The sequence below is a fragment of the Petromyzon marinus genome, chromosome 60, assembly GCF_048934315.1.
Source record: "Petromyzon marinus isolate PM22_M1 ecotype Great Lakes invasive population chromosome 60, UKy_Petmar_22M1.pri1.0, whole genome shotgun sequence".
NCBI classification, from domain to species: domain Eukaryota; kingdom Metazoa; phylum Chordata; class Hyperoartia; order Petromyzontiformes; family Petromyzontidae; genus Petromyzon; species Petromyzon marinus.
In genome coordinates, this window is record NC_133726.1 from 913487 (window position 1) to 985575 (window position 72089).

At 53.7% G+C, this 72089-nt stretch overlaps 2 protein-coding genes and 1 long non-coding RNA gene across 4 annotated transcripts; 1 reads left to right on the plus strand and 2 right to left on the minus strand.

Moving 5' to 3' along the window:
- Window positions 1-3627: 3627 nt before the first annotated feature.
- Window positions 3628-31772, plus strand: LOC116955532 (uncharacterized). Its single transcript, XM_076053206.1, has 8 exons — window positions 3628-5258; window positions 15420-15585; window positions 22355-22551; window positions 26456-26658; window positions 27669-27858; window positions 28978-29093; window positions 31077-31334; window positions 31506-31772. Exons 1-8 carry the CDS (start codon window positions 5168-5170, stop codon window positions 31770-31772), a joined length of 1488 nt encoding a protein of 495 aa, XP_075909321.1. The 5' UTR covers window positions 3628-5167.
- Window positions 31773-35169: 3397 nt separating this feature from the next.
- ATP5IF1 (ATP synthase inhibitory factor subunit 1) lies at window positions 35170-43680 on the minus strand. Its single transcript, XM_076053234.1, has 3 exons — window positions 43523-43680; window positions 39957-40051; window positions 35170-35881 (listed from the first exon to the last, which is right to left on the minus strand). Exons 1-3 carry the CDS (start codon window positions 43616-43618, stop codon window positions 35731-35733), a joined length of 342 nt encoding a protein of 113 aa, XP_075909349.1. The 5' UTR covers window positions 43619-43680; the 3' UTR covers window positions 35170-35730.
- A 10537-nt stretch (window positions 43681-54217) lies between these two features.
- On the minus strand, window positions 54218-62640 carry LOC142905965 (uncharacterized). 2 transcript variants are annotated; one of them, XR_012929989.1, is made up of 3 exons: window positions 62140-62640; window positions 60886-61111; window positions 54218-56237 (listed from the first exon to the last, which is right to left on the minus strand). It is a non-coding gene; the product is annotated as an uncharacterized LOC142905965 (long non-coding RNA). The 2 variants fall into 2 exon arrangements; XR_012929988.1 differs by having other exon boundaries at window positions 54218-56240.
- Between the last annotated feature and the right edge of the window lie 9449 nt (window positions 62641-72089).

Below are 72089 nucleotides of genomic sequence, written 5' to 3' on the forward strand. Positions count from 1 at the left end.
TGAAGCCTTTCACGTCTGCTCTCAACTCACAAAACCTCTTCAAGACGTTTCCCCTGCTGAGTCAACGTACCTCGGTGAAGTAGAGCACATCCCCATATGCTGACTCTATTTCCTCTAAAAAGGCGCGGTACTGCCGGTGCTTTAAGCCCCTGGATCTGATATGGTTGATGCATTTCACAACGACAGACATCACATTGTCAAACTTCAGGCATTTGCTGCAAAGGGCCTGCTGATGGATAATGCAGTGCAGAGCAATGGCCTCCTCAACACCCTCCTCTTCCAGTTTTCTTTGAACAAGTGCTAATTTTGAGCACTTGGTTTTTCTTATCATTATTAAATTTATCAATCGTGTTCTCTCTCAGGTGTTCATACCTTTCACATTTATAAATAAAGTGATCTAGATTTTCTTATTTTTGTTTACATCCTAATATCCTTCTGCTCTACCAAATCTCTCTGGATGCCATTGAGCTAACTCTGGTGTCCGTGTTACTCCACCTGTCTTAATTCTTAACATCAAGTGCATTGTCTCATGTTTTATATCTTTTAATTTATCTTCTTTGGTTCTTTTGGTAAAGTCACGTAGAATGAGAATAAAATAATAAATTGGTCAAATAAAATAACACAATATTCTCACGACGTTTCGGCCACAACACAAGCGCCCTTCATCAGGTGAAGGGACGAGACTGTCTGGAGGACAGCGCTGGAGTGAAAAAGCCACGCTCAGATCGCGACCTTTAAGCTTAGAGTCGCGGCTTTTTCACTCCAGCGCTGTCCTCCAGACAGTCTCGTCCCTTCACCTGATGAAGGCCGCTTGTGTTGTGGCCGAAAACGTCGTGAGAATATTATTGTGTTATTTTATTTTATCAATTTATTATTTTATTCTCATTCTACGTAGTGACTTTACCGAAAGAACCAAAGAAGATGAATCCTTGCAGTCACGAAAGCTTTAAATCGATCTCTTAATTTCTTCCTCTTTTGAATTAAATTGTTCTTGGAAAATTCGATTTCTTTTGCGATTGCACATATCTGTCCTTTTCCCTTGTCTTTGTTTCTCTTGTAACAATAATCTATAACTTCTTCTTTATAATATTCAGGTTCTAACCACCATTTGGCGTGTGTTCTTGCCACCCATCTCATGCTATTTGCTATCCATGTAATTATTTTCCCTTTCCTATTGCAACACTCTGTTGTCTTTATTAGGTCACTGATTACTCTTGTTGAGTCCGCCCGCTTCCTAAGTCCTCTGTACCTTCCACTGGGTGACAGGATATATCTTTTTCCTTCCACTTGGTGTCACTCCGGAATCACGTTTCAATCAAGTGACTGACGTTGCTAATTCGCGTTGGCGAACTTGTCAACAAACACCGGAAGCTGTCACTAGCCTTAGCTATGGAAAAATAAAGTATAATAATTTAAAAAATAAATTTAAAATGTCAAGTAGGGGGCCACAAAATATTGTTCCGCGGGCCGCAATTGGCCCGCGGGCCGCGAGTTTGAGACCCCTGCTTTAGACGATGCACGTTCACCCATACACGGACGCACGGGTAAACGCACACGTGCCACCTACACGTTCATATACACAGAGAGAGACACACGCACACACTTGCACACGAAAGACAGAGGTCCTCCATATAGTCTTAATAAACCTTTGAGGCAAGTGCTGTGAGCTACACGAGGGGGTGGGTGGCCAGCACCACGCCCGGCCGCCTTTGTCTCCCCAGTGGCGATGTTAACAAACGACATAGCCACATCAACTACAACTGCAGTCGCCCTTCGCCGCAGGAAATGCGCTTGCGCCAGGCCTCGTTGCACCGTGAGGACAGTCGAAGCGTCGTGGGAGGCTCGCTGCTGGCAGGGGGTCACGGGACAGACCCAGCAGGTGCCATGGCTTGACCGACCGAGGTGACAGACAGATGCACCACCCGTGCCCGCTAGGGACAGACCCAAGGGACCATGGCTTGACCGACCGAGATGGCTGGCAGATGCACAACCCGTGCCCCCTAGGGGCAGACCCAAGGGACCATGGCTTGACCGACCGAAATGACAGGCAGATGCACAACCCGTGCCCCCTAGGGACAGACCCAGGGTACCATGGCTTGACCGACCGAGATGACTGGCAGATGCACAACCCGTGCCCCCTAGGGACAGACCCAGGGTACCATGGCTTGACCGACCGAGATGACTGGCAGATGCACAACCCGTGCCCCCTAGGGACAGACCCAGGGTACCATGGCTTGACCGACCGAGATGACAGGCAGATGCACAACCCGTGCCCCCTAGGGACAGACCCAGGGTACCATGGCTTGACCGACCGAGATGACAGGCAGATGCACAACCCGTGCCCGCTAGGGACAGACCCAGGGTACCATGGCTTGACCAACCGAGATGACTGGCAGATGCACAACCCGTGCCCGCTAGGGACAGACCCAGGGTACCATGGCTTGACCGACCGAGATGATTGGCAGATGCACAACCCGTGCCCCCTAGGGACAGACTCAGGCTACCATGGCTTGACCGACCGAGATGACTGGCAGATGCAGAACCCGTGCCCGCTAGGGACAGATCCAGGATGCCATGGCTTGACCAACCGAGATGACTGGCATAAGCACAACCCGTGCCCCCTAGGGGCAGACCCAGGGTACCTTGGCTTGACCGACCGAGATGACTGGCAGATGCACAACCCGTGCCCGCTAGGGACAGATCCAGGATGCCATGGCTTGACCAACCGAGATGACTGGCATAAGCACAACCCGTGCCCCCTAGGGACAGACCCAGGGTACCATGGCTTGGCCGACCGAGATGACTGGCCGATGCACAACCCGTGCCCCCTAGGGACAGACGCAGGGTACCATGGCTTGACCGACCGAGATGACTGGCAGATGCACAACCTGTGCCCCCTAGGGTTGAACGATTTGGGGAAAATATCTATTTTAATTTTTTCTGACAGATATTGTGATTTGATTTGCGATTCTTTGTTTTTAAGTCAGGCTTCAGTTCAATATTCACTGTGTAATAGATGTAAAACATGTGATGGAGCATTACCACGTGATACCATAAAAATGTGAACTGCTCTATATATTCTAATGCAAGGATGATAACTTAAAATATATGAATTGCTTCCAACATGTATTTATTAAAGTGTTTTAATTGAAATAGAACATATTCTTGGTTCTTTCGGTAAAGTCACGTAGAAGGGAAACAATAAAATAATAAAAATATAACACAATAAAATTATCACGACGTTTCGACTGCAACACACGCAATCATCATCAGGTGTGCTGCAGTCGAAACGTGAGAATTTTATTGTTTTACATTTGTATTATTTCATTGTTTCCCTTCTACGTGACTTTACCGAAAGGAACGAGAATATGAATCACTGCAGTCACGAAAGCTTTAAATTGAAATAGAACAATCAAACATAGAACAATTGTTAAGTTAAATAATGAAGTTATAATAATTAAAAAAAAAATCAACAATAAAGTAATAGGACTTTTAAAATCGCAAAAGATCGCAGCCTTTGCGATTTGCTAATCGCATATTGTTTCAAATTGCGATTTCGATTTGAAATCGATTAATCGTTCAGCCCTAGTGCCCCCCCCCCCGCCCCCCCCCCACTGCGCCAACGTGTGGTGTCTTAGCCGCTGGAGCGTCGCTCCTCCTTCTGCTATGGTGGTTGGAGGGCGACTGCCTCCCAGTGCCCGAGGAGCGGCGCCCTTCACGACGAGCCTCCTCCTCCCCTCATCCACGGAGGTCCACAACCCCCCCCCCCTCCCCTCTGCGTTCTAGCCAGAGGGGAGGTTGCGTTAGCCGAGTGGCTGAGTCGATAGCTGATTCAGGGTACCCCCTCGGTTGAGTGCACAAAGATAAAGATCCCCCGTATAGCCTTTGACATACCGTTGGGGCAAGTGCTGTTAGCGAGTAGCCCCCGTGAAGGCCGGTGGGGCAGACACGAGGGGGTGGTTGGCGAGCACCACGCCCGGCCGCCTTTGTCTCCAAAGGGGGGATGTTTACACACCGCACCAGGTACTTATTTGAGGCTGAGTCGACCTAGGGGAGGCCCAGGACCGGTTCAGATAATCGTCGCTGGTGCTGGCTGTGAGCGGGTTCGTACCGCAGCGCGCTAACCACAACACTACCGCTCCCCATATACACACAAAGGTCCGCCGTGTAGCCTCAACAGACCGTCGGGGCAAGCGCTGATTGTACACACACACACAGAGAGAGAGAGACACGCACGCGCGCACACAACTATCAACTCACGCCCTCACATTCTCACTCATCCTGCCGGGAGCTGCTCCGTGTGCCGCTGGGAATTTTATTTACTCAAATGTCGCGTGGCCGGGCACCTTGAGGGCAGCGGGGTTAAGGGGGGGTGGGCTTAGTCATCAGCCCCAAGACTCAATGACTACTGGAGCTCCGTCGATCTCGCTGCACAGTCGTGAGGCCAACAGAGAGCGGCGTTCACGGACTGCACGCGCTCGAGAAGACGCGCGTGCACCCGGTACACGGACGCACAGGTAAACGCACACGTGCCACCTACACATTCATGTACACAGAGATAGAGAGAGAGAGACACGCGCACACACTTGCACACGAAAGACAGAGGTCAACTATAGAGTCTTAAATGGACCTTTAAGGCAAGTGCTGAGGTCTACACGAGGGGGTGGGTGGCCAGCACCACGCCCGGCCGCTTTTGTCTGCCCAGTGGCGATGTTTTAACACACCGCACCAGACACTCATTTGAGGCTGAGTTGACCTAGGGGGGGTGTAAGGACTGGTTCAGAAAAACGTCACTGGCGTTGGCCGAGAGCGATAATCGAACTCGGGTGGCAGGGTGAGTCGCGCAGCGCGCTAACCACTACGCCACCGCTCCCCATTCGCATGTATACACCAAGACATACGTACACGTGAATACATACACACACCTACACCTACACACACCTACACACACACACCTACACACACACACACCTACACACACACCTACACACACACACCTACACACACACCTACACACACCTACACACACACACACCTACACACACTATATTACGGGAAGGGAAGGAACTGCGCTGGAGACGAGAGGAAGACGCTCTCACTCCGAGTTCGGAAGAGCCTGTAGACATCGCGGGAGGAGGAGGAAAAGGAGAAATTCGCCCGCAGATTCATGGCCTGCCACGCGACCTTCCTCCACGGCATCATCGTCGCCATCATCGCCGTCAACCTCATCACCATCGCTACGATAGCCGTCGACCCAGGTGAGAACGCGCACAATCCTGACGCACAAAGACGCCCCCCGTGTAGCCTGTAACAGACTGTAGGGGGCAAGTGCTGTCAGCGAGTAGCAGCACCTGTGAAGGCCGGCGCTGTGGCACACGAGGGGGTGGGTGGCCAGCACCACGCCCGGCCGCCTTTGTCTCCCCATACACCGCACCAGGTACAGCTGCACTCATTTTTAGGCTGGGTAGACCTAGGGGAGAGACAGGGCCACGCGCAGCGGTTGAGCGCTGGCGCTGCGCTACGAACCTGGCGACCCGAGTTCGATTCCTGCTCACGGCCATCACCAGTGACTATTATCTGAACCGGTCCTGGGCCTCGCTTAGGTCGACTTAGCCTCAAATGAGTACCTGGTGCGGTGTGTAAACATCGCCACTGGGGAGACAAAGGCGGCCGGGCGTGGTGTTGACCACCCACCCCCTCGTGTGCCGTGCCGACCTGCATTGGTGCTCGCTAACAGCACTTGCCCCTACAGTCTGTTACAGGCTACACGGGGGATCTTTATCTTTGTGTACATGTGTGTGAGTGTACACGTTTGAGTGTACAAGTGTGTGTGTGTGTACACGTGTGTGTGTACACACGTGTGTGTGAGTGTACACACGTGTGTGAGTGTGTACACGTGTGTGTGTGTACACGTGTGTGTGAGTGTACACGTGTGTGTACACGTGTGTGTGAATGTACACGTGTGTGTGTGTGTGTACACGTGTGTGTGAGTGTACACGTGTGTGTGAGTGTACACGTGTGAGTGTACACGTGTGTGTACACGTGTGTGTGTACACACGTGTGTGTGAGTGTACACACGTGTGTGAGTGTGTACACGTGTGTGTGTACACGTGTGTGTGAGTGTACACGTGTGTGTGAGTGTACACGTGTGTGTGAGTGTACACGTGTGTGAGTGTACACGTGTGTGTGAGTGTACACGTGTGTGTGAGTGTACACGTGTGTGTACACGTGAGTGTACACGTGTGTGTGTGTGTACACGTGTGTGTACACGTGTGTGTGTGTACACGTGTGTGTGTACACGTGTGTGTGTGTACACGTGTGTGTGTGTGTGTACACGTGTGTGTGTGTACACGTGTGTGTGAGTGTACACGTGTGTGTACACGTGTGTGTGAGTGTACACGTGTGTGTACACGTGTGTGTGAGTGTACACGTGTGTGTGTGTACACGTGTGTGTGAGTGTACACGTGTGTGTGAGTGTACACGTGTGTGTGAGTGTACACGTGTGTGTGTGTGTGTACACGTGTGTGTGAGTGTACACGTGTGTGTACACGTGTGTGTGTGAGTGTACACGTGTGTGTACACGTGTGTGTGTGTACACGTGTGTGTGTGTACACGTGTGTGTGTGAGTGTTTGTTTCGCCCCAGCGAGGTGCTGACGGGAATGCGTCATTCGCGCCGTGACGTCACCAGCACGTGCCCCGCCTCCTGCTGCTGCTGTTCCGAGAAACACAGCGAGCACCCCTCCCCCGCAGCCCCGCCCCTCGCCCACAGCCCCGCCCCTCCCTCACTGCCCCCCCCCGCAACTGCCCCTCTCCACTGCCCCCACCCCCTGCGCTCCCACCCCCCCGCTCGCCATCAAATCCCACACCCACCCCCCACAACAAACTTCTCGGCAAAGCGCGGCGCCCCACGTGGGGACGCTGATGTTACATCTGCGGTGGCGTTGCTGTGAAGCAGGGTCATTGCCCAAAACGTCGCGGGGTTCAGTGATGAACGCGTTGAGTCACTTTCCGCTGTGCCCGTGCACCGCTACTGCCAACCCAGCAGCAGCAGTAGTAGCAGCAGGCAGCAGCAGCAGGCAGCAGCAGGCAGCAGCAGCAGGCAGCAGCAGGCAGCAGCAGCAGCAGGCAGCAGCAGCAGCAGGCAGCAGCAGTAGCAGGCAGCAGGCAGCAGCAGCAGCAGGCAGCAGCAGCAGGCAGCAGCAGCAGCAGGCAGCAGCAGCAGCAGCAGGCAGCAGCAGCAGCAGGCAGCAGCAGCAGCAGCAGGCAGCAGCAGCAGCAGGCAGCAGCAGCAGCAGGCAGCAGCAGCAGCAGCAGGCAGCAGCAGCAGCAGACAGCAGGCAGCAGCAGGCAGCAGCAGGCAGCAGCAGGCAGCAGCAGCAGCAGGCAGCAGCAGCAGGCAGCAGCAGGCAGCAGCAGCAGGCAGCAGCAGCAGCAGGCAGCAGCAGCAGCAGGCAGCAGCAGCAGGCAGCAGCAGCAGACAGCAGGCAGCAGCAGCAGGCAGCAGCAGCAGGCAGTAGCAGGCAGCAGCAGTAGCAACAGGCAGCAGCAGGCAGCAGCAGCAGCAGCAGCAGGCAGCAGCAGCAGCAGTAGCAGGCAGCAACAGCAGCAGCAGGCAGCAGCAGGCAGCAGACAGTAGCAGCAGCACCAGGCAGCAGCAGGCAGCAGCAGCAGTAGCAGCAGACAGTAGCAGTAGCAGGCAGCAGCAGCAGGCAGCAGCAGTAGTAGTAGCAGCGGCATTGAAATCGTGACTGTTATTCTGATTCGACCAGGGTAAGGCACACACCGGGGCTACGCGTGACTCTCTTTCAGAAGCGGCCCGGCTCTCACTAATGATGGGCCAAAGAAGTGGCTTGTCATAATCATCATCGTCATCATCGTCGTCGTCATCATCATCGTCATCATCGTCGTCGTCGTCATCATCATCGTCGCCGCGTGGAAATTCCTTGTCGCAGCTAAATAAGCGAGGGTGCTTCAAAACAAATGTGAACACTTCCGAGAATTTGCAACAATACCGCAGGAAATGTACTGCTCCCTCGGGGCTCAAGAAACCACCTGTGGAAGATTCCAGGCACGAGTTGACAACGATGGCGAACACGTGGGGGACACTCTTTGCAGCTATTAACATCACATTCGTTATCACGTTATCAGTGTGTTATCCGTTCTTTTCCCATAAAAGTCCCATAATGTTAACATTTTTTGAAGCACCCTGTGCTCCAAACACGTGATGTTGATTCTAAATGTTGGAGGGGGAAAACCGGAGTACCCGGAGAAAAATCCACACGGTATGCGTCAGGATCGAGCCCACGACCTCCTGTACACCAGGCGAGGTAGTTAACATCTCCTAGCCACCGTGATGATGATGATGATGAGAGAGAGAGACACGCAAACTCCAAATATACAGCAGCAGGCGTCAGGGTCGGGATCGAACCCACGACCTCCTGTATACCAGGCGAGGTAGTTAACATATCCTAGCCACCGTGATGATGATGATGAGAGAGAGACACGCAAACTCCAAATATACAGCAGCAGGCGTCAGAGTCGGGTTGAACCCACAGCCTCCTGTGTACCTGGCGAGGTAGTTAACATCTCCTAGACACCGTGACGGCAATGGGAGTTGATGGCCGATCCGGCACTCACCGAGTCACCCCGCTCACTCGCTCGGTCAGACGCCTCCCTGTCGCTCTTCTCTCGCTACTACCACTGCTACTACCGCTACTGTTGCTACTACCACTGCTACTACCACTACCACTGCTACTACCACTGCTACTACCACTACTGCTGCTACTACCACTGCTACTACCACTGCTACTACCACTACTGTTGCTACTACCACTGCCACTACCACTGCTACTACGACTGCTACTACCACTACCACAGCTACTACCACTGCTACTACCGCTACTGCTGCTACTACCACTGCTACTACCACTACCACTGCTACTACCACTGCTACTACCACTACCACTGCTACTTCCACTACCACTGCTACTACTACTGCCACTACTACTGCCACTGCCACTATCACTGACACTACCACTGCTGCTACCTCTGCTACTACCACTGCTACTACCACTGCTACTACCACTGCCACTGCTACTACTACTGTTACTACTACTGCCACTGCTACTAGTTCATAGTTCATAGTTCATTTATTTGGTATAGCCCTGTGAGCCATTCGGCTCTTGAATCGGGTGCCACCGCAACGAACAAAAACATGAACAAGAAAACATCTTAAAGTGACTATGTGTGACTGTGCAAACAGAAAATCCAGGAAAAAAAACATCAAAATATTCCTGAAATAGCACCGTACACCAACGCTGTGTGCAAAAATCCCAGTGGGATGCAAGTCAAATAACAACAACAACCACAAGACAACTAAGATTAAGGCCATCAGTCTAACTCCGTACTACAATAAACAAAAACATGGCCAAAACAAAAAAAAACTTTTCGAAATCAAATTTCGATTTAAAGCTTTCGTGACTGCAATGATTCATCTTCTTTGGTTATTTCGGTAAAGTCACGTAGAATGAGAATAAAATAATAAATTGATAAAATAAAATAACACAATAATATTCTCACGACGTTTCGGCCACAACACAAGCGGCCTTCATCAGGTGAAGGGAGCGAGACTGTCTGGTAGGACAGCGCTGGAGTGAGAGAGCCACGTTCAGATCACGGCTTTTAAGCTGTGTGAGAGGAACAAAGAGCCTTGACGAAGGAATTAGCATAAAATTTAGCATTGAAAAGGCTGAATGATTAGCTTGTGACTGGTCACAGAAATAGCTATGTTAAAAGTTAAAGCATACGCATCCGCAGAGGCACCCATTGTTAAAAGGAATTAGCATAGAATTTAGCATTGAAATAGCTAAATTAAGGCATTCGCTTGTAACTGCTACAGAAATAGTTACGTTGAAGTCAGAGCATACACATTCACCGAGGCACTTAGTACAAATCAAAACAGGAGAATTTAGCATTGAAATAACTAGGCGAATTTAGCATTGAAATAACTGGGTGATTTGCTGGTGACTGGTCACAGAAATGACTACACATCTGAGCTATTCACAGTACTATATAGTGAACCAATAAAAACTAAAATATAAATTACCTTCATGTTATCAATAAACTCTATATTCTCCAATCAGCTAAGCTACCAACCATAAGTCGTTATATATCACAATGCTATATGGCGAAAAAATGGGTGGATTCTTACCCTCAAATTTCCGTACCACGGATAGCTACGGGCCCCGTTCAGACGGACGAGTTCGTCCATGGTCGGAACAGAGGAGGGGGAGAGAGACAGCTGCGAAGCCCTAGTATACTCCATGTTGTAAACCATACCATTAACCGTGGTGTGAGAGGTATTAAGAGGCAATGCTGGCGAAAGAGCTGCGGTCTGAAGGTCATCGTAAAATTACAATTAATTAAGAACAGAAATGATTTAACACATCTTTCCAGTGGTTACTAAGCCTGAATCCATCTTCTCGGTTGAAATTGTCTCTGTGCTTGTATATGTGAATGGCCTCATGAACGAATCTCTCATGGTAGCCAGTTGGTTTGCAAAGAACCTCCGTCTTGGAGAAGTCAATGTCATGTGAGCCCACTGAATTGTAACAGTGATCTGCCACGGCCGAGGAGTTCGTCTTACCGTGTTTCAAGTCTGCTTTATGTTCGCGGATGCGGTCCGAGATATGTCTTTTGGTTTCTCCAATGTAGCTACTACCACAGAGGCACTTTAGTTTGTAAACGCCCGGGTACTGTATGTCTGGAAGAGCATCTTTTACAGATGGAACTAAATCACGGATTTTGTGTACTGTGTTGAATCGGACCTGGATCTTGTGTTTATTCAGGATTTTGGAGATCTTTTTAGTGACCCCTGCAATGTAGGGTAAGGTGAAGGTTTTGAGTGGCTCCACAAGAGGATCCTTCTTCATGACTGGAGTGATGGCTTTGCGGAAATAAAAGCCATAAATCCAATGTAACAGTGATCATAGGCACTGTGACCGAATTTTTTACAATAAACTACTTAAATAAATTATAACACCAAAATCTAGAGCCATATTTTAGGCCACTGAATAGCAGTGGCAGCTAGGGTTGTACAACTCCTCTAGAGCAGTTTTGAGTGAAGATCTCATAGGTAGTGATTCAAGTTGCAGTTTATTGGCAATAGCATTCCAGACCCTGGGGGCATCAATAGCAAAGGCCCTTCCTCCAGTTTTTGTACGGCAATAGGGAATGTGAAGCTGGTAAATGAGCGAAGACCTGAGGTCAAATTTGTTCTTTGACACAGAGAGAGGAGATCCAGTAGGTAATCTGCGGAATTTTTTGTAAGTACATCGTGAATAAATAAGATCTGGTGCACAAGCCGTCGAACATTAAGAGATGTTAAGTTTGACCCAATGTAGAGATCACAGTGGTGAGTCCTACCACTGCTACTACCACTACCACTGCTACTACCACTGCTACTACCACTGCTACTACCACTGCCAATACCACTGCTACTACCACTGCCACTACCACTGCCATTGCTACTACCACTGCTACTACCACTGCTACTACCACTGCTACTACCACTACCACTGCTATTACCACTGCTACTACCACTACCACTGCTACTACCACTGCCATTGCCACTGCCACTACCACTGCTACTACCACTGCCACTACCACTGCTACTACCACTACCACTGCTACTACCACTGCTACTACCACTGCTACTACCACTACCACTGCTACTACCACTACTACTGCTACTACCACTACCACTTCTACTACCACTACTACTACCACTACTACTGCTACTACCACTACCACTGCCACTACCACTGCTACTACCACTGCTACTACCACTGCTACTACCACTACTACTGCTACTGCCACTACTACCACTACCACTGCCACTACCACTGCTACTACCACTACTACTACCACTACTACTGCTACTACCACTACTACTGCTACTACCACTACCACTTCTACTACCACTACTACTACCACTACTACTGCTACTACCACTACTACTACCACTACCACTGCTACTACCACTGCTACTACCACTACTACTACCACTACTACTGCTACTGCCACTACTACCACTACCACTGCCACTACCACTGCTACTACCACTGCTACTACCACTGCTACTACCACTACCACTGCTACCACCACTGCTACTGCTACTACCACTACTACTGCTACTACCACTACCACTTCTACTACCACTACTACTACCACTACTACTGCTACTACCACTACTAGTACCACTACCACTGCTACTACCACTGCTACTACCACTACTACTACCACTACTACTGCTACTGCCACTACTACCACTACCACTGCCACTACCACTGCTACTACCACTGCTACTACCACTGCTACTACCACTACCACTGCTACCACCACTGCTACTGCTACTACCACTACTACTGCTACTACCACTACTACTACCACTACCACTGCTACTACCACTGCTACTACCACTACTACTACCACTACTACTGCTACTACCACTACTACTACTACCACTGCTACTACCACTGCTACTACCACTACTACTACCACTACTACTGCTACTACCACTACTACCACTACTACTGCTACTACCACTTCTACTACCACTGCTACTACCACTGCTACTACCACTACTACTGCTACTACCACTACCACTGCTACTACCACTACTACTGCTACTACCACTACTACTACTACCACTGCTACTACCACTACCACTTCTACTACCACTGCTACTACCACTGCTACTACCACTGCTACTACCACTACTACTGCTACTACCACTACCAATGCTACTACCACTACTACTACCACTACCACTGCTACTACCACTGCCACTACTACTACCACTGCTACTACCACTACTACTACCACAGCTACTACCACTACTACTACCACTGCTACTACCACTACTACTGCTACTACCACTACCACTGCTACTACCACTACTACTACCACTACCACTGCTACTACCACTGCTACTACCACTACCACTGCTACTACCACTACCACTGCTACTACCACTACTACCACAGCTACTACCACTACTACTACCACTGCTACTACCACTACTACTGCTACTACCACTACCACTGCTACTACCACTACTACTACCACTACCACTGCTACTACCACTGCTACTACCACTACCACTGCTACTACCACTACCACAGCTACTACCACTACTACTACCACTGCTACTACTACTACCACTGCTACTACCACTACCACTGCTACTACCACTTCCGCTCCTCCCTCGTTTCCATCGAAACCCCCCCAATGACGTCAGCGACCTCCGTCGCATTCCCGCAGCGCGCGCGTGATTCCTGTGCCTCACTAACACATCACACACTGATACACAACACGTGCCTCACTAACACACCACACACTGATACACAACACGTGCCTCACTAACACACCACACACTAATACACAACACGTGCCTCACTAACACACTACACACTGATACACAACACGTGCCTTACTAACACACTACACACCGATACACAACACGTGCCTCACTAACACACTACACACTGATACACAACACGTGCCTCACTAACACACCACACACTGATACACAACACGTGCCTCACAAACACACTAAACACTGATACACAACACGTGCCTCACTAACACACTACACACTGATACACAACACGTGCCTCACTAACACACTACACACTGATACACAACACGTGCCTCACTAACACACTACACACTGATACACAACACGTGCCTCACTAACACACTACACACTGATACACAACACGTGCCTTACTAACACACAACAGACTGATACACAACACGTGCCTCACTAACACTACACACCGATACACAACACGTGCCTTTATAAACACACTACACTGATACACAACACGTGCCTCACTAACACACTACACACCGATACACAACACGTGCCTCACTAACACACTACACACTGATACACAACACGTGCCTCACTAACACACTACACACCGATACACAACACGTGCCTCACTAACACACCACACACTAATACACAACACGTGCCTCACTAACACACTACACACTGATACACAACACGTGCCTTACTAACACACTACACACCGATACACAACACGTGCCTCACTAACACACTACACACTGATACACAACACGTGCCTCACTAACACACCACACACTGATACACAACACGTGCCTCACAAACACACTAAACACTGATACACAACACGTGCCTCACTAACACACTACACACTGATACACAACACGTGCCTCACTAACACACTACACACTGATACACAACACGTGCCTCACTAACACACTACACACTGATACACAACACGTGCCTCACTAACACACTACACACTGATACACAACACGTGCCTTACTAACACACAACAGACTGATACACAACACGTGCCTCACTAACACTACACACCGATACACAACACGTGCCTTTATAAACACACTACACTGATACACAACACGTGCCTCACTAACACACTACACACCGATACACAACACGTGCCTCACTAACACACTACACACTGATACACAACACGTGCCTCACTAACACACTACACACCGATACACAACACGTGCCTTACTAACACGCTACACACTGATACACAACACGTGTCTCACTAACACACTACACACCGACACACAACACGACGACACGTGCATCACTAACACACTACACACCGGCACACAACACGTGCCTCACTAACACACTACACACCGATACACAACACAAAGACACGTGCATCACTCACACACTACACACCGATACACAACACAACGACACGTGCCTCACTAACACACTACACACCGATACACAACACGTGCCTCACTAACACACTACACACCGATACACAACACGTGCCTCACTAACACACTACACACCGATACACAACACAACGACACGTGCATCACTCACACACTACACACCGATACACAACACGTGCCTCACTCACACACTACACACCGATACACAACACGTGCCTCACTAACACACTACACACAACACGACGACACGTGCCTCACCGACGCGCAACAGAGAGCGACGGCTCGCTTCGCTGTGTAGACCGCGGACACGACCGGCAGGCTGCCGCTACTTCTCCTCGCCCATCCATCAGGAAAGACGAGACACATCAGCCGTAAGGCCCATCCTCGTGGAAGCGTGCCCAACGCATCAGCAGCGTCGCAATCAAGTGTGCTGATGAGACACACGAACGCCGAAACCCGTCAAGAGGTTGCATTCAAACGAAGGAAAACGCCACCTCCTCTTAAGTGTGCTCAAAGCACAGACGGTTCGGGCTGTGGCCTCCTCGTGCTATGCAGGTCAATTGTCCCCTCTAACCCACCTGCCCCCCTCTCTCCCATGCGTAACCTCCTCCCCCCCCCCCTATCCCGCCCACACAAGTGTCCCCCACTCCGGGACCCCTGACCCCCAGCCAGGGGGGATCCGTGACCAAGTGTGCTCGCCCGCGACACGTGACCATCACCTCGCGGGACTTCAACCACGTGCTCAGCTGGGAGCCCCCCGAAGGCGCTGGGTCCGGCACCACGTACAGGGTGCAGCTACTCAGGTGAGGTGCCCCAACCCCCACCCACAAAGACAAAGATCCCCCGTATAGCATGAACAGACTGTGGGGGCAAGTGCTGTTAGCGAGCAGCGCCTATGAAGGCCGGCGCTGTGGCACATGAGGGGGTGGGTGACCAGCACGACGCCCGGCCGCCTTTGTCTCCCCAGTGGCGGGGTTTACACACCGCACCAGGTACCCATTTGAGGCTGAGTCGACCTAGGGGAGGCCCAGCATCGGTTCAAATTATGGTCACCGGTGTTGGCCGTGAGCGGGAATCGAACTCGGATTGCCGGGTCACACAACAACAACAACCGCCATTCGTCACTAAGTGGCGGTGACGTCACCACGACGCTTGTGCCAGGCAATGTGCACTTTTAGGCCACGTGAAGTGTCGAACGCCCGCGGGAAGGAGGTCACGGGGCAGACCCAGGTGCCACGGGTCGACTGACTGAGACGACTGGCTGATGCACCACCTGTGCGCCCTACTGTGCCAACCTGCTGTGCTTTAGCCACCCGGCGCTCCGCTCGTTGTTGTGAGCGTCGCTCCTCCACCCTCTGATCCGATCTTGACACCGCTGGTACCAGTCATCGGCAAGTCCACTCAGCTCCACGTCCTCCTGTACCACATCACTCCATCTCTTCTCTAGCCCGTGCCACGCCCGTTTAGCCCCCTCGATCCGGCCGAACAAAAGCTGTTTCGGCATGCGGTGGCTGGGCATGCGGGCTACATGACCCAGCCAACGCAGCCTTGCCTGCCGGAGCTCACCGATGGGACTTTGTCCAGTCACACACACGCGCACACGCACACACAAGCTCACACACGCACACACACGCGCACACACACACACGCGCACACACACACGCGCACACACACACGTGCACACACACACGCACACACAAGCTCACACGCACAAGCTCACACGCACGCGCGCACACGCGCACGCACACACACGCACATGCGCACACACACGCGCACAACAACAACAACAACCGCCATTCGCCACTAAGTGGCGGTGACGTCACCACGACGCTTGTGCCAGGCTATGTGCACCCTGAGGCCACGTGAAGTGTCGAACGCTCGCTGGCAGGAGGTCACGGGGCAGACCCAGCAGGTGCCACGGGTCGACTGACTGAGATGACTGGCTGATGCACCACCTGTGCCCCCTACTGTGCCAACCTGCTGTGCTTTAGCCACCCGGCGCTCCGCTCGCTGTTGTGAGCGTCGCTCCTCCGCCCTCCGTTGTTGTTGGAGGGCGACTGCCTCCAACTGCCCAGTAGCATCCTTCACGAGCCTCCTCCACAGAGGCCGATCTTGACACCGCTGGTACCAGTCATCGGCAAGTCCACTCAGCTCCACGTCCTCCTGTACCACATCACTCCATCTCTTCTCTAGCCCGTGCCGCGCCCGCTTAGCCCCCTCAATCCGGCCAAACAAAAGCTGTTTCGGCATGCGGTGGCTGGGCATGCGGGCTACATGACCCAGCCATCGCAGCCTTGCCTGCCGGAGGAGCTCACCGATGGGACCCTGCCCAGATCTTTCAAGGATTTGTGAGCTCCTCACACAATCTAGTCTGGTTAAACCCAGGATGGATCGTAGGCAGGCCAGCCTAAATGTTTCTAACCGGCGAAGATGTTCCATTAGGGGGGTCCACGTTTCGCAAGCATAGAGAAGGGAGGGAATGACCGTGGCCGAGAAGACCTGAAGCTTAGTGCGGAGCGACAGACCAGGTAGCTTCCACACAGCGTTACGCAACCGATGAAAAGATATTGCCGCTCGACTGATTCGGAGTGAGACCTCTGCTGTTAAACTGGAGCCAGTCATAAGCACACTGCCCAGGTATGGGAAACTCTCCACTCTCTCCACAACTGCCCCATCACCGATTGGGAGTTGTGGTGGTGGAGTGTCCGATGGTACAAAATACCCAGGCAGGTGCTTAGTTTTGGTGGGGCTGATGGTAAGGCCCCACCTCTTAGTGGCATGCTCCAGTCTCAGCAGCAGCGTCTCCAACTCCTCCTCTGACTGAGCAGCTATTACCAAGTCATCAGCATACATAACGTGGTTGAGCAATAGGGAGCCATCCCTTGACCGCACCCGGGCATCGATTAGCCTCCCATTATATCTGTACCATATGGAGATTCCCCCGGTACAGCTATTGAAGGCTTCACGAACTACGTGGTCAAAATAGATGTTAAATAATGTGGGAGCCAAAGGACATCCCTGTCGCACCCCAAGGTGTACAGGGAATGGCTCTGACTCCCGGCCACGTAGTTTTACCCGGGCCCGCTCACCATCATGAAGGTCCTTAATGATCGTGAGCAGAGGGTCAGGTACTCCAAAAGCACGAAGAACGACCCAGAGCCCAGGCCTACTGATGGTATCATAGGCCTTGACCAGGTCAATAAAGCAGAGATGTAGGTCTTGTTGGAATTCCCTACACCTCTGCTGTAGCAGACGGACAGAAAATATGGCATCTGTGCAGGACCGCCCTTTCCTGAAACCGCATTGGGGCTCCGCAAGCCTCTCCTCAGCGTGCCTGGCAAGGCGATGCTGAATAATCCTTGCCAGGACCTTTCCCGGCACACTGAGGAGTGAGATGCCCCTGTAGTTGTTACAGTCTGTGCGGTCCCCCTTCTTAAAAAGGGGGACCACCAGGGCATCCTTCCAATCCTGCGGAACCCGTCCAGTGGTCCAGACTGTTGTTATGATGTCATATAGGGCAGTCTGTGCACAAACGCCACCCTCCCTCAGCATTTCGCTTGGGAGATCATCTCTGCCCGCTGCCTTTCCTGGTCTCAGACTCCGGATCGCCTTCAATACTTCCTCAGCAGATGGCACCTCAGCCAGCCACTCACAGGGGGTGACTTCATCCAATATTTGAGGCACCGCAGCCTCAGCAGGGTCATCCTCACTTTGTGCCGCGATGTTTTCCTGGCTGAGGGATTTTCCCTCCCCCAGGACCTCACAGAAATGCTCAGCAAATCTGCGAACCTGTTCCTGGGGGTCGGAAATTGGATCACCGTTTTTTCCCCTAATGATGGTAATAGGTGTGGCGCTGCAGGTTACTTTTTTGATGGAGTTAAATAGAGATTTGTGATCACGGGCCACTGAGGCAGACTCCATCTCCTCAGCAACCCGCGACCACCACCCATCCTTGCAGCGCCTCACGGCTCTCCAAACCTCCGAGCGAAGGCTGCGGTAAGCCTCCTCATTCTCTGACGTGGGATTCTGTAGCCGATGACAGTGGGCCTGTCGCTTTTTCTCAACCATCCTGAACAACTCCTCTGTCATCCAGGGTGTCTGGGGAGGTCTGGACCGCGTACCCAAAGCAGCCATTGCAGCTGCATGAGTCACAGTCCTAAACCTCGCCCATTTACCCTCGACATCAGGAGGAGTCGGGGACGATGCCAATCCCAGCCGCAAGCGATGATGAAATTCTCGCTTGCAACTTTCATCAGATAACTGAGACCAGGCCACTTTAGGTTGGAATGGGGTCCTGGGTGTACACCCACCACCGGAGTGGAAGAATGGCAGGCGCATCTTACAGATGACTAGTCGATGGTCAGAGGGCAGATCAGCTCCACGGTAGGTCCTGGTGTCAAGGACATGGGCTCGCATTCGCTGGTCCGTCACTATGTAGTCCAGCAGATGTTCTTGCTTGGACCCGGCATGCATCCATGATGTTGTGTGGATGCGCCGATGCCGGAACAGCGTGTTGGTAATTACAAGCCCATGGGCTGCACAAAAATCTAGCAGCCTCCTACCGTTGTTATTGAGCTGATCTGGCCCATGCCCTCCAATCACTCTAGACCTGGTGCCAGTATCATGACCAACTCGGGCATTGAAGTCACCCAACATGATGACTCTATCCCGAGGGGCCACTGTAGCCAGCACCTGTGACAGGAGGTCATAGAAGGCATCTGACTCATCGGCTTTGCCTGCATCCCTCCACGGATGTTCATCTTCGGTGGGGGCATAAGTAACCACGACCACCATTCCTCGCCTCCGGTTGATGGGAAGGCGAGCCCAAAGTAGCCTGGGGCTTACAGCTTCCCACACCTCACCGCCACGCTCCCACGCCCCCTTCATTCTTTTGTTCAAAAGAAGACCCACACCCTGTTGTTTGGCAGTCTGCTGCCCCGAGTAGAGGACTGTCCACCCCTCATGGTGGCAGGAGCCAGAGCCGGTCCACCGGACCTCCTGAATGCCGCATAGATCCAGGCGGTACCGGTCCAGCTCCCGACAGAGGAGTGGCAGCCTCTCCTCTGCAGTGAGCGTTCGAACATTCCACGTGGCCAACCGTAGTGGCTTTTCGTTGTTTCTGGAGTAGCCCCGAGGGTAGGTATTCAATCTCCTGGCTCCGCCAATTGGGGTTTGGCCAGGAGACGTCATAGACGCCTGGCCCCCCGGGGCCTCCGGCACAAGCTTAGTTGTTACATATTTCATTCGTAGTTTCGTGGTAATTAATTGAAGGTGGAGGGGTTACCAGCCCCTCGCACCCGTCCAGAGCCCCCGTTTAGCCCCTGTGGTGGACACATATGCCATGAGGGGAGGAGCCAATCAAAATTGGATCTCCCCCCACAGCGCTGTCCACGAACACACACGCACACACACACACGCACGCACACACACATGCACACACACACGCGCGCACACACACACGCGCACACACACACGCACACACACACGCGTGCACACGCGCACACACACACACGCACGCACACACACACGCACACACACGCACACACACACGCACGCACACACACGCGCACACACACACGCACGCACGCACACACACACGAACACACACACACGCGCACTCTCGTGAAGCTCCCTCCCTCTCCATCCATGACGGGTCACTGTGGCCACCACGTGAGTGATGGAAATGCAGCAAGGTCGCTTTCCATCGTGTACGGGGATTGAGCGTAGGCCCACCCCCCATCCCTTGCCTCGAACTCCTCGCACGTGGGGGTTCTATCCCTGTGCTCTGGGTTCCTCCCGCACGTGTATACACAATTGTATACACAATTATATACACAATTGTATACACAATTGTGTATACAATTGGGATTGAGCGTAGACCCACCCCCCATTTGTATACACAATTGTATACACAATTGTGTATAGAATTGTCCCCCTCGACTGTCTTCATAAAGCGTCAAGAAGCGTCGCTCGTGCAGATTCCAGATCCAGAGACACCGGATGGGCGCGTCTCTGGGCAGTCTGTCCAAGCTCTGTGGTGCTATGTTGGAGCGGTGGGCCAACTCCACGAACGTGCGGGTTGTTCACACGGGGCGAGGCGATCGGAGCGCGTTGGGAGAACCCGCAGCGCAGTGCGAACCTCAGGCAACACTCAACCCCCCGTAGAGAAGATGCAGGGCAACTCGCTTGACTACTCACATCAAGATCAAATCAAGACTGAACCCGCTTGCTTACTCACATCAAGATCAAATCAAGATGGAACTCGCTAGCTTACTCACATCAAGATCAAATCAAGATGGAACTCGCTAGCTTACTCACATCAAGATCAAATCAAGTTGGAACTCGCTAGCTTACTCACATCAAGATCAAATCAAGATGGAACTCGCTAGCTTACCCACATCAAGATCAAATCAAGATGGAACTCGCTTGCTTACTCAAATTAAGATCTAATCAAGACTGAACTCGCTTGCTTACTCAAATGAAGATTAAATCAAGACGGAACCCGCTTGCTTACTCACATCAAGATCAAATCAATATGGAACCCGCTTGCTTACTCAAATGAAGATCAAATCAAGACTGAACTCGCTTGCTTACTCACATCAAGATCAAATCAAGACTGAACTCGCTTGCTGTTGCTGGCATCGTGGCACCGGCCATCGGTCAGGAGATGGCGGTGGGGACACCATCACCGGTGACGATCATTTGAGCCGGTCCTGGGCCTCCCCTAGGTGGACGCAACCTAAAATGAGTACCTGGTGCGGTGTGTAAACATCGCCACTGGGGAGACAAAGGCGGCCGGGCGTGGTGCTGGCCACCCACCCCCTCAATTGGTGCGCCGTGCCGGCCTTTGTAGGTTACACTCGCTATCAGCACCACCACAAACACGAGTGACGGCTATTTGTCTGTGTGTGTGGTGTGTGTGTGTGTTGTGTGTGATGTGTGGTGTGTGTGTGTGGTGTGTGTGTGGTGTGTGTGTGTTGTGTGTGTGTTGTGTGTGTGTGTTGTGTGCGTGTTGTGTGTGTTGTGTATGTGTTGTGTATGTGTTGTGTGTGTGTTGTGTGTGTGTTGTGTGCGTGTTGTGTGTTGTGTTGTGTATGTGTTGTGTGTGTGTGTTGTGTGTGTGTTGTGTGCGTGTTGTGTGTGTTGTGTTGTGTATGTGTTGTGTATGTGTTGTGTGTGTTGTGTGTGTTGTGTGTGTTGTGTGTGTTGTGTGTGTGTTGTGTGTGTGTGTGTTGTGTGTGTGTTGTGTGTGTGTGTTGTGTGTGATGTGTGTGTGTGTGTGGTGTGTGTTGTGTGTGATGTGTGTGTGTGTTGTGTGTGTTGTGTGTGATGTGTGTGTGATATGTGTGTTGTGTGTGTTGTCTGTGTGCGTGTTGTGTGCGTGCGTGTTGTGTGTTGTGTGTGTGATGTGGGTGTGTTGTGTGTGTGTTGTGTGCGTGTTGTGTGTGTGTTGTGTGTGTGATGTGTGTGATATGGGTGTTGTGTGTGATGTGGGTGTGTGTTGTGTGTGTGTTGTGTGTGTGTGTTGTGTAATGTGTGTGTGTGTGATGTGTGTTGTGTGTGTGTTGTCAGGAACGGGCGGTCCTGGATGGAGGTGGCGCGCTGCGGGCGCCAGGGGGCGGCGCTGCGCCAGGGGGCGGCGCTGCGCTGCCCCCTGGCGCTGCGCCACCCCACCGAGCGCTACCGCGCGCGCGTGCAGGGGGCGGGGCCCACTGGGGGCGGGGCGCCTTGCTGGGAGCTCTCCAGATTCTTCAGACCACTCGTTGACAGTACGAGACACACACACACCTCGTCACACTCCTCGTCACACACACACCTCGTCACACACCTCGTCACACACACACCTCGTCACACTCCTCATCACACACACACACACACCTCGTCACACACACACACACCTCGTCACACACCTCGTCACACACCTCGTCACACACACACACACCTCGTCACACTCCTCGTCACACACACACACACCTCGTCACACTCCTCGTCACATACACACACCTCGTCACACACATCGTCACACACACAAACCGCCATTCGCCACTAAGTGGCGGTGACGTCACCACGACGCTTGTGCCAGGCCATGTGCACCTTGAGGCCACGTGACGTGTAGAACGCCCGCTGGCAGAAGGTCACAGGGCAGACCCAAGTGCCACGGGTCGACTGACTGAGATGACTGAGATGACTGGCTGATGCACCACCTGTGCCCCCTACTGTGCCAACCTGCTGTGCTATAGCCACCCGGCGCTCCGCTCGTTGTTGTGAGCGTCGCTCCTCCGCCCTCCGTTGTTGTTGGAGGGCGACTGCCTCCAATTGCCCAGTAGCGTCCTTCACGAGCCTTCTCCACAGAGGCCGATCTTGACACCGCTGGTACCAGTCATCAGCAAGTCCACATCTTTCAAGGATTTCTGAGCTACTCACACAATCCAACCTGGTTAAACCCAGGATGGATTGTAGGCAGGCCAGCCTAAATGTTTCTAACCGGCGAAGATATTCCATTAGGGGGGTCCATGTTTCGCAAGCGTAGAGGAGGGAATGACCGTGGCCGAGAAGATCTGAAGCTTCGTGCGGAGTGATAGACCAGGTAGCTTCCACACAGCGTTACGCAACCGATGAAAAGATAATGCAGCTCGACTGATTCGGAGTGAGGCCTCTGCTGTTAAACTGGAGCCGGTCATAAGCACACTGCCCAGGTATGGGAAACTCTCCACTCTCTCCACAACTGTCCCATCACCAATTTGGTGATATGGGGGTGGAGTGTCAGGTGGTACAACATACCCAGGCAGGTTCATAGTTTTGGTGGGGCTGATGGTAATGCCCCACCTCTTGGTGGCAAGCTCCAGGTTCAGCAGCAGCGTCTCCAACTCCTCCTCTGAGTGAGCAGCAATTACGAGATCATCGGCATACATAATGTGGTTGAGCAATAGGGAGCCATCCCTTGACCGCACCCGGGTATCAATCAGCCTCCCATTGTATCTGTACCAGATGGAAATTCCTCCGGTACAGCTCCTGAAGGCTTCACGAACTACGTGGTCAAAATAGATGTTAAATAATGTGGGAGCCAGAGGACATCCCTGTCACACCCCAAGGTGTACAGGGAATGGCTCTGACTCCCGGCCACGTAGTTTACCCGGGCCCGCTCACCATCATGAAGGTCCTTAATAAGCGTGAGCAGAGGTTCAGGGACCCCGAAAGCACGAAGAACAACCCAGAGCCCAGGCCTACTGATGGTATCATAGGTCATGACCAGGTCAATAAAGCAGAGATGTAGGTTTTGTTGGAATTCCTTACACCTCTGCTGTAGCAGACGGACAGAAATATATGGCATCTGTGCAGGACCGCCCTTTCCTTAAACCGCATTGGGGCTCCGCAAGCCTCTCCTCAGCGTGCCTGGCAAGGCGATGTTGAATAATCCTTGCCAGGACCTTTCCTGGCACACTGAGGAGTGAGATGCCCCTGTAGTTGTTACAGTCTATGCGGTCCCCCTTGTTAAAGAGGGGGACCAACCAGGGCATCCTTCCAATCCTGCAGAACCCATCCAGTGGTCCAGACTGTTGTTATGATGTCATGTAGGGCAGTCTGTGCACAAACGCCACCCTCCCTCAGCATTTCGCTTGGGAGACCATCTCTGCCCGGTGCCTTTCCTGGTCTCAGACTCTCAACAGATGGCACCTCAGCCAGCCACTCACAGGGGGTGACTTCTTCCTCCAATATTTGAGGCACCGCAGCCTCAGTAGGGTCATCCCCACTTTGTCCCATTATGTTTTCCAGGCTAAGGGATTTTCTCTCCCCCAGGACCTCACAGAAATGCCCAGCAAATCTGCAAACCTGTTCCTGGGGGTCGGAGACTGTATCACCGTTCTTTCCCCTAATGATGGTAATAGGCTGCAGGTTACTTTTTTGATGGAATTAAATAGGGATTTGTGATAACGGGCCATTGAGGCAGATTCCATCTCCTCTGCAACCCGCGACCACCACCCATCCTTGCAGCGCCACACGGCGAAGGCTGCGGTAAGCCTCTTCATTCTCTGACGTGGGATGCTGTAGACGATTAGAGTGGGCCTGTCACTTTTTCTCAGCCATCCTGAACACCTCCTCTGTCAGCCAGGGTCTCTGGGGAGAACTGGACCGCGTACCCAAAGCAGCCATTGCAGCTGCATGAGTCACAGTCCTAAACCTCGCCCATTTACCCTCGACATCAGACCAGGCCACTAAGGGTTTGAATGGGGTCCTGGGTGTACACCCACCACCGGAGTGGAAGAATGGCAGGCGCATCTTATAGATGACTAGTCGATGGTCAGTGGGCAGATCATCTCCACGGTAGGTCCTGGTGTCAAGGACATGGGCTCGCATTCGCTGTTCCGTCACTATGTAGTCCAGCAGATGTTCTTGCTTGGACCCGGCATGCATTCATGATGTAGTGTGGATGCACCGATGCCGGAACGTGTTGGTAATCAAGCCCATGGGCTGCACAAAAATCTCGCAGCCTCCGACCGTTGTTATTGAGCTGATGCCTTCCAATCACTCCAGACCAGGTACCAGCATCATGACCAACTCGGGCATTGAAGTCACCCAACAAGATGACTCAATCCCGAGGGGCCACTTTAGCCAGCACATACATACACACATACACACACACATACACACACACATACACACACATACAAATAATAGTGGTAGGGAAGCCACCACCACAGCGCTTGTGCCAGGCTAGGTGCACTTGGAAGGCCACGTGAAGTGTCGATGGCTCACTGAGCGTCGGTCACTGGGCAGACCCAGGTGCCGTGAGTTGGACTGCACGAGATGACCGGCAGATGCATCACCACGAACATCCATTACCACCAGCACTAAGATCCATTACCACCATCACCACGAACATCCATTACCACTACCACCACCACCACCACCACGAACATCCATTACCACCACCACGAACATCCATTACCACCACCATGAACATCCATTACCACCAGCAAGAACATCCATTACCACCACCACCACCAAGAACATCCATTACCACCACCACGAACATCCATTACCACCACCACCACCACCACGAACATCCATTACCACCACCATCACGAACATCCATTACCACCACGAACATCCATTACCACCACCACCACCGCCACGAACATCCATTACTACCACCAACTCGGGCATTGAAGTCACCCAACAAGATCACTCTATCCCGAGGGGCCACTTTAGCCAGCACCTGTGACAGGTCATAGAAGGCATCTGACTCATCGGCCTTGCCTGCATCCCTCCACGGACGTTCGTCTTCAGTGGGGGCATAAATAACCACGACCACCACTCCCGCACACCTCGTCACACACACCTCGTCACACACCTCGTCACACACAAATACACCTCATCACACACACACCTCGTCACACACACCTCGTCACACAAACACCTCGTCACACACACACACCTCGTCACACACACACACCTCGTCACACACACCTCGTCACACACACACACCTCGTCACACACCTCAACACACACACCTCGTCACACACCTCGTCACACGCCTCGTCACACACCTCGTCACACGCCTCGTCACACACCTCGTCACACGCACACCTCGTCACACACCTCGTCACACACCTCGTCACACGCCTCGTCACACGCACGCATCTCACCAGACACGCCTCTTCGCTGCCCCAGCCCAGTGGAGTGCCCCCGAGGTGAGGGTTCGCGTGGAGGAGGACGACGATGACGACGAGGACGAGGTGGAGGTGGAGGCGAGCCAGGGGCGGGCGCCGCGGGTGCTGGTGGCCCTGCGGGCCCCGGGAGCCCGGCCCGAGCTGTACGGCGACGCCCGCTGGGACCTGCAAGTGTGTCAGCTGCTGCCCGGGCGTGGCACATGGGTAACCTTCACCAGCCTCGCCCGCTCGCTCGCTCCCTCAAAGCCTCACCCCGACACCCACTCACACCGCTGGGGCAAGTCCCCTTAGCGAGTAGCACCCCACACCCTCGTGACCCCTGCCTGGGTCGTCACTCGTGACCCCTGCCTGTGTCGTCACTCGTGACCCCTGCCTGGGTCGTCACTCGTGACCCCTGCCTGTGTCGTCACTCGTGACCCCTGCCTGTGTCGTCACTCGTGACCCCTGCCTGTGTCGTCACTCGTGACCCCTGCCTGTGTCGTCACTCGTGACCCCTGCCTGTGTCGTCACTCGTGACCCCTGCCTGTGTCTTCACTCGTGACCCCTGCCTGGTCATCACTCGTGACCCCTGCCTGTGTCGTCACTCGTGACCCCTGCCTGTGTCGTCACTCGTGACCCCTGCCTGTGTCGTCACTCGTGACCCCTGCCTGGTCATCACTCGTGACCCCTGCCTGGTCTTCACTCGTGACCTCTGCCTGGTCATCACTCGTGACCCCTGCCTGGTCTTCACTCGTGACCTCTGCCTGGGTCATCACTCGTGACCCCTGCCTGTGTCGTCACTCGTGACCCCTGCCTGTGTCGTCACTCGTGACCCCTGCCTGTGTCGTCACTCGTGACCCCTGCCTGTGCCGTCACTCGTGACCCCTGCCTGTGTCGTCACTCGTGACCCCTGCCTGTGTCATCACTCGTGACCCCTGCCTGTGTCGTCACTCGTGACCCCTGCCTGTGTCATCACTCGTGACCCCTGCCTGTGTCATCACTCGTGACCCCTGCCTGTGTCATCACTCGTGACCCCTGCCTGTGTCGTCACTCGTGACCCCTGCCTGTGTCGTCACTCGTGACCCCTGCCTGGGTCTTCACTCGTGACCCCTGCCTGGTCATCACTCGTGACCCCTGCCTGGTCATCACTCGTGACCCCTGCCTGTGTCGTCACTCGTGACCCCTGCCTGTGTCGTCACTCGTGACCTCCCGTGACCCCGCCCCTCCCCCGACAGAAGTGCCACCAGCAGCCGGACCAGCCGCTGGTGGAGGAGCTGGTGCTGCGGGAGGTGCTGGCCGGAGCGGAGCTGTGCGTGCAGGCCCGGCTCAAGTCGCAGCTGCACAGCAAGTGCAGCGACCACTCACGCCGCGTGTGCCTGCAGCTCCCGCGGGCCACGGGGCGCTGGACGGGCCGGCACGCCGCCAGTAGGGACCCAGCCCCGCCGCGCCCTCCCAGGCCACACCACGCGACACGCTCTGCGCCACGTCACACGCCACACCACTCCACGTGCCACACCACTCCACGTCACACCACTCCACGTCACACGCCACACCACTCCACGTGCCACACCACACCACTCCACGTGCCACGCCACACCACTCCACGTGCCACGCCACACCACTCCACGTGCCACGCCACTCCACGTCACACCACTCCACGCCACACCACTCCACGTGCCACGCCACACCACTCCACGTGCCACGCCACTCCACGTCACACCACTCCACGTCACACCACTCCACGTGCCATGCCACACCACTCCACGTGCCATGCCACACCACTCCATGTGCCACACCACTCCACGTGCCATACCACACCACTCCACGTGCCATGCCACACCACTCCATGTGCCACACCACTCCACTCCACGTGCCACACCACTCCACGTCACACGCCACACCACTCCACGTGCCATGCCACACCACTCCACGTGCCATGGCACACCACTCCACTCCACGTGCCACGCCACTCCACGTCACACCACTCCACGTCACACCACTCCACGTGCCATGCCACACCACTCCACGTGCCACACCACTCCACGTCACGTGCCACACCACTCCACGTGCCATGCCACACCACTCCACGTGCCATGCCACACCACTCCATGTGCCACACCACTCCACTCCACGTGCCACACCACTCCACGTCACACGCCACACCACTCCACGTGCCATGCCACACCACTCCACGTGCCATGGCACACCACTCCACTCCACGTGTCACACCACTCCACGTCACACGCCACACCACTCCACGTGCCGCGCCACACCACTCCACGTGCCGCGCCACACCACTCCACGTGCCGCGCCACACCACTCCACATGCCACGCCACACCACTCCACATCACACCACACACCACTCCACGTCACACGCCACACCACTCCACGTGGCACGCCACGCCACGCGCCACTAGCACCTCCGATTAGCGTGGTTGGCGACGTGCGGCTGCGAAAGTTCAACATACACACATGGCACGGCACACCACCGCAACACGGCACTCACCACACCGCACGCCACTCCGCGTGTGTGTTGCGTGTAGACGCGTGGCTGGTGGTGGGGATGGTGGTGCTCTCGGTGCTGCTGCTGGCGCTGCTGCTGGGCGCGTGGGCCCTGCACTACGTGAAAGAGGCTCCCGGCACCCTGCCACGCGTGCTGGTGAGCACACACAAAGACAAAGATCTCCCGTGTAGCCTTAACAGACTGTAGGGGCAAGTGCTGTTAGCGAGCACCTGTGAAGGCCGGAACGGTACACGAGGGGGTGGGTGGCCAGCACCACGCCCGGCCGCCTTTGTCTCCCTAATGGCGATGTTTACACACCGCACCAGGTACTCATTTGAGGCTGAGTCAACCTAGGGGAGGCCCGGGACCGGTTCAGATAATCGTCACTGGTGTTGGCCGTGAGCGGGAATCGAACCCGGGTCGGCAGGTTCATAGCGCAGTGTGCTAACCGCTACATCACCGCTCCCCACACACAACGCACGTACACAACACAACAACAACCGCCATTCGCCACTAAGTGGCGGTGACGTCACCACGACGCTTGTGCCAGGCTATGTGCACCGTGAGGCCACGTGAAGTGTCGAACGCCCGCTGGCAGGAGGTCACTGGGCAGACCCAGGTGCCACGGGTCGACTGACTGAGATGACTGGCTGATGCACCACCTGTGCCCCCTACTGTGCCAACCTGCTGTGCTTTAGCCACCCGGCGTTCCGCTCGTTGTTGTGAGCGTCGCTCCTCCGCCCTCCGTTGTTGTTGGAGGGCGACTGCCTCCAACTGCCCAGTAGCATCCTTCACGAGCCTCCTCCACAGAGGCCGTTCTTGACACCGCTGGTACCAGTCATCGGCAAGTCCACTCAGCTCCACGTCCTCCTGTACCACATCACTCCATCTCTTCTCTAGCCCGTGCCGCGCCCGCTTAGCCCCCTCAATCCGGCCAAACAAAAGCTGTTTCGGCATGCGGTGGCTGGGCATGCGGGCTACATGACCCAGCCATCGCAGCCTTGCCTGCCGGAGGAGCTCACCGATGGGACCCTGCCCAGATCTTTCAAGGATTTGTGAGCTCCTCACACAATCCAGTCTGGTTAAACCCAGGATGGATCGTAGGCAGGCCAGCCTAAATGTTTCTAACCGGCGAAGATGTTCCACCAGGGGGGTCCACGTTTCGCAAGCGTAGAGAAGGGAGGGAATGACCGTGGCCGAGAAGACCTGTAGCTTAGTGCTGAGCGACAGACCAGTTAGCTTCCACACAGCGTTACGCAACCGATGAAAAGTTATTGCCGCTCGACTGATTCGGAGTGAGATCTCTGCTGTTAAACTGGAGCCAGTCATAAGCACACTGCCCAGGTATGGGAAACTCTCCACTCTCTCCACAACTGCCCCATCACCGATTGGGAGTTGTGGGGGTGGAGTGTCCGATGGTACAAAATACCCAGGCACATACACACACACACCACACGTACACACACGCGCAAATAAACCACACACGTACACCACACACACATACACCACACACACATACACCACACGTACACACACCACACACGGACACACACGTACACCACACGTACACCACACGTACACCACACACCTACACCACACACACGTACACTACACGTACACTACACGTACACACACACACTAACACGTACATCACACGTACACCACACACACCACACACGTACACTACACGTACACACACACACGTACACTACACGTACACTACACGTACACCACACACACGTACACACATACATCACACGTACACACACACACACTAACACGTACACAACAACAACAACCGCCATTCGCCACTAAGTGGCGGTGACGTCACCACGACGCTTGTGCCAGGCTATGTGCACCCTGAGGCCACGTGAAGTGTCGAACGCCCGCTGGCAGGTCACGGGGTAGACCCAGGTGCCACGGTCAGTCAACACGTACACACACACACGTACACACACACACACACACGTACACACACACACTAACAAGTACACACACACACGTACACACACGTACACACACGTACACACACACGTACACACACACACACGTACACACACACACTAACACGTACACACACACACTAACACGCCGTCCCCCACGTGTGACCCATGCCGGTTCCCGCCGCTGGCGACGCAGGCGACCCTGCTGGAGGCCGAGGTGAGAGCCGGCAAGAGGCGGCTGTCGCTACACAGCGACAGCCGCCCTCTTCACCCGCAGCACGGCGACGATGACGAGAGGGAGGACGAGCAGGGGGGCGATGGCGACGAGGGGGAGGAGGGCGACGACGAGGGGGAGGAGGGCGGCTACGAGGGGGGCGATGACGAGGGGGGCGACGACGAGGGGGGCGATGACGAGGGGTACGCAAGCGTCGTGCGCGAGTTCCCCGCCCCGCCGGTCTCGTGGCAGCCGCGCGGCGCGCGGTGCCCCTCGTCCGACAGCGGCTACACCTCTCAGCTCCCAAACTCCTCCTCCTCGTCCTCCTCCTCTTCGTCCTCCTCCTCCTCGTCCTCCTCCTCGCGCTACGTCAACACGGCCGCCATCCTGGGCCTCGGCGGCGGCCACGAGGGCGACGGCGCGGGCTACGTCGCCGCGGGGCTGGCGAGCGGCGTGCGCGGCCGGCCGCCGTGCGGAGACGCGGGGCCGGGCACCGAGGCGTCGTGGCAAGACTGCGGCCGCCCCCCAAGAGTCGGAACGGAGGAATTCTGGGAGAATTATGGGGCTGTCACAGATTACCCACCCGGTCTCCCCTCCAACACAGCACCTGGCGAGGACGAGGCAGCCAATCACAGCCAGGACGAGGATGGAGGAGGAGTGGCCCGGGAAATGGGCTGAGACACGGCAGGCGACGTCTGTTCTGGGCAAACAACCTCCTGCAGAGACTCGCATCGCAGAACCAATAAGCAGACAACACACGCCTGCGTCCCATATCTCTTGCCCTGCCAACTAAAAATATATAAAAGTACGTTTCACACATTCCGTCAGCCACACGGCCTGCCTTCTGAGCTTCATTTCAGCGGCATTGGCTCAGCAGAAGCAAAACTCTGGATGAGCGACGACATCCGGTGTCTCATCAGTCGTGCCAGGCTCGCTTGAACCAATGCAGGTGAACTGCCAGATAGGCAAAGCCCTGTGTCTCAGACACGGGGGGTCCTAGTTCAACGCATAAACAACACACAAGAGACAAAACTCGCCTCCTCTATTTATCCCTCCCCCAAGCGAGCCCGATGCTAAGTCTTGAAAACTGGCCCAGAATGTTCTCCTGTGTTGAACAAATGTTGCCGAAATGCCAGGAAGCAAGCGCGGCTGATGGGACTTGGCAACAACAAAAAACTTCAGTTTCTTGCCGTTGGTTTTCACACCTGATGATGACTGCTTGTGTTACGGTCGAAACGTCGTGAGAATTGTATTGTTTCATATATATACTTTATTTTATTGTTTCCCTTCAACGCGACTTTACCGAAAGAACCAAGAATATATATACAAAAAAAAAACTTCATTTGTTATTTTACAGATGTGCTAATGAAGCGAGAGTGTCTGCTTCTGCTCGAGGAAGAGACCCGGCCAGTCTCCTGCACGGGGGTTAAAATATCAACCCGTGGTACGCGCACCCCGCCGCAAACCCAGCGTTCCCGAGTTTGATTCCCGCTCACAGCCAACGTCAGCGGCGAGCGATATTCGAAGCCGTGAAATACCAGGGTCACCCCCTCTTCAACGTCCCACCGCAGCGGTCAGTGTGAGGTATGGCTGAACGACACCGGGCGACCGACATCCAGCAGTGGATTAATTTAGGCCGTTGGTGCTCAGCGTGCGGATCACAATCGCAAGGTGGCGAGCTCAAATCCTGGCATGGTTGGGTGTCGACTCAGCCCATCCATCCCTCTGGGGTCGATAAAATTACTACTTCATGGGGACGGTTATTATTATTATTAAAGTGGTCGTCCCATGCAGAACCTCTACCTCGCCATAGGAATGTGGAATTTCCACCACTGGCTCTGCGGGGGCTGCAAACGGGAGATGAGCACCGATGCTCATTCAAGCAATAAATCACTTGAGGTACGAATCGATTTTTTTTTCTGAAATCGATTCTCACTCACGATGTCACTCGTTCACCCGGGAGAGCCTCGCCGAGTCTCAAGACTCGTTTGCGGGAGGGTCCTGCCAAGTGTTTTCACGCGAGATGCCACTTGCTGCGAGCGATCCCAAGTGACCTTTCACTACAGGGATGTTAATGACCCAACATTGGTGACACTGCGCGTGGGTGTAGCGGACCCAGGTCTCTTACCATCCAGGAACGTCCAGATAACGTCGGCCCTGCCCTGCTGTTGTTACACGTTGCGGTTTGTGTGTGGTCCAGGTAGGACGACGTGTGTGCGCATGTAGCGGGGGAGCGGTGGCGCTGCGGTAAGCACACCTGCACTGCAAATCTAACGTACCTGGGTTCAATTGCCGGTCATGGTTAACATGAGTGGTGAGCGACGCATCTAAAGTGGTGTATAGGGCCTCCTGCGAGGTCGATTCGGTTGTTTAAACGAGTGCCCGGCGTGGTGTGCAAACGTGAACACGCTTGGGAAGACAAAGGTGGCCAGCAGTGGTTCTGACATCACCCCCTCTCGTGTGCCATGCCGGCCTACATCAGTGCTCGCTGATAGCACTTTAACAAACAGCCTAGGGGACACGATGGAGTTTTGTCTTTGTCATTCGGTATAATTGTGTGGTACGTGGCATGTTTGCATGTTGGCACAGTACGTGGCATGTTTGCATGTTGGCACAGGTAGTGCATGGGCCAGTTATATCAGTCAACCCATCGCACCTGGGTCTTGTCCCGTGACCTCCTGCTGGCGGGCGTTCGGCACTTCACGTGGCCTTAACATGCACATAGACTGGCACAAGCGCCATGGTGACGTCACCCCCACTTAGTAGCGAATGGCGGTTGTTCTGTTTGCGTGTGACTCGACAGTTCGTGAGAGTGGAGCTCCCTGGGCAGTATGTTTATGACCAGCTCCAGTTTGGCAGCTGAGGTCTCACTCTGAATCAGTTGGGCGGCATTATCTTGTCATCATCTGCGTAAAGCTGTGTGGAAGCTCCCTGGTCTGTCATTTCATACCAAGCTCCTGGTCTTCTCGGCCACAGTTATGTCCTCTCTTTTCTATGCTTGTGAAATGTGGAGTCCTTTCAAGGGCACATGTTCCAGTTTGACACATTCAGGCTGGCCTGAACTACGATCCATCCTGGGTTTAACCAGGCTTGATTGGGTGAGCTCACAGATCCTTAAAAGATCTGGACACCGTGCCATTCGTAAGCTCCTCTGGCAGGTGAGGCTGCATTGGCTAGGCTATGCAGCCCACATTCCCCGGCACCACATGCCCAAGCAGTTTCTATTTGGGGATAAATAGGCACGGCACGGGCTGGAGAAAAGATGGGCTGATGCGGTTCAGCAAGATGTGGTGCCAATTGGACTTGCCGATGACTGGAGCCAGTGTTGTCAAGATCGGCCTCGATGGAGGAGGCTCGTGAAGGACGCTACTGGACGGCTGGAGGGAGTCACTCTCCAACAACAACAGAGGGCGGAGGAGCGACGCTCGCAACAACGAGCGGAGCACTGGGCGAATAAAACGCAACAAATTGGCACAGTGGTGAGCACGTGACACATCTGCCAGCCATCACAGTCAGTCGACCCATGGCATCTGGGTGTGTCTCTCGTGACCTCCTGTGAGCGAGCCTTCGACACTTCACGTGGTCTCAAGGTGCACCTGACCTGGCACGAGCGCCGTGGTGACGTCACCGGTACTTAGTGGCAAATGCCGCGAAGTGGCATTATTGGTGGTGTGTGGTTGGCCTTAAGCGTTTGGCATACGTGCGTGTGGTACGTGCGTGTGGTACGTGCGTGTGGTATGTGCGCGCAGCCCGTATCGCTTGTGTTTGGCAAGGATGGGTGGGGGTAGTTAAAATGTTTACCCTGACATTTCATAGCAACTCTTAAGTCAACATGTAATCGAATAACCATGATAATACTTATTAAAACTATCCTGTATCCAACACGCCTGCCTCGGAGCGCGTTTTCTTCTTGCAGGGGCAGAATAAAACCCGTCCTGAAAAAAAAACGAATTATTGCACAACATGCTGCATGGTGGTGGTGCTGCTGGTGGCGGCGGCGGCAGTGGTTGTGGTGGTGGAATTCAAGCAACGGAAACACCTGCGCACGCACCTCACTCACTCGATGACGCGCCTCCGTGTTTTGAACTCAACATTTATTTGAAATCTGAAAGCCTCCCCAGAGTTTCCATGGCGGTTATCCCCGCGCGCGCGCGCGTTCTGCTCCTTAGCGGAAAGAAATGTGACCACGATCGCCAAGGGAGGGAGGGAGGGATGACGGAGGGAGCGAGGTGATGGGAAACAGGTTCGTGGTGGGAAACGAGAGCTGGGTGGAGGAGGAGGGAGGAGGAGGAGGAGGAGGGAGGAGGATGAGGAGACGGGAAGAACGACCGTCGCAAATGTGACTCGAGGACTAACTCGTCGCACGACAGTCCCGCGCAGTCAAGACTAGCCAGAGCTGGTCGGGGGCTGCCCGTGAGCGGGTGCCGTGCAGCTCGGGGTGGTTTACACGGCCAGAGTACAACGAGCAACGGGGAGCTGGAAGCAAAGGGACCCAAGAGCAGGGGATCCCGCGATCGGGGAGACCCCCGGGGGGTATCTGGGAACTCAGCCGGTAACCATAGCGATGGCGGTGCCCCCCCCCCGCCCCCCACGTCTCCACCGCCCCCCCCCCCCCCCCCGACACCGAACGTCCCCCTTAGTCGTCTTCCTGGATCTTGCGCAGACCCTTCACCTTCTCCTTGTGTCTCTCGATCTCCTTCTTCAGACGCTGGATCTCGGCCTCCGAGTGCTTGATCTCCTCCTCGTGGTGCTTGGACAGAGACTTCAGCTGATCCGTGTTCATCTTCCTACACAAGACAAACATCTCCTTTATAGCCCGAACATATTTTTGGGGCCAGTGCTGTTAGCGAGTAGCACTTGACGAAGGCCGGTACGGCACACGAGGGGGTGGGCGGCCAACACGACGCCCAGCCGCCTTTGTCTCCCGAGTGGCGATGCTTACAAACCGCAACAGGTACTCATTTAAGGCCGAGTCGACCTGGTGTTGGCCGCGAGCTGGAATCGAACTCGGATGGCCGAGTTAGAAGTGCAGTGCGCTAAACGCTACACTACCACTCCACACACTACACAAGACTAAAACCCCTTATTTTGCCTACACACTCAGGGAGTCACACGCACGGACCTACAATGTAGCTTCCTCCTCTCATGCCGAGGCCTCGGTTGATACCATCCACACTCTGTTCAACCACATTGCAGGTCACAACACAAAGATCCCCCATATAGCCGTTAGCAGACTGTTGGGGCAAGTGGAACTATGAAGGCCGGCATGGTACACGAGGGGGTGGGTCGCCAACAGCATGCATGTCTCCCTAGTGGTGATGTTTACGCATCGCACAAGGTATTTAAGACTGAGTCGACCTAGGGGAAAGCACCACGACCGGTTCCTGTTATTGGTCATGCGCAGCAATCGGGTCGCCGGGTTCGAAGCACAGTGAGCTAACCGCTGCACCACTGCTCCCCACAACAACAACAACACACGCGTGGATGCTCTCCCACCAACTCAACTTATCCACCCCCATTTCCTTACACAAAGTCAAAGACCCTCTTTGTATAGCCTACACATGCTGTTGGAGCAAGTGCAACTATGAAGGCCGGCATGCTACATGACGGGGCGAGTCGCCAAACACCACGCGTTTGTCTCCCTAGTGGCGATACTGACGCACTGCATCAGGTATTTAAGTTAGCGAGCAGGACTTACGAAGGCCAAACATTGCATACGTGGGGGGGGGGGGGGGGGATAGCAGCATGTCAGGCTGCCTTTGTCTCTCCACAGCTGATGTTTACAGACTGCACCAGCTGCTCACACACCGACAGGTTTTGCTGTAGCAATCACCCAGTTTCCGTAACGCTGCTGGTGACAGCTGCTCCCTGGTAAGTTTGGCTGCGATCATTTTTCTCCAAGTCACCCGGGGAGCTGAAGCCGAAACAATCGGGTTGCCCGTCGCTAAACGCTCATACACCGCGTGGAAATTTAATTCGTTCGGCCGTGTCCGGTGGTGGGAGGGCCTCAACGACACAAATTGGGGTGGGATCATCACCGAGGCCAAAGCCAAACACATCTGCTGCGTTGGCAGTGGTGCACGACCAACAAAAACTAAACACACGCGTCAATAACACCACCGTGTGGCCTTAAAAGGAATAAACTTTATAAAGTTTGTGACGTTTGTGGCAAAGGCCCTTCTTCATACCACATAAAACAATCATCTTTACTAACCTGCTTCCATTCGTCCCTTAAAATAACCCCCGTCTCTTCTCCCCAAGCCCAATCCTGCTACTCGTACTGTCTGCCCACCGCCCTTCAGCTACGACCAGGCCTACCCCAAACCCTATCACTACCCCTTTCACTACTCCTACCCAAATCACTATCCTAAACCCTATCACTACCCCTACCGCTATCACTACCCTAAACCCGATCAATACCCTAACCCCCCCTTAACCGCTCCCGCCTGTTCTCCCGTCACCATAACCACACCACCACGTGTATTAAACAACCCCCACTCTTCATCTCCACCACTGTTATCAGGTGTACAATTGTATAATTGTTGTAATGGATACTTATAAGATAAGTATCCATTAAAGAAGTGAGGAAGGGTAATTTGCCAAAACGTCACCAATTACATACTTGTCCTTTTAATAATGAATAATAATTTACACTTAAAGAGTGTTTCACCCAGAGGTGGCGAGGCACTGCACAGAGCTAAAAGCAAGTCAGTACCTAACACAATTCTAAAACCTAATATAAGCACGCAGGCTCACGATTTAACCACGTATACAAATACCCCCGCCCCACACCTCCAAAACACACGCAGCAAAATTAACAGGGAGGAAAAGCCTGAAAGGAAAAAAACGCGTTAAGGCGGGGATTTAAATAAACCGAGGAACTCCGCGGATCTAATATCCGACAGGGAGTGGAATTCCACAGCTTGGGGGCCACACGGGAAAAAGCCCCGGGTCACCTTTTGAGCGGAGGTGCGACCTCGGCACGCACAATAGCCCACACTCAAGACGAGGACTAGAGCCCTGCAGCAGGGGGGTGATGGGAGTCTGCGCGGTGGTGAATGCTGCCCCCAACGGGTGGCTCAGCGACAAGAGGGATTCGTTCCAGCCAGGTGTGTCTCTGGGGGGTGAGCGAGGACCCGGCCATTGTGGCCTGGGGTGGGGCTTTGGTGGGAGAGCGTTTGAGGTGGAGCGAGTGAGTGAGGAGGTTCAGGTTCACGCCAAGATGCCGTTGTGTAACCAGGCGGGTACTCGGGAGAGACCAGGGTAGAGTCTCGTTTGCAGGAGATACCTTGGGTCACGAAAATGACCATGGAACAACTTTCAAATAAAGTACAGCAAAGAAGCAAATTATCAATCACACCAAAAACAAGCGTGGGATGAGCGGGGTGGCGGGACTGGTGGTGAGTGGGGTGGTGAGTGGGGTGGTGAGTGGGGTGGTGAGTGGGGTGGTGAGTGGGGTGGTGAGAGGGGTGGTGAGTGGGGTGGTGAGTGGGGTGGTGAGAGGGGTGGTGAGTGGGGTGGTGAGTGGGGTGGTGAGTGGGGTGGTGAGTGGGGTGGTGAGTGGGGTGGTGAGAGGGGTGGTGAGTGGGGTGGTGAGTGGGGTGGTGAGAGGGGTGGTGAGTGGGGTGGCGAGTGGGGTGGCGAGAGGGGTGGTGAGTGGGGTGGCGAGAGGGGTGGTGAGTGGGGTGTTGAGTGGGGTGGTGAGTGGGGTGGTGAGAGGGGTGGTGAGTGGGGTGGCGAGAGGGGTGGTGAGTGGGGTGGTGAGTGGGGTGGTGAGTGGGGTGGTGAGAGGGGTGGCGAGTGGGGTGGCGAGTGGGGTGGCGAGTGGGGTGGCGAGTGGGGTGGCGAGTGGGGTGGTGAGTGGGGTGGTGAGTGGGGTGGTGAGTGGGGTGGTGAGTGGGGTGGTGAGTGGGGTGGTGAGTGGGGTGGCGAGTGGGGTGGCGAGTGGGGTGGCGAGTGGGGTGGCGACTGGGGTGGTGACTGGGGTGGCGAGAGGGGTGGCGAGTGGGGTGGTGAGTGGGGTGGTGAGTGGGGTGGTGAGTGGGGTGGCGAGAGGGGTGGTGAGAGGGGTGGTGAGTGGGGTGGTGAGTGGGGTGGTGAGTGGGGTGGTGAGTGGGGTGGTGAGTGGGGTGGTGAGTGGGGTGGTGAGTGGGGTGGTGAGTGGGGTGGTGAGTGGGGTGGTGAGAGGGGTGGTGAGTGGGGTGGTGAGTGGGGTGGTGAGAGGGGTGGTGAGTGGGGTGGTGAGTGGGGTGGTGAGTGGGGTGGTGAGTGGGGTGGTGAGTGGGGTGGTGAGTGGGGTGGTGAGAGGGGTGGTGAGTGGGGTGGTGAGTGGGGTGGTGAGAGGGGTGGTGAGTGGGGTGGTGAGTGGGGTGGTGAGTGGGGTGGTGAGTGGGGTGGTGAGTGGGGTGGTGAGTGGGGTGGTGAGAGCGGTGGTGAGAGGGGTGGTGAGTGGGGTGGTGAGAGGGGTGGTGAGTGGGGTGGTGAGTGGGGTGGTGAGTGGGGTGGTGAGTGGGGTGGTGAGTGGGGTGGTGAGAGGGGTGGTGAGTGGGGTGGTGAGTGGGGTGGTGAGTGGGGTGGTGAGTGGGGTGGTGAGTGGGGTGGTGAGTGGGGTGGTGAGTGGGGTGGTGAGTGGGGTGGTGAGTGGGGTGGTGAGAGGGGTGGTGAGAGGGGTGGTGAGTGGGGTGGTGAGAGGGGTGGTGAGTGGGGTGGTGAGTGGGGTGGTGAGTGGGGTGGTGAGTGGGGTGGTGAGTGGGGTGGTGAGTGGGGTGGTGAGTGGGGTGGTGAGTGGGGTGGCGAGTGGGGTGGTGAGTGGGGTGGTGAGTGGGGTGGTGAGTGGGGTGGTGAGTGGGGTGGTGAGCTCACTTAAAGTAGCGCTCCTCCTCAGCCTTCTCGCGTTTGGCAAAGGCCCCACCGGCCTCACGCACCGAGCCGGCACGCTCACCGGACTTGCCTCCTGACTGCGGGACAACCAAAACCACCACCACCATTACAACAATCAATATCACCACAACCACCATCGCCGCAACAACAGTTACCAATGCCACAACCAACATCACCGCCACAACTACAACCACTTTTACCACAACTAACACTACAACTACCACCGCTATCATCTCCCTCACGATAACACGACCACAAAATCCCACCTTCATCACCAATTCAAACAACAAAACCACAAAGACTATCACCATAACCACCACCAACAACCACATCACCACCATCATTACCAATACAACTACCATCAGCAACACCAAGAACACAACCAACACCACCATCACCACTATGACCACCACCATCATCACTAATACCACAACCACCAACAAGCATAAACAGAAGCAGCTTGTGATTACGATAACACAATTATATTCTTGGTTCTTTCAGTAAAGTCACGTAGAAGGGAACCAATACAATAATACAAATATAAAACAATTAAATTCCCACGACGTTTCGACTGCAACACAAGCAATCATCATCAGGTGTGGAAACACAACAAAAATATTTGTAAAAAGTGGCGGTTTTTTAACGTTAGCACCACGGACAACGATAACACAATTGTTGAGGAATCTGAAGCCATCACATTAATCACAATAAGCGAACATCATTGAATCTAAAATGTTTTTTCCTGCCCGTTAGTATCTGTGTAATTTTAATATGCATAAACACGTGGAGACGCAAGAATTCTGACCAGGACACATCACGCGACACGCTGCGACACAACTGGTCAGAGGTTGCTGAGCCTCGGGGCTGGGATGGGCTGGGTTGCGGTGACATCACCAACAGCAACGCCCCAAGAGCCTCGTGCCCACTTTGGCCTTGACATTTCGAATCTGGTAAGCCACCCCAGTTATTACTGCAGTGAATATTAAGTGTGAAAGTACTCCAATGTGCCACTCGCTTCAATCACAGGGAACGTTCAAGATCCTGCGGCGTCACTGTGTGCTGGCATCACGGTCCAAATTTGTAACATTACTACCGGAAATACCACGATTGGGATCACACACAGCAACATCGCCCCCTGCTGTAACATTACTGCAGGCTGTGTCTGCGAGACAGCAGTGCGGTCCGTCGCGATGATCACTATGTGCACCACAGCGCGAACATCAAACCTACTCAATTATGAATAACCATCTGCAGGCCAGTGCTGCGTCACCTTGCTCCGCACATTGACAGCTGCCACCAGGTGGGGAAATCCCCCAGGGCTAACAAAACTACAGCTGGGCAGTGGAATGGCTCAAATGAGACGCATAGCGCTTTGAGACGCTGGGGCATGTAAACAGGCGCCAAACTCCACACACAAACCCTTCACGTATCATCATTACCATCACAATTACCGACTAGCAAGTGATCGTGGTGATGGTAGCAGTGGTGATGGAGGGATGGTGGTGGTCAGGATTTAGATTTGTTTGGCGCTTGCGTCAATTCCACAGCGTCTCAAAGTGCCCTACGTCTAGACCAGGGGTCACCAAACTACGGCCCGCGGGCCGGATCGTCAGTCCATCAGGCCCGCCGTCAGAGCCTACGCTTTGACGTTACCATGGTTTCCATGGCAACACACACAAATACGCATCTTTCCCGCTCCCAAGTATTTAACAGAATGATTATGCGGCCCGCGCTCGTCATTCTATCGGTTATCCGGCCCGCTATGAAAAAAGTTTGGTGACCCCTGGTCGAGACACACACATCACTCACACACCACACACATCACTCTCACACACACCACACACATCACTCACACACCACACACATCACTCACACACCACACACATCACTCACACACATCACTCACACACACACATCACTCACACACACCACTCACACACACCACACACACCACACACACATCACTCACACACCACACACATCACTCACACACACATACCACACACATCACTCACACACATACCACACACATCACTCACATCCACCACACACATCACTCACACACACCACACACATCACTCACACACCACACACATCACTCACACACATCACTCACACCTACCGCTGGCCGTCAGCAGGGGGCGAATCTGCGGATAGGTTCTCGTGAAATCACCGCGACCCAGCCTGACCCAGCCCATGCCATTGTGCCCAAAGGCTGAACAACTCCACCCAATTGTGTAGTGGACGTGTGGTGCGTGAGCGATGATGGCGGTCACTAATAATTATACTATTTATAGTATAACCATCACCGCCCTCCCATCACAGTGACCATGCTCAACTGTGACGAGCGTGCGGAGCGCGTTCGTCACGTGTTGCAGCGGGCCGCCCTGGTTAATGACTGCGAGCGGACGTTAATAGATCACGCGACATCGTCCCATCAGGGCCGCTTGGCCCATTGTGGCGGTCCAACGTTTTAAAAAAAGAACAAAAATTAACACCGCAAAATGTTTTACTCGATTTGAATCAACACGGCAGTCAACCCCCGCCTCTTACTGCTAAAGTTTGGCACAGGGCCCTGATGACAATGGGTTTCGATAGTCGGCGTAAACAATGGTAATAACAAACTAACGATAACCAACCCTTACCGTCATCATCGTATAAATACAACACCGCCAAAACCTCCACCACCGGCACCCATAATGTTGCTACGGTGACTGTTATTGATGGCGTTGATGATGATGATGGCAATACTAATAATAATACTAAACGAGTTGATTAAAGTGATGATGTTCATGTTAAACCCGAGGTTATTGGACGCCCACGATAAAGTTAATGTTGTTTTGCCGATGTTGTTAATAATCGTGATGTTACCGCCGAGGTGAAGGTATAAAGGTCACGGATAATAAGCGTTAGCAATGGCGATGTGGCCGATATGAACGTTGCTCATTCAGTCCCGATGATCGTCAATGACGTTAGAAGTTTCGATCTAAAGCTTTCGTGACTGCAAGGATTCAACTTCTTTGGTTCTTTCGGTAAGGTCACGTAGAATGAGAATAAAATAATAAAATAACACAGCAAAATTCTCACGACGTTTCGGCCACAGCGCAAGCGGCCGTCTTCAGGTGACAGGAACAGACGGCCGCTTGCGTTGTGGTCGAAACGTCGCGAGAATTTTATTGTGTTATTTTATTATTTTATTCTCATTCTACGTGACCTTACCGAAACGACCAAAGAAGACGTTACAAGTTTTAATCCGGTCAACCACGGCGAAGGCTAATGGCGATGGGGCTTACGCCTTCAAGATGAGGACGTTAACGACGTGGCCGCTATTGCCGACGGCACCGCCGTCCGCGGTTGTAACGAGGAGCCCACGACGACGAGCAAAGTGAATGTCGAGATCCACAACCTCGCGTGGCGAGTCACTGTCGAGGTGAATGACCACGATGCCGTCAAGGGCGTTGACAATGACGCAGCCGCTGCTGCCGCCGCTGCTGCCACTGCTGCAGCCGAACGCTGCCCGCGACGAGACACCGCCGCCTGTCGCCTACCTCGCCGCTCATGGCTCTGCTGCTGCAGAGCACCGCACGGGCTCCCCGCGTCGCGCTCCGCCACACGGCACCGCTCATCACCACCACAGCCGCCATGCTCGATCGCTCCTCTCTCTCGCTCTCCCTCGCTCCACTCTTCCGCGGACGGGCGGCGCAGCGCGCAGCCCCATTGGCTAAAGCCGCGCGCGTGGGGTCTGGCGGCGCCTCGCGATTGGTCACACACCGCTCCCCCCCCTACCAACCCCCCCCACCCCAACAACAACCTCGTCTCAACCAATCGTGGACGCGCGCCGAACCGCGCGCGGCAAGGTCGCGCGCTGCCTCGCCGGACGTGACGTCACGACCACCCGCCATCTTAGTGAAGGTTGCAGAGGTAGCAAAGCGGCGCCGCCATCTTGGTAAGGGATCGATCTGAGAGGGGTTTTTTGTGTTGGGGTGAGATCTCGTCAATATAAATGCGTCGTTAAAACCGCCACCACCTGACACAGCCAATTAGTGAGCTTTGTTTAACATTGTTCGCGAAAGACTACTTGGCATGTCCAGATGATGTCCCAAAAACAGCCAATTGTCGCCGATCGCCACTCACCGGCGTTACGTCACCACAGGCGCTTGTGCCAGGCCACGTGCTAAGTGTCGAAGGCTCGCGGCTGGCAGGAGCCCACGGCACAGACCCAGAGTGCACCACATCTGCTGCATTAGACTCTCTGAATCACATTTACAGTAGCCTTGATAAAAAGCAGTACTGTGCCTGTCTTTTTCTAGACCTGTCCAAAGCTTTTGATACAGTAGACCACAACACCCTGCTTAGTAAGTTGCCTCGGTTTTTCTTGAAAACGCAGTACAATGGTTACAAAATTACCTCTTTTCTCGCACCCAAACTGTATTCACAGATGGTTGGAGGTCAAACAGTGTTAAGATAACAAAAGGGGTTCCACAGGGTTCCATCCTCGGCCCCCTCTTGTTCTCTCTTTATGTCAATGACTTGGGCACTGACCTGGATCATTCCAGGGTAAATCTTTTTGCAGATGACACGATACTGATTACTGCTGGCCACTCTCCGGATGACGTGATTGCTAAGCTACAGGGTGATTTCAACAAACTACAACATTAGCTAGTTGCTCTTAAACTAGTCCTGAATACCTCCAAAACCAAGGTGCTATGTTTCTCACCAGGACTAAAGCAGGAAGTTATTTTTCCCCAATTACCTTCCTTAAATAATTATCAAATAGAGCAAGTCAAGATCTATAAGTATCTTGGGGTCATCCTGGATTCAAAACTGAATTTTTAAGATCACATTGGTTATATTGGTAAAAAGACAAAAATAAAAAAAAATTCTGTATCGACACAAGCACTGCTTCCCCCCAATGTTCCGTTTAGAATTGATAAAAGCTTTCATACTGCCTCTACTTGACTACTATGACATCGTGTATAAATCAGCCCCAAGTACTGTACTGAAGAAGCTTGATTCCATCTATCACTCGGCCTTAAGATTTACATTGAACTGCCCATATAGGACTCACCACTGTCATCTCTACATTTGGGCACACTTAACATCTCTTAATGTTCGACGGTTTGTGCACCAGATCTTATTTATTCACGATGTACTTACAAAAAATACGCAGACTACCTGCTGGATCTCCTCTCTCTTTCAAAGAACAAATTTGACCTCAGGTCTTCGCTCATTTATCAGCTTCACATTCCCTATTGCCATACAAAAACTGGAGGAAGGGCCTTTGCTATTGATGCCCCCAGGGGTCTGGAATGCTATTGCCAATAAACTGCAACTTGAATCGCTACCTATGAGATCTTCTCTCAAAACTGCTCTAGAGGAGTTGTACACCCCTAGCTGCCACTGCTATTAATTGGCATAAAATAAAATAAAATGTTTCGCTCCGGATGACGCTGCAAAGTATTATCTGTATTTTGATTTAACGTGCTGATCTTAAAGATGCATTGGAAAATTTGATACTCCGACTGATGCTTCTGTTGTTGTGGAGTAACTCATGCAGCCAGCTATGGCTCTAGGATTTGTTATTACATGTTATTTATGTAGTTTATTGTAAAAATTCGGTCACAGTCCCTGTGATCACTGTTACGTTGCAATTATGGCTTTAGTTTTTGGTGATTTGGAAAACGTTTTTTGGTTTGGACATGTTTGTTTTGTTGTAGTACAGAGTTAGACTGATGGCCTTAATCTAAGTTTTCTTGTGGTTGTTGTTGTTTGACTTGCATCCCACTGGTATTTTTTGCACACAGCGTTGGTGTACGGTACTTTTTTCAGGAATATTTTGCTGTTTTTTCATGTATTTTCTGTTTGCACAGTCACATAGTCACTTTATGATGTTTTTCTTGTTCGTGTTTTGTTTTTTTGTGGTTGCACCCGATTCAAGAGCCGAATGGCTCACAGGGCTATACCAAAATAAATAAACTGAAACTGAAAAAACCTGAAACTGAAACTGACTGGCAGATGCACCAACTGTGCTACCCACTTGCTGCGTTTTAGCCGCCCGGCGTTCCGCTCGTTGTTGTGAGCGTCGCTCTGCCCTCCGTCGTTGTTGGAGGGTGACTGCCTCCAAAAGAACAGTAGCGTCCTTCATGAGCCTCCTTCATAAAGGCCAATCTTGGAAGCAGTCTTCGGCAAGTCCACTCCGCTCCACATCCTCCAGTACCGCATCAGCCTATCTCTTCTCCAGCCCATGCCACTCACTAACTCACTCACCTAGCAGTCCATCTCTTCTCCAGCCCATGCTGCGCCCGTTTAGCCCCCCTCTATCTGGCGAAACAGAAGCTGATTGGGTATACGGTGGTTAGGCATGCGGGCTATATGACCCAGTTGACACGTAAATACAAACACATTCCTGCGGAGGGAGCTGGTAGGAACGTTGGGTTGCTCGGTCAATGGCCAGAGTCAACGGCGGCACCACGTGGTGTATTCCGCAAATATGCCCGACTGTGAGGGCGGGCACAAGCCGGCGTGAGTAGGTTAAATGTTGAGTTTTATAAGGGCACCACGGGGTGACCAGCCCCTCCCCATCCAGCCCCACCCCACCCCCCACTCCCTCCCCACCCAGCCCCTCCCTCCCTCCCCACCCAGCCCCTCCCTCCCTCCCCACCCAGCCCCTCCCTCCCTCCCCACCCAGCCCCTCTCTCCCTCCCCACCCAGCCCCTCCCTCCCTCCCCACCCAGCCCCTCCCTCCCTCCCCACCCAGCCCCTCCCTCCCTCCCCACCCAGCCCCTCCCTCCCCACACATCCCCTCCCTCCCTCCCCACCCAGCCCCTCCCTCCCTCTCCACCCAGCCCCTCCCCACCCTCCCCTCTCCACCCAGCCCTACCCCTCCCATCTTTGGATGCACGACGGACGGACAGACACAATAATCCCCTGTGGGCTGGTGTAACCAGGAGGTTCCTACCAGTAAGATTCCCTCGTATAGCCTTAACAGACTGTTGGGGCAAGTGTTGTTAGCGAGCACCTATTGAGGACAGTACAATACGCATGGGGGTGGCTGGCCAGCACCACGTCTGACCACCTTTGTCTCTCCAATGTTTACACACCGCACCAGATACTCTTTTCAGGCTGAGTCGACCTCGGGGAGACCCAGGACCGGTTCAAATAATCGTCACTGGTGTTGGCCGTGAGAGAGAATCGAACTCGTGTCGCCGGGCTCATTGCGCGGTGTGCTACCTGCTACACTACCGCTCCCCACCACACACGAGGAGCGGGAAGGTAGGAGCAGCCACACGCTGGCGAGAAGCCAGAGCCAAATCCCCGCTCCCCCCCACCCCAAGCTCTGCAGTCCTCTATAGATTAAGTTGTTATCGGCCAACCAATGAGAGTTTATACGTGGTAGGAAACCGGGGCACTCAGAGAAAACCCACGCGTGCGAAGGGGCAACGCTCTATCCCGCACAGATAGAACAGGTGGCGTCCACATTTGTGCTGTCCCGACTTCTGGCGAGCCCAGGGTACAAGTTCCTTCTCGACGCCCACCCACGGGACGAAAGTAGGAACAAATTAAGTTTAGTTTAGCACGTAAGCTTTCGCGACCAATATTATTCATAATAAACATTTGTTTTGGCTTGGGTAAATGTGTCGTAACCCTCCACATCAGCCGACACAGCCAGTGAGGTTTGTCACGTAAATAAAACGTGCCGATTAGTTACGACTTCAGCCCACCGCTGTTTTGGAGAGCACATCCACAACATTTGCAATTTGAGTACGACGTTTCGCTGGTAGTTACGCTCAGATGGCGTTTAGTCCACACGCCACTGCAGCGCCTTCTCCGCCCGATCCAGGGTACGGCTCCCCCCCCAGCCCCTCGACACCCACGCACGGGAGTGGAGTTGCACGCCATCCGCGCGTGGTCCACCAACCCTTCGTGGCAGCGTCCACAGCGCCGGGCGCCAGGCCAGCCTTAGCGCATCGCAGCCACCGCCGCCTCCCGACTCCAGCAGAGGGCAGCCCGTCCCCTCCGTTCACAGGACTCTCGCATTGTTGTTCAACAAGAACCCGTAAACCGGTAACCGGTTGACGTAAGAGGTTTTTTTTTGGGGGGTGGGGGGGGGTTAGATCGCGTAAATATAAATGTGTCGTTCAACCCACCACCACCACTCGACACAGCCAATTAGCAAGGTTTGTCACGTCAACAAAACGTGGCAATTAGTTAGGCGAGAGTAAAGACATTGACAATCCGACGTTTCACCGGTAATTACGACCGGCCTCATCAGGTGACAGCTAGAATTTGTGGAGAAATCCTCCTCCTGTTTCGGTCTTAAACAGGGGGCGGTAAATGCGATGCCACCACCTGTGAGCCAATCAGGCGGTCGCGAAAGATTTGCGAACCGATTACCAGTTTCGACGAGTCCAGAACCGGTAACCGTTTGCAGTGGAATGTTTTTTTAAATCAGGGGCTGCCCGTTCATAGAGGCGAAGGAGGCGGTCGCCTGGGGCGCCACGTTAAGTGGGGGAAATACAAATGAAAATAACGAAGTCGTCATTATTTCAATTCAATCTTGATTTGAAGCTCTCGTGACTGCAGGAATCCATACTCTCTGGTTATTTCGTTAAAGTCATCACGTGGTAGGTAGAGAAAATAAAATAGATAACGACGTTTCGATCGCAATCGTCTTCTCCCACCTAAAGATGATCGCCTGTGTGGCGATCGAAACGGCCAGATCTATTGTTGTTTCTACCTACGTGACTTTACCGAAAGAACCAAAGAGTATTATTTCAATTCCCGTGCGTGGACAGAGGGAATGTAAATTATATTTTTTATAATATTATTTTATGTTATGATAATATTATTTTATTAATTCCCTTCTACGTGGTGGTGACTTTACCGAAAGAACCAAGAATATGAATCCCTGCAGTCACGAAAGCTTTAAGTCGAAATGTAAATGATAGTTAAGTTCTCGACATTGCTGAGGATGTATTGGTTGGGCAGACGGACAAACCGAATAATTCAGCCTCTGTTTAAAAAAAAAATCCGCTTACAAAAACATTAAAACGGAAAAATGGTGAAAAAATATTTCCCAGTTTACCAAAAGTCTCAGTCCAGATCTCCCATTGGGGTGGGTGGGGATCTCCCCTTAGGGGTAGGTGAGGATCTCCCCTTGGGGTGGGGATCTCCCCTTGGGGTGAGGATCTCCCCTTGGGGGTGGGGATCTCCCCTTGGGGTGGGTGGGGATCTCCCCTTGGGGGTGGGGATCTCCCCTTGGGGTGGGTGGGGATCTCCCCTTGGGGTGGGTGGGGATCTTCTCTTGGGGGTGGGTGGGGATCTCCCCTTGGGGTGGGTGGGGATCTCCCCTTAGGGGTGGGGATCTTCTCTTGGGGGGGGGGGGGTGGGGATCTCCCCTTGGGGGTGGGTGGGGATCTCCCCTTGGGGAGGGGGGGGGATCTCCCCTTGGGGGGGGGGGTTGGGATCTCCACTTGGGGGGGGGGGTGGGGTGGGGATCTCCCCTTGGTCGGGGGGGGGGTGGGGATCTCCCCTTGGGGGGGGGGGATCTACATCATCATCACTACCATCATCACTATCGTCATCATCATTACCATCATCATCACTATCATCATCACTACCACCATCATCACTACCATCATCATCACTATCATCATCACTATCATCATCACTACCATCATCATCATCACTACCATCATCATCACTACCATCATCACTATCATCATCATCATCACTATCATCATCATCACTATCATCATCATGACTACCATCAACATCGTTACCATCATCATCACTATCATCATCATCACTATCATCATCATCACTACCATCATCGACATCACTATCATCATCATCATCACTACCATCATCACTACCATCATCATCACTATCATCATCATCTTCACTACCATCATCATCACTACCATCATCGACAACACTATCATCATCATCACTATCATCATCACTACCAGCATCATCATCACTACCATCATCATCATCACTACCATCATCATCATCACTACCATCATCGACATCACTACCATCATCATCATCACTACCATCATCGACAACACTATCATCATATTCGCCATCGCTATAATCATCACCATCGCCATCCCTATCATCATTATTATCCCCATCATCACTGCTGTCATCATCATCATCATCGCTATCATCGTCATCACCGTCATCTTCATCAGTCAATGGAAACGAGGCGAGTTGTGTGGTGAGTGTAATGATGGTGAGTTGTGTGGTGAGTGCAATGATGGTGACTTGTGTCTACATATACAACAGTTGTGTGGTGAGTGTAATGCTGGTGAGTTGTGTGGTGAGTGTGATGTTGGTGAGTTGTGTGGTGAGTGTAAGTAATGATGGTGAGTTGTGTGGTGAGTGTAATGATGGTGAGTTGTGTGGTGAGTGTAATGGTGGTGAGTTGTGTGATGAGTGTAATGCTGGTGAGTTGTGTGGTGAGTGTAATGATGGTGAGCAGTGTGGTGAGTGTAATGGTGGTGAGTTGTGTGGTGAGTGTAATGATGGTGAGTTGTGTGGTGAGTGTAATGATGGTGAGTTGTGTGGTGAGTGTAATGCTGGTGAGTTGTGTGGTGAGTGTAATAATGGTGAGTTGTGTGGTGAGTGTAATGATGGTGAGTTGTGTGGTGAGTGTAATGATGGTGAGTTGTGTGGTGAGTGTAATGCTGGTGAGTTGTGTGGTGAGTGTAATGCTGGTGAGTGGTGTGGTGAGTGTAATGATGGTGAGTTGTGTGGTGTGTGTAATGATGGTGCGTTGTGTGGTGAGTGTAATAACATCGTAATAGGGGAGATGCAGAGAGAGGCAGAGACAGGAAGATTGGGAGAGACAAGGTGAGGGAGCGACAGGAAGAGACTTTTAAACAACTTTTATTGCCGCCAGCAGCAACAGCAGTGGAGGCGATTCCGATATGAAACACACAAAGTCACCAGCAACACAACACTAAAGAAAAGTCACGTGGTGCTGGTGGTGTTCATCGCGCATGCCACGGTGACGAGCGAGCGCTTCAGAAGGTGAACACGTGCGGTGGTGCCGTCCACGCTGGTACAGAGAGGGGCTTGTCCGGCTCCCCAGCGTTCGAACAAGACGCGCTGCACATCACCGACACGTGTGTGGTACGTGGCGTGCTCCAGCCGGAGCCGCGCCTTGAGCAGGCCCCTGAACACTGGAAGCAGCACAGAGCAGCCGTCAGTGTCACCTTGCAGCGTCTTTTTACCTCGTTCTGTACACCGCCAACTTCGCCTGAGCACAGGGGAAGTTGGCGAGGTCATGACGCTTGTTAGCCAGGTAAGGCACCACCTCATATACGAAGCTGCTGTTGTAGAAGGGCACCCCCAGTTTCCTGAAGATGTCCCCCAAAAGGCGGAACATTGGTTTGAGTCGCTGGCAGTGTGAGTACCGGTGGGGCAGATCCTCCCTGGCACCGCAGGAGATGCACCAAGTCTGTTACCCCTGGCGAGATTCGGCTGAGCCACACGGCCGATGGCAACGTGCAGTGTGCCAACCTCCACCGGAGGTCACCGCAGCGTTTGGCTAACGGGAGACCTTGTACATTTGTTTACACTGAGGGGCGGTTGCAATGAGGGGAGGGAAATGGTCTCTCCATTTTGTGTCCGGTAGGTCAGCCAGGTCCCGGGAATGCAGCGCCTCGACACAGCCACGTGCAGAGCGCTGTGTTTGGGGCGCTCTTCAGGGGCACGTTCCTGCAGCCTCGGAGCTTCAGTAGCTTGGCGATCTCAGCTGCGGTCTTCCACTTGGGCTGGTGGGGGCCTGCACGAGGTGGAAGACTGTCCCGCAGCCCTGCCGATGTGAGGCGTTGAGCCAGGGTCCCTCTCTCCTCTGATCCCCTGGAAGAGGCCGTTGCAGAACGAGGGGCTCGTTCAGGAACCGCGCGAGGTCGTAGGGCGCGCGCGTTCCGCTCCGCTCGAAGCTCCGCCACGCGTCCAAGAGGCTCTGGTGATAACCTGGCAGCCTCGTGTAGTCGACCAGGCTCAGGTTCGTCAGGAAGAGCCCCTCTCCGTACCCCAGGCACCCACCCTGCATTCCTCAGCAGGGCGAGGGCCGGCGACTTCCAGGGTAGCTCCTCCCGGTCGTACAGCAGCCGCCTGACGGCCACGAACCTGAAGCTCGTGACCCTGGCGGCGACGTCCACCGGGACCCTGGCCGCCCTCGCCCACCGGCAGGCAGAGAACGCCCGGCCTGAACCGGTGCTTCCCGTGCCAGGCGAAGCGCGCGAGTGAGCGGTCGACTCCGGTGAGTAGCCAAGCAGGAGGCTGGAGGGCCTTGGTCTTGTGCCACAACACGGATGCAGCCAGGAAGAGAGGGAGAGACAAGGGAGGGAGAGACAGCAAGAGAGGGAGAGACCAGGGAGGGGAGAGACGTGGAGAGAGCGAAGGGCACACCGAGAAAGGGACAGGGAGAGACCAAGAGTTAAAGGTGAGTAGACAGAGCTCTTGGCACACTCCTCATGTTTTCACAGCCTGCCATCATCCATGGCTAGCTCTGTGAGTACAGAAGCGATGTTCTGGGGAGAGTGGAACTCGGTGCTCGGGCTCGCTAGGTTTCTTGTGTGACTTGTAACCTTATTTGTCGTGATTTCTGTACAGTTCATCCGCGCCGTTCGTTGAAGCATTCATCGCAGGCAGGCAAGCGCGCAGCAGTGCCCACACTCTCGTCCTTGTCTTTTAACTCGCATGTCTGTTTATACCTTGGCCGCATATTGTGCTTTTTTGTTGTTGTATTCTGTAGGGTTCCGGTTATGGGTTGTGCTGCCCTCTTAGAGCTTCAAGCATCGTGAGCTCAAGAGCGGCACGCGCAAATAAATCCTCCTCTCGTTCAGTGGACGAGTGGCTCGCTGGACTTGGCCGACCTGCTGGAGCAGGGCCTGAGGATGCTTCCCTCCCCACAGGTGAGCATCATCTCTGTTGTGTCTATGGGAACCTTTTTTTTTGCCAATGTGAAGAAGAAGATGATGATGATGATGATGACAAACCTTGACACGATGAGATTGTTCTGTTTCACGAGGACAGCAGTTGTCGCACAGAGCCCCCAGATGACAAGAGCTTTCGGCAGCATGTATTTTACAACTGGTTATCATTATGAGTATTGCTATTGCACCGGTTTACCCAGGAAAGCGTCACCGAGACTCTTATTCAGGAGGGTTCTACCTAGTTTCCGCAGAAGCCGGGGAGGGTGGCGATATTGCTGCTGCGTGTAACCTCCCGCACCTCCGATGACCACGGTTGGCTACGGACGGTGCGAAACAAGTTCATCAAACAAGCTCATCCAACAAGCTCATCAAACATACACACAGAGAGTAACAGGCGTCACCCTCTCCGGCAAGATGACGAAGATACACCGGTGTATGGCAAGGCGTCGCGTCTGCTTAATCACACGTGTTTGTGGTGTGCAAACAAACATGCTTCGGTCATGTTGCATGCATCGGTCCTTGAAACGGATTTGCCTCCACCAGAGAGGGCCTCCTTTATGGCCTTGTCTCGCCACCGGTGTTAGACCGGAGAACAACGCCGACAGGCACAGGTGGGTAAAGTCTGTGTTTGTTGTCATCACCTGCGCTGTGCTGGTGTAAGCACATGGATCGGATCAATGCGGGTTATTGCTTTGAAGGGTTGATCCATCGATGCAATTATCAGTAAGCAGCACCTCTCTCCGCTGCAGGGTCTCTGTGCAGTGGTGAGTGGTGGCTCACGCATCCCACCAATCTTCTCTCAGGGGTGACGCTGCTTCTTCGATCCCTGTCGTTTACTTATTTCATATTTAATTATTTGTCAAGTCACTAAAGTTTTGTAATTCGCCAAATATTTGCTTGACTCACCGCCCCATGTGATAGTCCCACAAGTTGGGTAGTAGTTATGTGAGGGAGAAGGAACATGGAACCATTCTTGCCAGTATCAAAGTGGGTTTTAGCCTTTCTGGCAAAAAGAAAAACAGTTGTGTTAAGATATTCAAACACCAAACAGAAACATTTTGCAAGGAATCGTGTCTGCATTAACCACACATACTTGTGGTGAACATGGAAACAAAACAAAAAACATGCTATGGTAGTATATGATAATGCATTGTCTTTGAAACTGATTGGTCTACACCGGAGACAGCTTTATTTAGGGCCTAGTCTCAACCAGTGTTAGACCAGAGGACGCCAAAAGGCGAACAGCACAAAGACAATGCCACTATCAGGACATTGAGAGCTCGGGATGAGCAGCTACAACATGGGACCTTCCTATAGTGAGGAAGAAGTAGTACATTGAGGGAAAAAAAGTATTTGATCCCCTGCTGATTTTGTACGTTTGCCCACTGACAAAAAAATAATCAGTCTACAATTTTAATGGTAGGTTTATTTGAACAGTGAGAGACAGAATAACAACAACAAAATCCGGAAAAACGCATGTCAAAAATGTTATAAATTGATTTGCATTTTAATGAGGGAAATAAGTATTTGACCCCCTCTCAATCAGAAAGACACCTATCCACAGAAGCAATCAATCAATCAGATTCCAAACTCTCCACCATGGCCAAGACCAAAGAGCTCTCCAAGGATGTCAGGGACAAGATTGTAGACCTACACAAGGCTGGAATGGGCTACAAGACCATTGCCAAGCAGCTTGGTGAGAAGGTGACAACAGTTGGTGCGATTATTCGCAAATGGAAGAAACACAAAATAACTGTCAATCTCCCTCGGCCTGGGGCTCCATGCAAGATCTCACCTCGTGGAGTTGCAATGATCATGAGAACGGTGAGGAATCAGCCCAGAACTACACGGTGAGATCTTGTTAATGATCTCAAGGCAGCTGGGACCATAGTCACCAAGAAAACAATTGGTAACACATTTCCCTCATTAAAATGCAAATCAATTTATAACATTTTTACATGCGTTTTTCTTGATTTTTTTGTTGTTATTCTGTCTCTCACTGTTCAAATAAACCTACCATTAAAATTATAGACTGATCATTTCTTTGTCAGTGGGCAAACGTACAAAATCAGCAGGGGATCAAATACTTTTTCCCCTCACTGTATGGGTTCATAAGCCAACTTAGCCCCGGGCTGAAGAGGTGGAGGAAGTAGCTGGTACAGAGGCAAGGTGGAGAGAGAGAGGGAGAGACGGAGTAAGAGAGGCAAGGAGTGACAGGGAGAGAACGCAGAGAAAGTGAGCATGGGAGCGTGAGAGATAACGAGAGATAGAGGGACAGATCGACAGTGGCAAAGAACGGAGGAGAGAGACGCAAAGAACGATGGAGCGAGGGACGGGGAGAGAGGGCGAGCTGGTAGCCTGGATAGAGGGAGTAAGGAGAGGCAGGAACGGAGTGGAGGGAGATGGAGGAAGAGGAAGTGAGATGGAGAGATGTCGGCGCAAGGCAGAGTGGAGAGCGGTGGAGGGGTATGGAGAGGGGCAGCGGAGGAGGGAGAAACTCAAGGTGGAGGGGGAGTGATGGAGAGATGGGGAGAGGTGGAGGGAGATTGAAACAGATGAACCTGTATAGGCACGGAGAAACGGACGGAGAGGCACGGAGAGGGTGAGATGGAGGATGGGGGCAGGATAGGCAGAGAAGAGTGGATGGAGATGGAGAGAGAGGCGTGTTGGGGGAGGTGGAGGGAGAAACGGGGAGATAGAAGCAGAGAGGGAGAGTTGAGAGAGAGGAGGAGGAGGGCCTGGAGGAGGGAGAAGTGGACAGAGATGGATGGGGAGACAGGGTGGGGGGGGTAGAGGAGCGAGGGTGGGGGCGCTCTGTGGAGTGGCTACAGGTGTTTGTGGGCGACTCGAGTACAACCAGCGGCTCATTACTCCCCATGGCAACTCCCCGGCGCCTATTGAGGCGATGACAGCGACCAGAGGCTGCAGGTGCAATCACCACCCCTGTGCCTCCTCATTGTGCAGCCTCCTGAGGGGCACGGGAGGCGTGGGGGGGGGGTGTGCGGAGTGGGGGGGGGGGCGCTCTCTGCTGAGGAGTGGAGAGCTCTCCTGCTGCGTGCGGAGAGTTGCACACGCAGAGACAAAGGCACAGACCGCCCGTGTAGCCTCAACCAGACCGTTGGGGCAAGTGCTGTTGGCAAGTGCTGTTGGCAAGTGCTGTTGGCGCACGAGGAAGATGTGAAGTGAGGGAACACCACAGCCGGCCGCCTTTGTCTCCCCGGTCTGAAAAAAAGCAGCGCAGAGGCGCAGCGGAGAGGCGGATGCAGAGCGCCGGAGAGGACCCTCTGGAGGAGACACCCCGCACCGACTGCTGACAAGGAGACAGAGCAGACAATAGCGTTCCCTTAATGCATCCGTCTCTTCACGTGAGCAAGTAAAGTGTCCTTTACCACACCCCGTCAGCCACACGATCTTCCTTTTGCTGGAAGTGCATTGTTTCAGGAGCATTGGTTTGGTTCGGTCCAAGTGCAATGATGACCGGCAGACGTTCTTCAATTAGTAAGAGCCTTTTGTACAGTGCAGGATTAAGCTCGTGTGGGGCCTGTAGCGTGTGTGTTATAAAGGGGTCCTAAATAAAAATTAAAACACAAATGTTTTTACTTGCGTTGTAAAGTAATTGTAACGTTCATTTGCTATACAGCCGGATAATACGATGCGACAAATCGCTGACCTTAAACACCCAGTCGTTCATAAAAGTTGAAGGCGGTATAGTACTACAGTAATTGAGCAAGTGCAGAATTACTGAAACGGAATTGATAGCTTGAAAGCATTTAGCGCGGGGCCCTTTAAAATGCGGGGCCCGTAGCTACATTTGATACCTTTGCTACTAGGATAATCCGGCACAGCCTTTATTGTCGACACGAACACCGCCTTCAAGCACTAACTCAGTCTTCTCTCCAAACGTCCCCTCCCCTCAAGCTTCCCCTTTTTATATCCCTCAGACCCCCTTTCTCGAAGGTTCCCTGACCTGCTTTCCTCAGCCACTCCTCGTCCTCCTTCTCTAAGGGTTCTCAACGGCTCTCCTGTCAGGCAATTTTTGTTTCCTGCCCTTTGCGTTTGTATCTTTCCTCCGATCCCTTCAATTTCTGTCCCTCACCGCCAATGGCCTTCCAGGCCTCTCTGTACCTCCCCTTTCTATGTCATCCACCCCACGTGGTCTCTCCCAGATTTGGGGGAACCAATCGGAGGCCTTGTTTCACTTCCTGACTGCCCGTTTTTGCACACACACCATACGCAGTCTCAGGTAAGTTGTCTGTTTTGTTTCGGTCTTTTACATAACCCCCTTTCCCCTTAAATAAACAAAAAAAATCCGTCCCCGCCTAGCACCAGGGAAGGGAATAACGAAGCACAACAGACCACAGGAAGCCCGAGGAGAAACCCACCAACATGAAAGTGATCACATCACAATGGCATCACGTGTTTGAGACTCATGTGAGCCCCTTGTGGTATGGCCCCGCAACAATGTCATTATGTGTCCGACTTGGGCAATAAGCAATTACATTAACAACCTTGACCTATTGTCTGTGTATCTGAGAATAAGCGATCATGCAGTCTGAGTGTCTTTCCGGCACGCAAACTACACACATTCCCACAGTTAACCAACCCAACAACTCAGCAAGACTGCGGGAACGACGAGGTGCAACTATCGCTTGCTCTGCCCAGGAACAGCGCGAGCGAAACCGTGTGCATCTTGCACGGCTCCTCTTTGCCGGACCGGCGTACGCTGCAGGGCCCAGCGGTAAGCCGTCCTATATCAGGCTCCATCCTGGGGGCGGCATAGGAGCACGCACAGGTGACATAGGCGCTGCAGGCGGCTGCTGCGGTGTGTCAGACACCCCAGACTCCGGCAGAACAAGGTATGAAGATGGGTTCCATGGGTGATGATGGAGGTAAGGTTTGAGGCGCGATGGGTGAACATACCAACCGTATGCGTACACATTGCGGCCGGTTCACCTCGATGATTTCGACCGGGCCCTGCCATGGCCGGTGCACTTTAGGGAGAGGTTCGTAATGGGAACTGCGGGCAATGCAACCAAGTTTAGTCACCCACTGCCCAGGGAAGTAGTGTATGAACCCGTCGCAATGTATTTCGCTGGATAGCGGCCTGTGCTTTAGCGGTGTTCGCCGTTGACGCTGTCCGCGTTTCGAGCAATCGGTCGAGCGTCAACTGCAGGGACGCAGGCCGATCGGACACATCTGTAGGGGGCTTACTCAGCTGAGTCTCCATTGGAGGTTCAGGTTCACGGCCGTACTTGATATGGACGGGAGAAAATCCCGTGGAGGCATGTGAGGCCAGGCTATATGCTGCCAAGACCCCCCGGAACATGGAGATCCCAATCAGTTTGCATCGTATCCACGGCTTGGCAGAGCATAGCTGTTATGGTTCTATTCAGCGGTTCCACCATACCATCTGTTTGAGGGTAGTACGGGGAAGTGCAAACCTTCTTTGTGCTCAGCTCCTCGCACACCTCCCGTAGGAGTTTTGATGAAAAAACGTGGTCCCTGGTCGGTGAGGAGCTGCTCGGGAGGGCCTTAGTCCATCACGTATCCGTGAAGTAACGCGTCAGCAATTGATGCGGCCATTTGGTCAGGCAGTGGCCAGGCCATCTGCCACCTCATAAAATACTCGACTCCCACCAGGCGAAAAGGATTTCCCCTTGGTGAGCATGGGAAGGGCCTGAGAATATTGAAGGTGACCAATTCGTTTATCCTGGACACTATGATGGACTGCAAGGGAGGCTGTGACGTGTACACTTTGTGTAACCTGCAACCAAATCATACACATCAGCAGATATACGCGGCCAGTAATAATCACACTGCAAAGTCAACAGCGTCTTGCGGCACCCTAGATGCAATAGTTTGTTTGCAACCTCCCGCTTCAAGCTGCCTCGCAGGGATGTGAGCACCACCGCACATTGCCGGCGAGCGATCCCATCTCACCACATCAGCAACCCCTCGTACTGCACAAGCTGAGACCCTACTGGGGAGGTTAACGCAGATTGGTCTGCATTTACCCAGCGGCGCAAGCGTAGCAGGCTGGCATCATCAACTTGCAGCTGTCCGCACTCGATGTAAGTCAGACTAAACGCATAGTCCCTGCATGGTTCGTCTGCTGAAGGCACCGCAGGCTGTACCTATGTTACCATCGCCGGCGCCTCAATAACGGTAGGCTTGTATCGGCCAGCGCCCGAGTCACACATACACGGGTCCTCGCGAGGTAACCGTGGCAACGTGTCAGCATTCCCATGCTTTAGGCTCTTCCGATGTATGACTTGGTAGTGCGACAACTTGTCCGACGGCTGGTCTACGTGCAAGGAGTACTGCAGGGCGGCGTGATCGGCGTGAACTGTGAATTTTCTGCCATACAGGTAAGGTGTATATGCCGCACAAAGTGCAGGATTGCAAACAATCCTCGGCGAGTTGCGCAATAACGCTGCTCCGCTGGCGAAAGAACGCGACTACCATAGGCAATGACAACTTCAACCCCTATCCACAGATCACTGGCGTCTGTGTCTGGGATGAAGGGCAGGGAGAAGTCCGGGTAAACCAGGAGCGGAGCTTGCGTGAGACGATTGCACAGCCTGACAAAAGCAATTTCCTCCTTCGCCCCCCCCATTGAAACTTTTGGTTCGTCGCCATTAACGTGTGCTACGTACATCACCCACCGATTTCAGGGTCGGTCAATTTCACGCACACGCCCTCTTGTTGGGAACCGTGGCAACACCCGACGCGCTCGCATCGTGGCCCAAATATCGCACGGACGATTGCATTAGGTGACATTTAAAACGGTTTCAGTTTCAGGTGTACCATGCACACCCTGGGCCAATACCGCGTGGAGCCGCTGCAAATGCTCATCGAATGTATGGCTGAAGACGATAACATCATCCAGATAAATAAGGCCAGAGTCCCACTGCAATCCCACTAGGACCAACTCCATCAACTGCTGAAACACAGCAGGCACCGTCTCAAGTCCCATCGGGAGACAGTTAAAATGCTAAAATCCTTGAGGTGTACGGAATGCCGTCTTAGCCTTTGAGGACTCATCCAAGGGCAGTTACCAAAATCCCGATAACAAGTCCAGCATGGAATGTTTTTCTCCGGATAAGGCGTCTAAGGAGTCATCAATGCGCAGATATGCATCGGCTAGCGTAACCTTGTTAAGGCGACGAAAATCTACGCAAAAATGCAGACTGCCATCCGGATTTTTAGCCAACATGAGAATCGCCCCCCGAGGGCTAGTGGACGGGGAAATGATCTCCGAAGTGAGCGTGTCGTCCACTGCCTGCTGCACGTGTTGCTTTTCTACCGGGCTCATGCGACCCGAATTTAATCGAATAGGGGGCGCATCTCCTGTATCAATGTGATCCGACATGAGCAGAGTACGGCCTATGTCATAGAGCTACTGAACACATCCGAGTATTGAAGGAGCGTCGATCTCAACTGGCCCTGCTGTGCATCTGACAGCTCCGGATTTTCCCCAGGGAGTTTTTTTTTCTATTCCGGCCAAGCATCATCGGCCGACGGCGGTTCCTTTTTCCGACCCTTGCAACTACCGTTTCCGGCGAGTCATCCGATTCAAGGGCCACAGGCACCACGTGAAGCAATACCGCCCCCCGTCTGAACAGTGGTCGGTCCTTCCCCGACATTTAGCACTTGCAGGAACGGTCTTTGGTTCACGCTCAAAACTGTCTGTGCACCTGCCCAATGTTAACCTGCAGCAAAATGGGTTCCAGCATTTAAGTATCGCGCTCCCCCCCCGGTATACAGCCGTGGTAGGTTCTCTCGTTTCCCGAGAGACTCGTCGATTTCACATGGAGACCAATGCACTTAAATAAAAACCCGTGTGTTTAACATAGCGATCAACAGAAAGTGACCCATATAAGACTCACACGACCTGCTCACCCCCCCCACCCACCCCTCCACCATGGTCTAACCGTGGTGGATCCCCCGTTTACCTGGCAGCGTTTCAGAATCCTCCCCACATTGTTTCAGCCGCAGCGCGCCGGGAGATGGAATCGAACCGCGGCTCTCCCTGTGGCTCGCGAGTCCAAGTGCGATACCAACCACGAAACCGGGGACAGCAGCGGCATCCTCCAAACTTGCGAATCATCCACGATCATTCGGCACCGACCTTTCTCGCCAGGTGCTCCACCAAATTACTGCGTCATTGTCAGAGGACACCTGTGTCGGGGGGGGGGTGGGGTGGTGGGGGATGATTGGGCAGTCATTACCCAGGAGCCTGTCGCCACTTCAAAGTGGATGCTAAAGATCGCGTGACGTCATTCGCAAGAGGCGGCTATTATCGTGCCCGTGCGATTGTGGAGGGGAGGAGGCTGTTAGCACTCACGCTCTCACCCTTGACGTCACCTCTCCCTGCAGCCTCACCCCCTTGTCTCCCTCTCTCCTTTCCCGTACATCTCCTTTATCTGTCTCTCTTATCTCACTCTGCCTCTCCCCTCTCCTTCCTCGTGGTCTCTTCACTCTCGTCTCAGATGACCTCTGGATTCGTCGCATAATCCATATACACACACGCGCTCATGTACACACACACACGTACACAAAGATCTTCCCTGTAGCCTGCAACAGACTGTAGGGGCAAGTGCTGTTGCCGAGCAGCACCTATGAAGGCCGGGACGCCACACGTTCGTAGGTAGCCAGCACCACGCCCGGCCGCCTTTTGTCTCCCCAGTGGCGATGTTTAAACACCGCACCAGGTAATTATTAGAGACTGAGTCGATCTAGGAGAGACCCGGGACCGATTCCGATAATCGTCACTGGTGTTGGCCGTGAACGGGACTCGAAACTCGCGGTCACCGGGTTTGTAGTGCAGCGCCCAAATCGCTACACGACCGCTCCACTACATGCCCACGCACGCACGTGGAATGAGCGGCTTTCGCGACAGGTCGTGTCGGGGCAGCGGTCCCCAACCTTTTTGGGAAACCAGGGACCGGTTTCGTGGAAGACAATTTTTTTTGTTCACGGACCCGGGGCGGGCAGGCGGAGGGCGGTTCATCATTGGGTCTTTCCCTGTTTTCAAAGAAGCTCCCCAGCGACGTTTGTTTTTGACTCGTCGTGGCTACCAGGGGGTTAGAGCTCGTGGGCTTCATACCAACGCCACGTGACTGAGACAAGTGCGCAGTGCGGGAAAGAGGGAGCGGACGGAAGAGGTAAATAATAAAATAATGGGGGCGGGCCACGCGCGGGCTCACCGCTCTCGCCTCCTGCTGTACGGCCCGGTTCCTAACAGTACCAGCCCGCGGCCCGGGGGTTGGGGACCCCTGCTGTAGAGGGTACTCTCTTCTTTATTCACATTCGGGTACACCACAGGCCAACCTTATCCTCTTCCGTCTCCGAGTACACACGGAGATGCTAGCAGCCCCACGGCTACACGTGGTCGATCCCACAGCGTGGTTCCGTCCGCCCCACTCCCGGCCTCGCCGCTGGTTGACGGCGCGCCGGCGAGGGTTGTGGGACTTCGCGAGAGACCCCCCACGTGGCCGAACGACGGAGAGAGTTGACGGCGAGCAGCGCCGCAGTCCGTACCCAAGGCTCCCCACACCGACCACGAGTCCTCCTCCGCCTCCGCTTATATAGCCGCAGGCGCGGCTAGGCTCCGCCTCCGCTTGTATTGCCGCAGGCGCGGCTAGGCTCCGCCTCCGCTTGTATTGCCGCAGGCGCGGCTAGTCTCTGCCTCCGGCCACGCCCTCTCGTGGAACCTTCCGGTCGGTTCCCGGAGTGTCTCGGCCAGCCCCGCCCCCTACCTTCGTCCCAGATACCTCTCCCTTTGTGATTGGACGATGTCTAGAGCGGTGCCTGTACCCGTGCTTCCCTTTTACAACCAGTAGACGTCACTATGTCATTACACATGTACAGACATACATGTGGTTTATCCACTGCTGGATGCTACGGCCCTCCAATCCATCTCGCTCATCGCTCCGTCTCCCTCGGTGGAGGTCCCGCGTTGGCGCCTCCTGCCCTGCCCCCCACCTAGCCCCGGGGGGGGGGGGGGCAGGGGGTGCGGGGAGGGTGCGAGATGTCTCCGGTTAGGTTGGGTGGGGGGCAGTGCCGTACGATCAGCCCTGGTGGAAAGGGGGTGCGCGTGGGGGTACTTGAGTGGGAGGGGGTGGAAGTAGAGAGGAGGAGGGGGGGGGATCGGAGAGAGCGCTTTGCGAGGTACAGGAGGGGCGAACTCCGTTCACTGAGCTCTCACCCCCCCCCCCCCCCCCCCCCACGAGGCATTCATTCAACACGCGGATTGAGGAGCGGGGGGAGAGGCGAGGAGCCGCCGCTAATGAGTTCTGTGTTTGTTCGATAGCGCCGAGTCGAGGGTCATGGCCGCGCTCGGGACCGGCACGTGGTCCGCTCCGACGGAATAAACAGTGCCTTTTCAAGCGGAGCACAAAACCCCCCGGCTCCTCGCTGATTTGTTTTTCCAACACCCCCGCCCCTCTATTACCCCCCCCCACCCCCACCCCCACCCCCCTCCATTCTGTGTTTCCACCGGTAGGGATTGGCCGACAAAGGGAGCGGAGAATGCATCCGTGCCGCAATTAGTGCCACAAAGATCCCCCGGATAGCCTCGATGCGCTGCAGGAGCAAGTGCTGAAGACGGGGAACGGCGCGCGTCGGTAGCCAGCACAACTACGCCCGGCCGCCTTTGTCTCCCCCGGTGGCGATGTTTACACACCAGGGACTCATTTGAGGCTGAGTCGACCTAGGGGGAGGCCCGGGATCGCTTGTGCCAGGCTAGGTACACTTGAAGGCCACGTGAAGTGTCGAAGGCTCGCTGCTGGCAGGAGGTCACGGGACAGACCCAGGTGCCATGGGTTGACTGAGACGACTGGCAGATGGCACCACCTGTGCTCCTCACTGCGCCACCTCGCTACGTTTTAGCTGCCTGGCGTTTCGCTCGTTGTTGTGAGCGTCGCTCCTCTGCCCTCCGTTGTTGTTGGAGGACGACTGCCTCCAGCTGCTCAGCATCGTTCTTCACGAGCCTCCACCACAGAGGCCGATCTTCATACCGCTGGTACCAGTCATCGGCAAGTCCACTCAGCTTAACATCCTCCTGTACCACATCAGTTCATCTCCTCTCCAGCCCGTGCCGCACCCGTTTAGCCCCTTCTATCCGGCCAAACAAAATCTGCATGCGATGACTGGGGATGCGAAGGCTGGGCATGCGAGCTATGTGACCCAGCCAATACGGCCTTGTCAGCCGGAGGAGCTCACTGATGGGAATGTGTCCAGATCTTTCAAGAATCTGTGAGCTGCTCACACAATCCAGCCTGGTGAAACCGAGGATGGATCGTAGGCAGGCCAGCCTAAATATTTAAAACCGGCACAGATGTGCTATCAGAAGGGTCAACGTTTCGCAAGCACAGAGAAGGGAGGGCATGACTTTGGCCGAAAGGACCCGGAGTTTCGTGTGGACCGACAGACCAGGTAGCTTCCACAGCGTTACGCAGCTGACAAAAATAATTATTTGCTGCCAAACCGGAGTTGGCCATAAGCACACTACCCAGGTATTGACACTGCATATTCAGGTATGGAATATTGGATGATGAAAAATACCCAGGCAGGTACTTCGTTTTGGTGGGGCTGATGGTAAGGCTGCACCTCTTGGTGGCAAGCTCCAGGTTCAGCAGCAGCATAACCTACAACTCCTCAGAGTGAGCAGCAACCGCCAGATCATCAGCGTTTATCACATGGTTGAGCAATAGAGAGCCAACCATTCCTTGACCGCAGCGATAAGCCTCCCATTGTATATTGTACCAGGTATAAATTACACTGGTACAGCGATGGAAAAATGTTTGAATTACGCGATCGAAAATGATAATAAAGAGTGTTGGTGCCAGAGCACATCCCTGTCGCACCCCAAGATGAACAGGGAATGGCTTTGACTCCTGGCCGCGCAATGAAACCTCCTGCCCGCCATCATGGCATTCTTAATGGTTGTGAGCAGAGAGTCAGGGACACTGAAAGCACGAAGAACCCAGAGCCCTGGCCTACTGATGGTATCACGAGACTTGAGCAGGTCACTCAAGCAGAGATCTTCATTCCCTTTGGTATTCCCCACACTTATGGCATGCGTGCAGGACCGCCCCAGCCTGAAACCACGTTGGGGGTCTCCGCGAGTCGCTCAGCGTGCTGCCTGGTAAGGCGATGTCGAATAATCCTTGCCAGGCCCTTTCCCGGCACACTGAGGAGGGAGACGCCCATGGTAGTTGTTACAATCAGTACGGTCCCCCTTATTAAAGAGGGCGACCACCCCTCACATACAAAGACAAAGCTCCCCCGTATAACCTTAACAGAATGTTGGAGAGAGTGCTGTTTGCGTCTTCCTATGAAGGCCGGCACGGCGCACGATCGGTGGATGGCCGGGACCACGCCCGGCCGCCTTTGTCTCCCGAGTGGCCATGTTTACACATCGCACCAGTTACTCATTTGAGCCTGAGTTGACCTAAGGGAAGCCCAGCACCGATTCAAATAATCGTCGCTGGTGTTGGCTGTGAACGCGAAACGAACTCAGTTCGAACAAAGACAAAGATCCCCCGTATAGCCTGGCTATACTATTGGGGAAAGTGCTGCTAGCGAGCACCTATGAAGGCCGACATGACCCTACACACACGTGCAGACACGCACACCCCTACACACGTGTACACACACACACCCCTACACACATGTACACACACACACCCCTACACACGTACACACACGCGCACCTCCTATACACACGTGCACACACCCCTACACACACGTGCACACACACACACCCCGACACACACGTGCACACACGCACACCCCTACACACGTGTACACACACACCCCTACACACACGTACACACACGCGCACCCCTACACACACGTGCGCACACACCCCTACACACACGTGCACACACACAAACCCCGACACACACGTGCACACGCACACCCCTACACACAAGTGCACACACGCACACCCCTACACACACGTGTACACACGTACACCCCTACACACACGTGCACACACACACACACCCCTACGTACTCGTGCACACATACACACCCCTACACACACGTGCACACACGTGCACACACGCACACTCCTACACACACGTGCACACACGTACACACACGTACACACGCACACCCCTACACACACGTGCACACACACGTGCACACACACACCCCTACACACACGTGCACACACGTGCACACACGTGCACACACGTGCACACACGTGCACACACGCACACCCCTACACACACGTGCACACACATACACACACGTACACACAAGCACACCCCTACACACACGTACACACACGTACACACGCACACCCCTACACACACGTGCACACCATAAACAAACGCATAGCCCATCTCACACGTGTACATACACACACACCCCTAAACAAACACAAAGATCCCCCGTATAGCCTTAACAGACTGTAGGGGCAAGTGCTGTTAGCGAGCACCTGTGAAGACCGGCACGGCACACGAGGGGGTGGGTAGCCAGCACCACGCACGGCCGCCTTTGTCTCACCAGTGGCGATGTTTACACACCGCACCAGGTACTCATTTTAGGCTGAGTCAACCTAGGGGAGGCCCGGGGCCAGCACAAATAATCATTCGCGTCGCCAGGTTCGTAGCGCGGCGTGCTAACTGCGTGTACACACACATAGCCCTACACACACATAGCCATACACACATACACACATGTGTACACACATGTGTACACACACATAGCCCTACACATATACACACACGTGTACACACACATAGCCCACACGTGTACACACACACACATGCAGACACGTGTACACACACACATGCACACACGTGTACACACACACATACACACACGTGTACACACACACATGCACACACGTGTACACACACACAGCCCTACACACACATAGCCCTACACACATACACACACATGTACACACACATAGCCCTACACACACACGAGTACACACACACATGTGTACACACACATAGCCCTACACACATGCACACACGTGTACACACACACACATGCACACACGTGTACACACACACACACATACACACACGTGTACACACACACACATACACACACGTGTACACACACACACATGCACACACGTGTACACACACATGCACACACGTGTACACACACATACACACACGTGTACACACACACACATGCACACATGTGTACACACACATAGCCCTACACACATACACACACGTGTACACACACACACATACACACACGTGTACACACACACACATGCACACACGTGTACACACACACACACATACACACACGTGTACACACACACACATACACACACGTGTACACACACACACACATACACACACGTGTACACACACACATGCACACACGTGTACACACACACACATACACACACGTATACACACACACACATACACACACACACACATACACACACGTGTACACACACACACATACACACACGTGTACACACACACACACATGCACACACGTGTACACACACACATACACACACGTGTACACACACATACACACACGTGTACACACACACACATACACACACGTGTACACACACACACATACACACACGTGTACACACACACACACACGTGTACACACACACATACACACACGTGTACACACACACACACGTGTACACACACACACATACACACACGTGTACACACACACACACGTGTACACACACACATACACACACGTGTACACACACACACGTGTACACACACACACATACACACACGTGTACACACACACACATGCACACACGTGTACACACACACACACATGCACACACGTGTACACACACACACACATACACACGTGTACACACACACACATACACACACGTGTACACACACACATACACACACGTGTACACACACACACATACACACACGTGTACACACACACACATACACACACGTGTACACACACACATACACACACGTGTACACACACACACACACGTGTACACACACACGTGTACACACACACACGTGTACACACACACACACGTGTACACACACACGTGTACACACACACACATACACACACGTGTACACACACACACACACATGCACACACGTGTACACACACACACACGTGTACACACACACACGTGTACACACATACACACACGTGTACACATACACACACGTGTACACACACATACACACACGTGTACACACACACAGCCCTACACACACATAGCCTTATACACATACACACACATGTACACACACATAGCCCTACACACACACGAGTACACACACACATGTGTACACACACATAGCCCTACACACATACACACACGTGTACACACACACACATGCACACACGTGTACACACACATGCACACACGTGTACACACACACACATACACACACGTGTACACACACACACACATGCACACACGTGTACACACACACATGCACACACGTGTACACACACACACATACACACACGTGTACACACACACACATACACACACGTGTACACACACACACACGTGTACACACACACACGTGTACACACACACGTGTACACACACACACGTGTACACACATACACACACACGTGTACACATACACACACGTGTACACACACATACACACGTGTACACACACACACACTGGTTGGGATGGCACGAGAGACGGGGTTTGCAGGGGGGGGGGGGTGAGGCGAGTTTGCAGGAGGAGGAGGAGGGAGGGGTGGGGGGGGTCCCTGCTGGCCTGACATTTCGTGGGTGCCCGTCTGGCCGACCGGGGTCCCGTGCTGTGGGCCCCCCGGGACCCGAGCCCTGCATCTGTCGCGCCAACTGGCGGGGCACAGCGCGCGCTCTGCCCGCAGATGCCACGCGGCGGCGGTGGCGGTGGAGGAGGAGAGGGGGGGGGCGGTGGTGGTGGTGGGGGGGGAATGGGGGCTGGGGGGGCAGCGTGTGTGGGAATTCACTCGCAGACTCACAACACCCCCCCCCCACCTCTCTCTTCATCTCTCCCTTCCCCCCGTCTCTCCGTGTCCCCCTAACCCTCCGTGCACGGACGCCGCCCACGCTGCACGTTGCAGCGCCTCCCGTGCGCACGAGGCGACTTTCACCCCCCTCCTCCTCCCCCCCACGTGGCCGTGACTCCCCGTGACGTCACGGCGTTAAAGACCCCGTGACGTCACGGCGAGAGCGAGCCGCGTGGGACGCCACGGGGGGGAGTGGAGCGGAGTGGAGGTCCCAACTCGTCAGCGCCTCGGGAGAGCGGCGACTCCATCCAGGGCGTACGCATGGAGGAGGGGGGTAGTTGGGAAGTGAAGCCTCGATAATAATTCGTCTACATTGGCCTTCAAATGAGCCACAGTTCAGTGTCTTCGGCTGTCAGACAACGAGTAACTAGCCTGAGAGAAGTTGGGGCTGTGGGAGAGGTGTCACTCGCGTGCCACCGTGCCCCTGACTGCGAGCTATCACGCAGCCAGGTAGTGAGTCTGACATGGTCTGTCGGCCTGCCCCATGGATGATGATCACACATCCTGCAACGCGGCCTCACTGCTGACTGCCGCTGGCTCACGGTTTTAGCTGTTCGTGCTGCTGCTGCTGGCCGGACTTCAGCAGTGACACGGCTCTGTACATCGGGCTACTGCTGTTTACAGCAGATGTCCAGTCGACGCTCCCGATATAGAGACGAGTTCACCGAGTTCTAATTGTGGCGTTTAAGATCGACGTGTTTTTGATTAGCCAGCCAGGATGGATCAGACGGTCAAGTGTAACTGTTTGTACAAAGCTGTGTGTTTAAAGCGATGCCCGCAAGCTAGTTAACAAGAACACGTGAATATTATTAATCCTCGGTCGTTTCTGGGTGGATTAAATATCGGACGTTCTATAGGATTCGGGGTGGGGGTGTAAAAAGTCCGCGTGCGTACAGGGAGGGGGAGTGGGGTCAAGTTTTGACAGAGTTTTGCGTGCCTACTTCAATGGATGGCCCACAACAACAAACAGCAGCAGCAGCAGCATGAGCAGCAAGGCCCCGCGTGGGGGTGCCTTGCACGGGGAGCACAGCAGTAGGCGACGTTTCGGGCGATGGCCCTTTCTTCATTGCAACCATTTCACGGGCTGTGAAGGTGGGCCAGGATTGTATGCAGTCTCCTTTTAAGGCCCCCACAACGCCTCCCCCCCCACTCCCCCGCGTCAACTCACAACCCTCACTACAAAAACGGCAGAACCCTCACGTCACGTGATCTCCGTCACGCTGTTGTTGAGACATCGAAGTAAAAAGGACGTCATGATGAACGAGGGATTATAACCTTTAAATGAAATACGTCTGTGTCACCGCGGCCTTAGCAATTGCACACGAATGGATGCACTGAATATCTCACGTCGCGGTCTGCTGAACGCTTGCAGGTTTCAGACTTACTGCCAATACGCCCGTCCGTGGACGGGCAACAGGCTGGCTAGTGGGTAATATTGGTCGCGAAAGCCTGCATATATTTTATTAAATATAGCCGGTCTATCAAAGACAAATATCCCCCCAGTGTAGCCTGTAACAGGCGTTTTGGGGGCTGTTAGCGAGCAGCACCTATGAAGGCCGGCACGGCACACGAGGGGGTGGGTACCGATCCGGCCTTCATAGGTGCTCGCTAACAGCACTTGCCCCTACAGTCTGTTAAGGCTATATGGGGGATCTTTGTTTTTTGTGTGTGTCTGTGTGTCTGTGAGTGTGTGTGTCTGTGTGTGAGTGTGTGTGAGTGTGTGTGTGTGTTAGTGTGTGTACGTGTGTGAGTGTGTGTAAGTGTGTGTAAGTGTTAGTGTGTGTACGTGTGTGAGTGTGTGTGTTAGTGTGTGTGTGTGAGTGCCACTAAGAGGTGGGGCCTTACCATCAGCCCCACCAAAACTAAGCACCTTCCTGGGTATTTTGTACCATCGGACACTCCACCCCCACAACTCCCAATCGGTGATGGGGCAGTTGTGGAGAGAGTGGAGAGTTTCCCATACCTGGGCAGTGTGCTTATGACTGGCTCCAGTTTAACAGCAGAGGTCTCACTCCGAATCAGTCGAGCGGCAATATCTTTTCATCGGTTGCGTAACGCTGTGTGGAAGCTACCTGGTCTGTCGCTCCGCACTAAGCTTCAGGTCTTCTCGGTCACGGTCATTCCCTCCCTGCTCTACGCTTGCGAAACGTGGACCCCCCGAATGGAACATCTTCGCCGGTTAGAAACATTTAGGCTGGCCTGCCTACGATCCATCCTGGGTTTAACCAGACTGGATTGTGTGAGGAGCTCACAAATCCTTGACAGATCTGGGCAAGGTCCCATCGGTGAGCTCCTCCGGCGGGCAAGGCTGCGATGGCTGGGTCATGTAGCCCGCATGCCCAGCCACCGCATGCCGAAACAGCTTTTGTTCGGCCGGATTGAGGGGGCTAACCGGCCGCGCACGGGCTAGAGAAGAGATGGAGTGATGTGGTACAGGAGGACGTGGAGCTGAGTGGACTTGCCGATGACTGGTACGAGCGGTGTCAAGATCGGCCTCTGTGGAGGAGGCTCGTGAAGGATGCTACTGGGCAGTTGGAGGTAGTCGCCCTCCAACAACAACGGAGGGCGGAGGAGCGATGCTCAGAACAACGAGCGGAGCGCCGGGTGGCTAAAGCACCGCAGATTGGCACAGTAGGGGGCACAGGTGGTGCATCAGCTAGTCATCTCAGTCAGTCGACCCGTGGCACCTGGGTCTGCCCCGTGACCTCCTGCCAGCGGGCGTTCGACACTTCACGTGGCCTCAGGGTGCACATAGCCTGGCACAAGCGTCGTGGTGACGTCACCGCCACTTAGTGGCGAATGGCGGTTGTTGTTGTTGTTGTTGTGTGAGTGTGTGTGTTAGTGTGTGTAAGTGTGTGTGAGTGTGTGTACGTGTGTGTGTACGTGTGTGTGTACGTGTGTGTGTGTTAGTGTGTGTATTAGTGTGTGTGTGTTAGTGTGTGTGTGTGAGTGTGTGTGTACGTGTGTGTGTACGTGCGTGTGTGTGTACGTGTGTGTGTGTTAGTGTGAGTGTGTGTGTGTGAGTGTGTGTGTACGTGTGTGTGTACGTGTGTGTGTTAGTGTGTGTACGTGTGTAAGTGTGTGTACGTGTGTGTGTGTGTGTTAGTGTGTGTTAGTGTGTGTGAGT

Bases quoted from the DNA above. Each gene is read 5' to 3' on its own strand.
- LOC116955532 (XM_076053206.1), top strand. From the start codon at position 5,168: ATGGCCTGCCACGCGACCTTCCTCCACGGCATCATCGTCGCCATCATC. The intron at 15,586-22,354 runs GTGAGGTGCCCC...GTGTGTTGTCAG, and splicing joins TACAGGGTGCAGCTACTCAG to GAACGGGCGGTCCTGGATGG. The intron at 22,552-26,455 runs GTACGAGACACA...TCGCTGCCCCAG, and splicing joins CTTCAGACCACTCGTTGACA to CCCAGTGGAGTGCCCCCGAG.
- ATP5IF1 (XM_076053234.1), bottom strand. From the start codon at position 43,618: ATGGCGGCTGTGGTGGTGATGAGCGGTGCCGTGTGGCGGAGCGCGACG. The intron at 40,052-43,522 runs GTAGGCGACAGG...GTTGTCCCGCAG, and splicing joins GCAGAGCCATGAGCGGCGAG to TCAGGAGGCAAGTCCGGTGA. The intron at 35,882-39,956 runs GTGAGCTCACCA...TGTCTTGTGTAG, and splicing joins GAGGAGGAGCGCTACTTTAA to GAAGATGAACACGGATCAGC.